Source organism: Mesocricetus auratus, unplaced genomic scaffold (genome assembly GCF_017639785.1).
Source record: "Mesocricetus auratus isolate SY011 unplaced genomic scaffold, BCM_Maur_2.0 Super-Scaffold_100007, whole genome shotgun sequence".
Classification (NCBI taxonomy): Eukaryota; Metazoa; Chordata; class Mammalia; order Rodentia; family Cricetidae; genus Mesocricetus; species Mesocricetus auratus.
In genome coordinates, this window is record NW_024429191.1 from 80,803,537 (window position 1) to 80,875,625 (window position 72,089).

A 72,089-nucleotide genomic window follows, 5' to 3' on the forward strand; every position below is an offset into this window, starting at 1 on the left:
CAAGGCAGTCCCAGGGTGGGAGGGACACAGTGGTCTGACTAAAGAGCTGTGACAGGCAGACCAGGTACAGGGAGGGACCGAATCTGTATCGAGAGCCAGCTTTCCAGAACTTGCTCGGTTAAAAACAAGCCCGTTCAGGGGAAGGCAAGTGCTACCCATAAGTACAGGGCACCGCTTTTTCCTAGAAACACCAAAAATCAAATGTACTGACAATTCAGAGAAAGAGACAGAAAAGCAGTTGTGGGTGGGGGGAGTTAGACCGAGCAGGATGACTCCTACCAAGCCTAACTATCTGATTTCGGTATCCAGCATCCACATGGTGGAGCAAGAGAACAAATTCCCTATGGGTTGTCCTCCAACCTCCACACATATGCACACAGTGGCCAAGATTCCAGTTCTGTGCATAAGACCCACATCATCTCTTGGGCTCTCAATCTTAGGAAATACTGGCTTGAGAATTGAATGAGACAAGAGCCAGGAGAGGTGGCTCAGCTGTTAAAAGCACTGGGGACTCTTCCAGAGGGTCTGGGTTTTATTCTCACGACAGCTCACAACCATTTGTAACTCCAATTCCAGGGGATCAATACCCTTTTCTGGCTTTGCAAGGACCAGGGATGACATACAAGTGGCACACAGACATTCCTGATGCAGGCAAAACACATATACACATAAAATAAAATAAGCAAATTTTTCTTAAAACTGGCCTGGTGATGTACATCTGTAAACCCACAACTTGGGAGGCTGAGGCAGGAGGATCATCATGAATCCAAAGGGATCTTGGACTATAAAGTGAGACCCAGTTTCAAACACACGGGAAAAGGAGGGTATGGAGAGAAATCAGGATCACTGTTAACAGGCCAGCTCAACCCCCCCAAATCTCAAGAGACTTCTTCCCCTCAAGGTAGTCTTGGCCTGTAGTTGAAGTAGCTACTCGGATGGGTGTTGTCACAGCAGAGAAGTGACCCCATCTCTCAAAAGACAAAGAAGGAATAATCAGAGATGCATCCATAATCAGCCCTATGGTCCTGACCTACCATTAGACACCCTTGCTGGGGCTTGGGCTGGGGCTGAGTACGGAGGACATACTTTCCTATCAAGAGGGGAGAAGGGAAAGCAGAGAGGGAAGAGAGCAAATATACTAAAAGGGCAACAATACGGATGTTAGCATGGCCCCATGCAAGGATGACGTGCACACTTGTCACCTGCCAAGTGTTCAAAAGACCAGGAACTGGATGCTGGGTTCCTATTTCTGTTTCATACAGGTCCTCACAGGGTGACATCTAAGGACACATACTCTGCCCCTCAATGCCTGGTCTATGTTCCTGTCCCTTGGATTTTCAGACTTGTCATCAGGGTGGCTTCTCTGCCACCAGTTACTACACACTGTCACATACCCAAGAGTGCTGTAGTCTCTTGACATCTGGCCTACCACTCAACAGTTAATTTACTCACGTCTAGAAGTTACTAACGTGGGAAGGGCTGCAGGAGGAATGCCATGGCCCAGGATGGGCCCAACATCCCCAGGGCTCCTCAGCAAGCTCGTCTAACTCAGCAGGACATGACGGTCTCCCTTCAGTACAGCGCCGCCTTAGTTACTCTGAGGGGGCACTAGGAAAAACCACTAACAGGAATGAAGCTATGGGTCACTACCCAGAGCACAGGTCTCATCAGCACACATCAGCTAAGAGGCATTATGCTTGCTTTCTGCTGGCAATGATGGAAAGGGAGGCTTTGCTCAGTCCATTGACGACTTCAGGAGGAAAAAAGCGGAAACAAACCACGTTGTCGTGGTGTTGTCATTTGCTATGTTTCAAAGGAAACAGAACACACTGCTCAATGAGAGTGTGACAGGAAGGGGACAGGATGGAGGAAATCTTTGTGGTGTTCAGATGTTGCATCCCTGACCACCAGGCACCAGATTGAAGCACTCTGGCACAGACTTGGTTATCTGGGGCCATGTGCTGCAAGGCTGAGCTAGCTCCATGGTGCTGAAAGAGACTGGAGGTCTGGCCCAGGGAGGCCTGGGCTCTGGTGTTAGGAGACTCTCCGTCATGTGTACCACACTGAACTCAGGCTGAGAGTCTGACATTCCAAATGCCCCTCCCACAAGAAAAAGTCACAATAAACCATTGTTTCCTTAAGAAAATAAATATTTCCAGTAGGTAAAAATCCAAGTACAGAGACTGGGGAGGGAGTAGGGAACGGGCCAACATGGCACATGAGTGTCATAGTTCATTCCTTCAGCAAGCACGAGCTGGGGTATCAGGTCCCTTGCCGTGTGTCATGCACCACAGACACTTGCCCACTCCCCGTCCATCCCAGGATGCAGAACTTGTCCGATCTGTGTATGTGACTTTTCAAGACAAGGTTTCTCTAATGTGTAGTCCTGGCTGTCCTGGAACTCACTCTGTAGACCAGGCTGGCCTCTAACTCAGAGATCCGTCTGCCTCCGCCTCTCCAGTGCCGGGCTTAAAGGCTCTGGCCAAAGCCCTGCTTAAATCTGTTTCTATCGTATCCTATGAAGACAGTTAGGTTTGGAAAATGTCAGTATGAGATAGGCCATCAAAGGACCAGCTTGTCATCAGCCAGAGGAAGCCACATGCTGCAGGAGAGGAGAGTGAGTGGTCCTGTCTTTCAGCGCCGCCGGAAGGCTCGGGAGATTCTCCAGGCATTCGGCTCCTCATAGCGATTATACAGTGGCTCCAGGCGCTGCTGCTTCTTCTGCTTGCTTAGCTTGGTTGGGTCGGAGACCTTGAAGAAAGCCGGAGCGAACTCCACAAGCCACCGGGGGTCAATGGTGGTGACCTCGCGCATGTATTCCTTGGTGGTCAGCACCAGTTCATGGTATACCACCCTGTGGGGAAAGACAAGACTCCAGTCTTGAATTACTCCACTCCACACTACTCTGGACCCTGGGGAACACAGCTGAGCTGACATTTTGTTCTTATCATTTCTCCTACCTAACCCTTCAGGAGACTGGTCTGTTTATGAAAGCCACACCCCATAACTGCGAGCCTACACCCAACAAAAGGCTGTTCACAGGGAACAGCTCTAGTCTGGTTTCAGACATGAACTAATCAAGTGGCAAAGAAACAGCTGTCCCTTCTCGAGGTTTCAGTTTCTTGATTTATAAAACTGGTTTCTCTCTCCTTTTTTTGTTTTTTCAAGACAGGGTTTCTCTGTATTGTTTTGGAGGCTGTCCTGGAACTCACTCTATAGACCAGCCTGGCCTCGAACTCACAGTGATCCGCCTGCCTCTGCATCCCAAGTGCTGGGATTAAAGGTGTGCGCCACCAACACCCGGCTTATAAAACTGGTTTCTCAGTTTCCATAGAATTCTAAGGTTCTGGAGGGGGCTACACAGATTACCACCACGGGATGGGGAGGGCTACTGGACAAGGCATGGTGTGTTGCACCAGGTGTGGTGGCACACACCTTTAAGTATGTGTATATTTGTGTGAGTGTGAGTTTGCATGTGGACATTAGAGAACTACTCTGTGGAATCAGTTTTTTCCTTCACCTAAGTTTATGTTGCTTCTGAGGATCAAACTCAGGCCACCTGGCTTGCACAGCAAACATTCATACCTACTGAGCCATCTCATCTGCCCTGGTTTTGTTTGTTTGAGACTGGGCTACCATGTGTAGCCCAGACTGGTCTCAAACTCAAGGCAATCCTCCTGCTTCAGCCTCCTGAGAGCTGAGATTACAAGCATGAGCCACCATGCCTTGTTTTAAGATTTTTTGAAGGACCATGCTGGGTGTACTGGCACATGCGCTTTTAACCCCAAAACTTGAGAGGCAGAGGCAGGCAGATCTCTGGGAGTCCTAGGCCAGCCTGGTCTACAGAGTGAGTTCTAGACCAACCAGAGGTACATAATGAGACCCTGTCTCGAAAAAGAAAAAACCCAAAAACTTTTAAAGACCATCTCATCACTAGATTATTGATGAGGGAGGTCCTTCTGTATATATGTTTCTCTTATTGGCTGATGAATAAAACACTATTTGGCCAATAGAGGCAGGAAGATAGGCAGGACTAGGAGATGAGAAGAATTCTAGGAAAGGTAGGCAGAGAGGGCCTCAAGGAGACACCACCATGTAGAGACTGGAAAGATAGGACGCCAGGCATTCTCTGGCAAGATAAGGCCATGTAGAAATACGTAGATTATTAGGGGGTTGAAGAGATGGCTCAGAGGTTAAGAGCACTGGCTGCTCTTCCAGAGGTCCTGAGTTCAATTCCCAGCCACCACATGGTGGCTCACAACCATCTATAACGAGATCTGGTGCCCTCTTCTGGCATGCAGGCATACATGCAGACAGGACACTATACATAATAAATAAATTAAAAAAAAAAGAAATGTGTAGATTAGTAGTTATGGGTTAATAATTAAGCCAGTAAGAAGCCCTAGCCATCAGCCAATAGTTTTATAATTAATATAGCATCCATGTGTTTATTGGGGCTAAAGTGGCTGTGGGACCTGGTGGGGCGAGAGAAACTCCAGCAACAGATGATTTCTAAGATCCTTCCCTGCTTTCACGCCTATTAATTTTACTTCTCTTAAAAAGGATGTTTATGGGCCAGAAAGACAACTCAGTAGGTAAAACGCTTGCCTTGCAAGGCTGAGGACCTAAATTCAATCTCCAGCACCTAAGTAATGCTGGTCACGGTAACACATACTTGTAATCTCAGTGCTGAGGAGGCGGAGACAGAAGGATCCCTAGGGCTCACCAGCCAATCTAGTCTCATTGGTGTGCTCTGGGCAACAAGATTATCTTAAAAGAAGGAAGACTGTTTCCAAGGATGACTCCTGAGGCTGTGGAACAATCCTGTTGTTCACTGTAAATATGTATTACTCTTATTGGTTAATAAAGAACTGACTGGCCTATAGCTGGGCAGAAAGAGACTGGGTGGGAGAACAAGACTAGAAGATCATTGGGAGGAAGGAAGATGGATTCTTGGGAGTTGCCAGGAGATGAACTGGGAATAAGACATGCTGGAGGACAGGTAAAGCAATAAGCCATATGGCAATATGTAGATTAATGGAAATGGGTTAATTTAAGTGGTAAGAGTTAGTAACAAGCCTAAGCTCTGACAGTGCATTTATAATTAAGGACCCGGGTTGGTTATTTGAGAACTTCTGGGTGGGAAAGAAGAGTGCATCTACATCCTGAGGCTGTCCTCTGAACTCCACACGTGCACAAAGGTGCACCTGCACACATAAACTCACACGTCAATGAAAAAATGGGGAGCTTGGTAGTGTCCCTACTTTGGGCTTCTGCTACTCTAGAAATTCTAGAATGAGAAGTGAGGGTGTAGAGACTTAGGGGTCCTCTCTGCTTAGGACATACCACCTACCATTCTGGCTGTCTGTTGAAGAGAGCACTGGAAGGATGGATGTAGACCACCTGCTGGTCAATCAGTGTCCGGTAACCCTCCTGCGGGTCCTTCTTGGCAGCATTCCGGAAGAACCCACTGCAGATGGCCTTCTGCACTCGGACTGTGGATTTACCGCAGGAGACCACATCCAGCTTGTGCCTATCAGGACAGCAAGAGCACAGAAGACATGAGCCTGCTCCGTGAGCAGTGCGCTATAGAAGTAGCACTGGACATAGTGGGCAATATGAAGGGAATAAAAGCCAGACGCTTGACTCAGGCAAGAGTTCAAGCCCAGACTAATGATCCAGAGGCTTGTAAACAAAGCATTTTCCCCCCGTCCTTTCAAGACAGGGTTGTTTCTCTGTGTAGCCATGCCTGTCCTGGATCTCATTTTGAAGACCAGGCTGGCCTTGAACTCAGAGATCCATCTGCCTCTGTCTCCCAAGTGCTGGGATTAAAGGCATGTGCCATTACCACCAGGCTAGCAAAGCATTCTTAACTAATTAAATTATCTTCCTCTTAGGAAGTTTCTGAAGCTATCCTCAGCCACGTGCCTGCCTACAAGGAGACAGCCTACAAGTAAGATGACCACTGGAGGAAAACCTTCTATAAAAAACAAGCACACAGATACCTGCAACTATGCAAACACAATTGGAGATGAGCAGTCATATGACCCAGGGAGACACGACAACTGAAACACTAATGACACCCATTCCACCCATTCCTGGCTGACCTGTCCATTATGCCTAACATCTGCTTGCGAATGTCCTGGGCCCGGCGTAGGGAACGAGCCTGGATAAAATTCTCATAGCACCAAGGGTTGGAGAATTTGTTGTTCTTCCAGGAGTTGTACACAGCCAGCAAGGTAAGATGGTCCCCTTCTGTCTGGTGGAATTTGGCCTTCTTCTGATCTGCAAGGGCCTGTTTATCCTGCCAAGCAGTGGGACAGAAAGTCATTCCTTACCCAACAACTACTAAGTGAACGGTTAGCACAGGAACATATGAGCACCCTTATCACAGCATCTCCAACAAACAACACAACACAGGCTGATGTCACTACATCCATTCGGACAAGGGGTTGAGTACCTTGGGTCGGTAGAAGACATTCTGCACAGACAACATGGACACGATAGTCAGCATCTCTTCACTGCAGCCCAGATGCACAGACATGATGAGCATTTTGCAGAGCATTGGCTCCAGGGGAAACTCCGCCATCTACAGGAAGAAGAAGAAACTACAACTGCTTCCCTGTGCACAATGCACATGGTCTGAACTAGCCATGGAAGGCACATGGAAGGAGAGATTACAGATGTCCCCATGATGATGTGGGGTGCCTGTCTCCACCACAAACTTACTTTGCTAATAAGCACTCAGAGCCTGAGAATACACTACTGTTGATGTAAATGGGAATGTTGCAGGTACCCTTTATTTGTTCTTGAGATTATAGGGAGCTACTTCCAGGCTAGCCAGGGCTATACACAGAACAATCTATTTTAAAATAACAATAAAAACAGTAATCATAAAAATAACCAAGATTAGATTTAATAATATATCCTGAGTAAAACAAACTGCAGTCTTTTCTAATAAGAAATATTTTAAAGTGATAACATAAAATTAAAGTTAAAAAGCAAAACTTGGGCCGGGTGTTGGTGGCGCACGCCTTCAATCCCAGCACTCGGGAGGCAGAGGCAGGCGGATCTCTGTGAGTTCGAGGCCAGCCTGGTCTACAAAGTGAGTTCCAGGACAGCCTCCAAAGCCACAGAGAAACCCTGTCTCGAAAAACCCAAAAAAAAAAAAAAAAAAAAAAAAGAGCAAAACTTGCCAGGCAGTGGTGGCACACGCCTTTAATCCCAGCACTTGGGAGGCAGAGGCATATAGATCTGTGAGTTTGAGGCCAGTCTGGTCTTAAGAATGAGTTCTAGGATGGCCAGGGATACACGGTGATAGCCTGTCACCCCCCTCCCCACCAAAAAACTAAAATGTTGTGGGATAATCTTTTTGTACACTGTGAAGACATGTTATTCTAATTGTTTTTTTGTTGCTGTTGTTTTGTTTTGGTTTGGTTTTGGTTTTTCAAGACAGGGTTACTCAGGAGCTATGGAGCCAGTCCTGGAAATCACTCTGTAGACCAGGTCTATAGACCAGGCTGGCCTTGAACTCACAGAGATTTGCCTGCCTCTGCCTCCCAAGTGCTGGGATTATAGATGTGTGCCACCACCTGGCTTTATTTTTTTCCCTTTGGATTGGTTTATAAAAAAAGGCCAAGCTTTTATAATTAATAATAAGTCTCCAAGTCATTTTTTTGTGAGTTGTTGGCCCAAAATAAAAGTCCATCTACATTAAAATAAAATAGCAAAACCTCAACTGGTAAGATGGCTTAGTAGGAAAAGGTAGTTAGGGCAACAGCCTGTGACCTGAATTCAATCCTTAGAACCCGTGCAAAGGTGGAAACACAGAAGCAACTCCACAAAGTTGGCAGCCATGACCACCTCCAGCACCCACACACAATAATAACAATAAACCTGGAGTAGAAATAAACTCCACTCATTTTTTGAAAGAAAATAAAAGGCATTTAAGACTAGCTGTGGTGATGTCTGCCTAAAATCCCAGCACTTGGGAGGAAGTGTTGGGAAGATCAGAGTTCAAGGTCAGCCTGGGCTCCCAGTACCATCTCCCCTCCACTACCTTCGAAAGAGCATTCAATCCTACTCAAAGCTTCTCCAAGGCCTTAACACTTGTTTTTGCAAAACCAAAGGTGGAAGACTGGTCAGGGCGTCCTCCCCAAAGCACGAGTTCTTCCTGCCCCTTACCCTGCGGCCCAAGCGAGTGAGCAGGCCTTCATCATCCAGGGCCCCCAATGTATACAGCTGCTCCATGGCTGTGATCAGAGTTTCCATCGGTGGGGCATCCATGAAGTCAAAGGAGAGCAGGTCATTAATGCCCATGGCCTAGAAAATAAAGCAATAGGAAAATGAGCCTCACCGGTTGGGAGGTGCTCCCCTGTTATATGCTCTGCTCTTTCTTCAATTAGGAAGTCCAGGCAGAGTAGCAGTAACCTCCAGACTCTTACCACACAAAGCTCAGACTATTAACAATCATGTACTTTCTCAGAAACTTCCTTCCTGCTGCCATTTCCCAAGTGCTGGAATTACAGATGTACACAACTATGCCTGACTTATGCAGTGCTGGGGAGGGAACGAAAGGCTTCATGAATGGTACACAAACACTCTAGCAACTGAACTAAATCCCTAGCTCCCTAAAGAAACTTTTAAAAACAGTTCCTTCTATACTGGAGAGATGGCTCAGAGGTAAGGGCACTTTGCTGTTCTTCTGGACTTCAATTCTCAAGAGTCAACATCAGGCAGCTCACAACCATCTGTAACTCTAACTCCAGGCAATCCACTGACCTGACCTTCCAAAGCACCTGCACTCATGTGCAAACACCCACATGCAAATAATACACACGCTATACATAATTATAAATCTTTAAACAAAACAAAAACATTCACTGCGCATCAAGTTCTAGGTCAACCTGGAATACATGTCTCAAAACACACACAAATACACACACACACACACACACACACACACACACACACACACACACACACACACACAGGTCCAGTTTCCTGTGCAAACCTGACAATCTGAGTTGATCTCTAGACACCCTCCTGATGTTAGGAGAGAATCTACTCCCATACGTCCTTTGACGTCCATATGCATTCAACACACACTCATCTCCACTCACAGTCACTGAAAAAAGGAAAAAGTACACAGGAGATATAGGGTGATAAGCAAAGTTAAAGGTTTAAATAGATGTTTCACTAAAGAAGACACACAAGCTCTAGCAGGGCAATGCAGTAAAAACTACAGTAAGACACTGGGGGTGTGTACAGCAGGACAGGAAAAAAATAGGACATCTTATATATTTCTTACAGGAATGTGAAAATCCACTATGGAAAACAGTTTGGTGATGGTTTAAAAAGTAAAACACAGCCTGGCATGGTGCTTTTTTGTTTTGTTTTTAACTACAGTCCTCAGGAGGCAGAGGAAGGCTACTCTAAGTTTCAGGCCAACCAAGGCTAACAAGTTATCAAAAATAAAAAGTTTAAAAAGTTAAACATAGAGTCACCATATAACCCAACCTGTATATCCCTAGGTTCATAAATATCAAGAGGAGGCTGGTAAGATGGTCAAGTGGTTGAGAGCACGCATTACTCTTCACAGAAGCTGAGTTCAGTTCTCAGCATCCATGTCAGGATGTAACTCTAGCTTCAGGGAATCCACCAGTCTGGCCTCTGTGAACACCAGAACCTATGTGTACATACCCACACACACATAGACACATAATAAAAAATAAATCTTAAAATACACATTGAGGAGCTGGAGAGATAGCTCAGAGGTTAAGAGCACTGGCTGTTCTTCCAGAGGACCTGAGTTCAATTCCCAGCACCCATATGGTGGTTCACAACCATTCATAATGAGATCTGGTTCCCTTTTCTGGCATGCAGGCACACACATGGGCACTATATACATAACAGATAAATCTTTTAAAAAAACACACATATTGAGGGGTCAGAGAGATGATAACAGTTAACAGCAATGGCTTCTTCCAGAGGACCTATGTTCAATTCCCAACACTTACGGGGCAGCTTAAAATTCTACAACTTTAATCTCAGGGAATTCAGTGTCCCCTTCCGGCTTCCTCGGGCATAGCATACACATGGTAGACAGATACAGATACATGCAAACAAAGCACTCCTACACATGTAAATAATCGAAAGCAGGAACTCAGATATTTGTGGAGTGCTTCACACCACAGTAGGTGTGGGACATATAGACAGTGCCAACATGGCTCCCACTCAAGAGTTCCATGTACGGGAACTCTGTTCACAAACACAGTATGACACATGTGCATGGCACAAAACAGGAGCTAACACACTCGTCAGCTAACTTGGTAAAGGTGACTGAATGATGCTCTATTCAAGACTGTATGAAGGGCGATCTGCCTTCTACGTCTTCTCATAAAGTGTCTAATCATAAGCACAGCAGGTACCCAATAACTGCTTATTGTGTGAATAATAACTATGAAGAGTTATGTCAGTAATCACTGTGCCACGTGCCTTCGCCCCATCATTGCACCTATCTCTCCAATAAACGCCATTAACCGTTCCTCCTTTAGGACAAAATCACAGAACAGAGGGCTGAGCAGATCAACTTGCCCAAAGTCACATGGCCAAAGCAGAGGTCTGGGCCACAGAGGCCTCCCTGCTGGCCCTCTGGGGACCACGGCAGGCTTTTTTTCTCTGAAGCTCTGCTTTAGCCTCTCTTACAAGAAATGAATAATAAATGACAAGAGAGCACTGCACTGGTGAAGTGCCAGGGCCCCAGGGCAGCACTGGCGTCAGGGGACAGACCATGAGCTGAGAAGTGACTCATGTGGCTTCTCCTGCCAAGAGACTGACATCCTCACTGTGGACCGCGAGAGGAAGAGCAGAGTTCTGACTAAAAAGCAAGCCCTGCAGGACAGCTGGGACCTGGACAGCCTCCCCTTGCAAAGTTTCAGAAACCAGTACGTCTTTTCCCCTTTTATACACCAGAACTCAAGGCTGGAGAGATGGCTCAGCAGCTCTGCTGTTCTTCCAGAGGACCCAAGTTCGATTCTCTACACCCAAGTTAGGTTCACAGTCATCAGTAATTCCCCTCCAGAGGGGTTCTGATGCCTCTGAGCTCCCTTCTGAGAGCATCTGCACTCACATTCACATATCCGCATGCACACACGTGCACATGCATGCACAGAGTTAAAAATAATGAAAATAAACATTAAAAAACAAAGATTTAAAAACCAGAATTCATCCAAGTAGTGGAACATGCCTTTAATCCCAGCACTTGGGGGTACTGGTAAGTGGATCTCTTTGAGTTCAAGGCCAAACCTAGTTTATATAGCAAGTTCCAGGCCAATATATAGTAAGACCTTGTCTCAAAGACACACAGACACAGACACAGACACACACACACACATACACACACAATGCAAAAAATATATTTGGATCTGAAAGCTAAAGTGGTTGGGGTTAAATATGTCTGTAGTTTGTAGTTTGGCACTGATTATATTGCTTAATTTCTTTTTAGAAAATGTCTCATAACTAAAACCCAGTACAACCAAATATCCTGCTGGTTATTACAGTAAGAAACAAACTGTGCACTCACAGGGGACTGCAATTTCAGTTCAGACCTGCACAGGGAGCTGTTATCACAGACACTGCAAATAACTGCACCTCATTCAAAGGGATCATTCCGTGAGGTGACCTAAGGAAGAGGGCTGTGGGGTAGATGGTTCTTACCTTGAGGGACAGCACTGTGCTGGCCAGGTTGGTTCTTTGGATTTCCGGCACATTGGTGGTCAGCATTTCATCTCGGTAGGCACGTTCAGTGTATAGCCTGTAACACTTTCCTGGGCCGGTTCGCCCAGCTCTGCCAGCTCTCTGCTTTGCCTGAGCCTAGAGGGTGAGCATACAGAGTACCAGCTGTAAAACATGGCTCAGCAGCTCTATCCAGGAAATCTGCTGGGGAGGGGACTGGAAAATGTTTTGTTTCCCTTTTATGAAAGAGGGTTTCACAAAGATATTTTCATCTATACTGTAAGCATGAAGGCTAGGGAAAAGAGAGAGGCTTCAGAAAGATAGACCCACCACAGCACTGGGGCAGGCTTCTCAGAGTCAGCAGTTTAGGACCATTTCCAACACTACGGATGGTCTTACCAATTCTCAGTATTTCTAGAAGTTTGTTCCAGGGAAGCACATACAAGGCAGGTGAACAGAAGAAATATAGAGAACAGAACAGACAATAAAACACCGGCCCCACAGTTATGAACAAAACTGGAAGCAAACTAAATGAATTACAAAGACAACACCAATGACTTTTTAGTCATTTCAAAATTGGCTTTGCAGTATTTAATGACAAAACAGTTACAACTTGTCAGATGAAAAGTGCAAGTTACAACTAATATGACACTAATTTTACCAATTGTTGGCTTTTTGTTCTGTTTTGTTTTGTTTTTTTCAGACAGGGTCTCATTATGAAGAGTGCTGGGATTAACAGTGTTAAAGGTATATGCCATTGGCCGGGCGGTGGTGGCGAACGCCTTTAATCCCAGCACTCGGGAGGCAGAGGCAGGCGGATCTTTGTGCGTTCGAGGCCAGGCTGGACCGATAGCCTCCGAAACAATACAGAGAAACCCTGTCTCGTTAAAAAAAAAAAAAAAAAAAAAAAGGTATATGCCATCATGCCAGGGGGTCTATGTAGCCCTGGCTATCCTACAACTTGATATGCAGGCTAGGCTGGCCTGGAACTCACAGAGATCCTCCTGCCTTGGCCTTCCAAGTGTTGGGATTATAGGCATGAACTACCTTTCCAGCCTATGAAGTGTTTGATGAGTGTGTATAAATTATTAGGATGAAATGGCTGGAGAAGAACACCTTAACAACATGTCAGTGGCTTAGTCTATGCATGGTTTCTATTTCTTTCTTTTTGCTTTTTGTTTGTTTGAGACAGTGTTTTTCTGTGAGTATCCCTGGCTGTCTTGGAACTTTCTATAGGCTGGGCTGGCCTCGACTCACAGAGATCCACCTACCTCTGACTCCTGAGTGTTGTCACCACCTCCTGGCATATTTCTTTAGATTTATTACTTTTATGTGGTGTGGAGGTACATGATGAGCTTATGTGTACTACATGCATGCAGGAGTCCCCAAAGGCTACAAGAAGGCATTGTATCTCCTAGAACTGGAGTTATAGGAGATCATAAACCACCTCACAGGTGCTGAGAATAGAACCCAGGTCCTCAACAAGAAGAGTAAAGAGTAAACACTCTTAACTGCTGAGCCATCTCTCCAGCACTATATGACTTTTATTTTAAGACTTTAATAAATATCCAATGAAGAATGTCCAATAGTTAATAGTGAACAAAATCAAGCCCTGGCTGGCCGGGGTGGCACATACCTTTAATCCCAGCACTCTAGAGACAGAGGTAGGCGGATCTCTGAGTTCAAGGCCAGTCTATTTGACAGAGCAAGTTCCAGGACAGCCAGGGCTACACAGAAACCCTATAACGAGAGGGGGGGGCATGAAAGGACAAGGAGTCATACCAATCCATGCAGCACTGAAGCACTCACATTGTCAAGGCTGCATAGCATCCCATGATGCCTCTCCAAATCAGGAAAGGCACATGTAGCCAATTATTTGGTCATCAGGAGAGACATATATTGTCCTAAGAAGCTATACAGAGCACATGTCTTGTACCCAGGCTTTCTAGAGCCAAATCCTACTTCTACCAACTATGTGATAACAGGCAAGTCCTTTACTCCCTCTGTGCCCTAACCTCCTGGCTGTGAAATGACAATACCATCTACTACTCAGGACTGGTGGGAGAATGTCTTGAGTCAGTGTAGGTAAAACACTTAGGACAGTGCCTGGTACTTGATAAGCACCCTGTGAGTGCTAGTCATTATTATTACTGAACTATCAGAATGAAAATAGCTTTGTGGTTTTTACAAACTATAAAAGTTAATGCATGGCTGCTATAAAAGACGAACACAATATTTTAAAATGTCTAAAGCAAAAAAGTTTCCATCATCCACCAAACCGAGCAATCAGTTGCACAGCAGCACCCACCAAAAAGCCCTAGCTAACACTCTGCCTCCAGGCTTCCAGTGTGGGGCACAGCCATATGCTCAGCTCAGAAATGCACAACATGTACTTTTTAAACAAAAATCAGATTGCTGCATTCATATTTTGTAGCTCGCTTCCTTAAATATGCCACAGTTACAGGTTTACAACATTAAATATAAATACACACCAGCAGTTAATTCCACATAATACTCTATGGCTGGTTATACTATATTTGATTAAACTGCTTCCCCTTCTGGCTGATCTAGGAGCTATCCTTCCACGAGCAGCCATTTTTGTTTTTTGAATATGTACTCAATCATGTCTAACTCTCCAACATGTTCCTAAAAACAGAACAGTTAAAGAGATGAACTTTAAAATTTTACATAAGCTGTCACCAAACTTCCCTCAAAAAAAGGTGACCAGGTGAGAGATTATTTCATAATTATCAGAGAAATAGATAATTATCTCATGAATTACCACTAACTCAGCTATCTGCTACTAAATATTTTTAAAATATCCACTTGCTGGTTGTGGTGACACATGCCTTTAATCTCAGCACTGGGGTGAGGGTGGGAGGGCAGAGGCAGACAGATCTGTCTGAGTTCAAGGCCAGCATGATCTACACAGCAAGTTCCAGGCCAGCCAAGGAACAAAACAAAACAAAACAAAACAAAACAGACCAAATGAATTGTGTGTGTGTCTGCTCTCGGGGGCTGGAGAAATAGCTTAGTGGTTAAGAGCACATACTGCTTTTGCAGGGGAGCAGTGTTCCCACATTAGCAGCTCATGAACTCCAGGGATCTGAAGCATTCTTCTGGCCTCCATAGTGCATGCACACATACAAATAATAAAAATACCTAACACAAGTAAGACAATCTTTAAAAAACAAAACAAAAATTTGGAGTTTGTGGGTTACTTTAATTTTGAAATCTTACTCTAGAATTATAAATACAGAGTCAGGGATATAGTTCAGTAGTAGAGTGCTTGCCTAATATACATAGGACCTAAATTTAATCCTATAAAACACACATACAGTGGCTAGCAGACATCATATGAAGCCTCCCTTTATACCACGCTAAGTTAACCTTTGAAAACAGTAAGGTTCAAAATACAGAATCAAGCTAAGTGTGGCGCCATATGCCTATAATCCCATAATGAGACAGAAGCAAGAGGATCCCACATCTAAGGCCAGCTTAAGCTATACAGCAAGACCCTGTCTTTTTTATTTTATTGATTTTCAAAACAAGGTCTCTCTTAAAATTCACTATGTAGACCAGGCTAGTCTAGAATACAAGGCCCTGTCTTGAAACAAACAGCAAAGAAAAGATAGGAGGGAGGGAGGAACCCACCCCCATCCAGAACCAGAACCAATCCCAGAAAGACCCTCATCAGGATTTTGAAAAAAGCTTATGATAGATGCAGCCAACCTGAGAGATAGGTGTCACCACAAGCTGGTCGATCCCTGTTTTAGAATTGTAAACTTTCTGTTTCACAAATCCAGGGTCAACTACATAGTAGATGCCGTCGATGGTCAGCGATGTCTCTGCAATGTTGGTGGCAATCACGACCTACAGATGAGACAGAGTCAGAGTGAGATGAGGCTGAAACAGGTCTCTCATGTTCCCGGCCAGGATCTGCTGCTACGTCCCTCTAGACACTTGACATTTAACCCAGGCTCAGGTCTCCAGTGAGCCTTCATCTGAAGGCTCCTTTGGAAGTGGGTGGTGCCTCAGAGGTGTAAAGCAGGAAAGAGCTGAGGCTGCTCAGACTCAACCTCATTTGGTATAAATAGCTGTGTATCTCATTGTCTAGAGCGGATGATTACTATAATTTTAATTCTCTGGCTCCCTAGGAAAGCACAGATTTCCTGGCATCACATGTGCCACTGGAAAATGAGATTTTTCTTTCTCTCACAGGGACTACGAATGGGCTGTTCACATATGTGGAACAAGAGGAGAACTGTATCTTCTCTCCTCATCATAAAATGAACCACGAGGCGACAGAGGAATTTCAGTGTGTGTGTGCAGCAGTGTCTGATCTAGAAGATTATGACTCCCAGCCTGGCTTCCCACCCAGAGGTTCAGCTCATAAAACACAATTGCTTAGAAAAATCATTGCTAAGAGGCGCCAAAATGTCTCACATCATACCATTATCTTACTGGCCCTGGAAGGCATTGACCTGCCACACAGCCAAAGGCCCTGCTTAGAAACAATGCAACCTTGGAGGCTGCAAAGATAGCTCAGCAGTTAAGAGCATTGGTCGCTCTTCCAGAGGACCTGAGTTCAATTCCCAGCACCCACATGGTGACTCACACCTGTCTGTAACACCAATTCCAGGGCTTCTGATACCCTTACACAAACATACATGCAGGCAAAACACCAATGAACATAAAAAAGTAGTAGTTGAAAAAAAAAACAAAAAGAAAAAAAAAACAATCCAATCAACAGAAACAGGACAGAGGAAGAACTCAACATCTGCCTGTCCCAAACCTGCTCCCATGTTAGAACCGTGTTCCCCAGTTATACAAGTTAAAGCATGGAAGTTCTTCCCTCGCCCCTCACCCCCCTACCTCTTGACACCATCATGTGCCCTCCTATCTACCTCCACTGCTAGAACCACACTCAGAGGAACACACATCCCAGTAAACTGGTAAACAAATGTTCACAGCAGAAGTACTCATGGTATATCCCAAAGTAGAACTAACCTAATGTCTATCATGAGCAATATACAAAATATAATTTATACAAGGTCTAGCAGGATGGCTAAGTGGGTAGACATTTGTCACCAAGGCTGATGACCTGAATGATGGTGGAAGGATAGAACTGAATCCTAAAAATTGTCCTCTGACCTGAACACGTGTCATGATGTGCACATGCCATTATGTCCAGCTGTAAAAATCAATTATTTTAACTTAAAAATGATGAATTAAGTCAGGAGGATAGCTCAGCTAGTAAAATACTTGTCTCACAAGTCTGAAGACCTGAGTTCAATACCCACAACCCATATAAAAATGCTAGGCATGGTGGCATGTGCTTGTAATTCTATCACTGGGGAGGCTAGACGCCCCACATGACTTCAGGGTATGTGGAACAGCCTCATTTTAGTCCCATGTTACCTTTCTGCTGCCAGGAGGAGCTGGGTCAAAGATTCGGGTCTGCATCTCGCTGGGCAGGGCAGAGTACACTGGGAGGATGATTAACTCTGGGACATCAGGGCCCAGGGATTTCATTCTTTCATACAGGATCTCACAAGCAGTATCGATTTCTTCCTGACCAGTCAAGAAAACCAAGATATCACCTATGAAGAGAATGAGGCATTATACTTACTCTGTCTCTGGGGGAGTCGGGGCTGTTTTGTTGCTTCTTTTGTGGTATGGGAGGTAGAATTTAGTCTTGTGCATGTCCACACCGAGCCACATCCCCAGATCTCTTCACTTTTGAAAAGTTTTGAGACAAGGTCTCACTCAGTTGTCCAGGCATGCCTTGAACTTGAGATCTATCTGCCTAGCTAACTAGCTGGGATTACGAGCCTGCAAGCCAGGGTTGGATCTGTTTTATTCTGAAATAGAGTTGAATCATGTTCTAGGCTGGTCCTAAACCTCTAGCTCAAGCAATCCTGCTTTAGTCTCTTGGTAGCTGGAACCACAGGTACAAACCACCAGACTTATGTGTAAAAGGCTACAGCAACACTAACAATATTACTACACACAAAACACACACACACACACACAAATGGCAAATAAACATTCATACTATGAACTAAAAAAAACTAAGGACTATAAAAAGAAACCATGTCTTTAAAAAATAGAAAAACAAATTACAAAAATAAACCAAGAGGTTATCATCCATCTACATTTAATTAAGCGCATCTAAACCTTATATCACTTTTTTAACATTTACACCACATTCCAAATATGCATGCCTGAGACTTACAAAGAGAACAATATTTAAAATTGTTTTTCACAAGACTAGCCAAAAATATATCCAGCAGGATTTTTGGTCTAAGACAAAAACCTTCCACTCCCCTCACCTGGTGGCTCTGTTAAATGGATCTGCATGACAGTGATCAGGCTAGCATCCAAATAGTCTGTCTCGGGCTCTTTTGTGTACAGTATTTCCACTGGATAGGTTCGACCAGGGATGGTGAAGATGGGCGCTTCATAGAAGTACTGAGAAAACTTCACCGCATCCAAGGTAGCTGAGGTGACAATCAGCTTCATGTCTTGACGTTTTTGAACTGTCTAAAGGGAAGAGTAAGATGGCTTACTAAAAGACTATGCAAAGCATCACAGAGCAGTCAAATTCTATTCCCAGAAACCAATGTTTACCTACTTACCTTTTTTAACAATCCGAAGAGTACGTCTGTGTGAATGGTCCTCTCATGGGCCTCGTCCAACATGATGATGGCATACTGAGTGAGGTCAGGGTCAATCAGGCACTCTCTCAGCAGCATACCGTCTGTCATATACTTGATGACTGTTTCTGGGCTGGTGCAATCCTCAAATCTAATGGTGTAGCCCACCTACGGCAGGACAGAAGAAAACCTAAGACATGGGTCCCTTTATGAAATCATCAGACTGATCCTCATAATCCTAATAGAGCTAAAATTAACCAAGATCACAGTGGTTTCCTCTAGTAAAGTCTGCCCTGCCCTGGACTTGACCCTGAATAACTTGATAACAATGAAAACCTCTCTCGGGGGCTGGAAAGGTGGCTCAGGAATTAAAAACACTGACTGCTCTTCCACAGGTCCTGAGTTCAATTCTCAGCAATCACATGGTGGCTCACAACCATCTGCAGTGGGATCTGATGCTCACTCCTGGCAAAAAGGGGTACATGCAGATAGAGCGTTCATATACAGAAAATAAATCTTAGAAAGAAAGAAAGAAAAAAGGAGTACATGCAGATAGAGCATTCATATACAGAAAATAAATAAATCTTAGAAAGAAAGAAAGAAAGAAAGAAAGAAAGAAAGAAAGAAAGAAAGAAAGAAAGAAAGAAAGGACTACCTTAAAAAAAAGAAAACCTCTCTCCTTTGGGAGAAATCTAAAAAGGCAGTAATATTCTCATTTTAAAGATAAAGTATCTGGGCCTTTCTATTTTTCTTCTGGAATTCAGCAGCTTCTCCAACCACTTACCTCTTGACCAAGACAACAACCAAACTCCTCTGATACTCTTTTGGCCACTGACATGGCTGCCACTCTTCTGGGCTGGGTACACCCAATCTTGCCCCTCGAAGTGTAGCCTGCCTCTGCCAGGTACTGGGTGATCTGTGTTGTCTTCCCAGATCCTGTCTCTCCAATTACAATTAGGATCTGATTGTCATGCACAGCCTGAAAGGAACACAATATAAACAGTAATTAAAAGTTGTCATAGGGGATGGAGAGATGGCTCAGCCATTGAGAGTATTGGCTGCTCTTGTAAAGGATCTGAGTTTGATTCCCAGCAGCCACATGGCACCTCAGTAGTTCCAGTGTTCTCTTCTGATTTCTACAGGCAACAGACATGCACATGGTGTACAGACATACAGGCAGGCAAAACACTAAGCAGGAAGGAGGAATTTTATTGAGTTTGAGGCCAAACTAGGCTACACAGTAGGTTTGAGATCAGCCTGGGATATGGTATGAGATGATGTCTCAAACAACCAAAAGGAAGGGCTGGGGAGGGGTGGTGGATGTAGCTCAGTTAGTAGACTGTTCACCAGCTTGATCCCTAGTACTATGTGGTGGTGCATACCCATAGTTTCAGAACTAAGGCAGGAATATCAATAGTTTAAGGTCATCCTCAGAAAGCTTGAGGCCAGATGGAGAATACATGAGACCCTACCTTTAAAAAAATTTTTAAAGGCAGGTGTGGTGGTTCACATCTGACATCACAACATTGGGAAGGCTGAGGTAAGAGGATGGATTGTCATTAGTTCAAGGCTAGCCTGAGACACAGAGTGGGTTTCTGGTCAGCCTGTGCTAGCTAGAATGAAGCCACACCTAAAAAAATAAAATAAGGATCCTGTGATATGGCTTGGTGGCTTAAGGTTCTTTGACACAAGCTTGAGTTTGAACCCAAGTAAAGGTAAGAGAAATCCAACCCACAAAATGTCCTCTAGCCCCCACGCATGCCTTGAGGAATGTGCCTGGCTCCTACATCATACATACACACTCATAAGAGCACACACACAGAGGGAGGAGTGATGAGCAAAGGGGCAAGACCAAGCTGGAGAAACCCACAGAAACAGCTGACCTGAACAAGGTATTGCTCATGGACCCCAGACTGATGGCTAGGAAACCAGCATAGGACTGTTCCAGACCCCCTGAACAAGGATGTCAGTCTGGAGTTCTGGTTAATGTATGAGGTCTCTGATAGTGGATCAGTATGCATCCCTAGTACGCGAATGGACTTAGAGAGATATTCTCTCAGCCTAGACACACGGAGGGTCTAGGCCTTGCTCTAAATGATATGACAGACTTTCTTTTTCTTTTTCATTCTTTTTTTTTTTTTTTTTTTTTTTTGCTTTTTTCAAGACAGGGTTTCTGTGTTGCTTTGGAGGCTGTCCTGGAATTCACTCTGTAGACCAGGCTGGCCTCAAACTCACAGAGATCCGCCTGCCTCTGCCTCCCGAGTGTGGGGATTAAAGGCATGTGCCACCAACGCCTGGCGTATGACAGACTTTTAAGATTCCCCATGGAAGGCCTCACCCTCCCTAGGGAGCAGAAAGGGGATGGGATGGGGGAGTCAGTGGGGGTCAGGGGAGGAGAGGAGGCAGAGGGAACTGGAATTGACATGTAAAACAAACTTGTTTCTAATTTAAATTTTAAAAAGGGGGAAAAAGAGCACACACACATAGATAGTCGAGGAGCCTGGGGGTGTAGCTAACCAGAACCGTGCTTGTTTGGCGTCGAGCTCTAGCATCCCGACACACAGCCCTTAGGAAACACTACACCCATCCTACCTGCACCAGCTGTTCCTTCAGTTTGTAGATAGGCAGGCTCTCCCTCTGCTCAAGGATTGACATCTGGGTCTTCTTCCCGTAAGAAGCTTTGTTGCCCCCGAAAGCATGCTTCTTCCACTCTGGAATGTCGTTGGGCATCATTCCAATCCCCCTCATGTTGGCAGCGATCTGCCTGCCCTCCGCTGGAAAGGAAAAGAGACTGAGTGCTGGCCTCAAGCTACTGTTACATGCCATTCTTCCCAAGAGTTAGCTCAGGCCTTCTAATGTACCCCAAAGCTGTGCAGCCATCACCACCTAACTTTACAACACTCCCAAAGAATCCCCTTTCCCCTTCCCTTGACACCACTAGTCTTGCTCTGTCAGGCTGGCAGTCATAAAGTGTGTGGTGTCTTGGGGGCTTTCACCAGATTTAACGCTTTCAAGGTTAACCCCAAAGTTGTAACTTGAACTGGGAGCAAAATAATGAGCAAGATAAAGAGAATTTTAGGTACTCTCTGAAAACTGCAAAAATGTTACAAATTTGATTGTAAAAACATCCATAAAAATATACTTCTGTCTCAGATGCAGGAGAGACTGATCAGTGTGCTCTCCAGAGGACTGCAGCACCCACGTTGAGTGGCTCACAGCCACCTATAACCAGCACCAGGCGGTCCAGCATCTCTAGCTCTGTAGGTACAGACCCACACACAGACACATAGCTTAATAAATCTTTAAATACATATATGTGTAAGTTTGAGATAGGGTCACATAGTAAGACCCCCCCAAACACACACATACACACACACACACACAGCAGACACCAAAACCATCTACAAAGTCCTGGTCTACCACTCTTGCCTCATCCCTTGCCACCCAGAACAACACAATATTCCATCCACACAGACTTCCTAAAGTCTTGTCTAATACAAAGCTGTTAACACAGGCTACTACTCCCTTGCCTCCACATACTCTATAAAACCCTATAAAAGATTAGGATCTAGCCAGTCATGGCAGCTCAAACCTGCAATCCCAGTACAAAGGAGGCTAACGCAGGAGGATTGTTGCAAATTTTAGGGCTAGCCTGAGCTACACAGTAAGTCTAAAGCCAGTCGGAACTACATAATGAAACTCCATCTTTAAAAAAAAAGCCCGAGGCCAGGCTGGACCGATAGCCTCCAAAACAATACAGAGAAACCCTGTCTCCTAAACCCCCCCCCAAAAAAAGAAGCCAGGCAGTGGTGGTACATGCATTTGATCCCAGCACTCAGAAGGCAGAGGCAGGCGGATCTCTGTGAGTTTGAGGCCAGCCTGACCTACAGAGCGAGTTCCAGTTCATGTTCCAAAGCTACAGAGAGAAACCCTGTCTCAAAAAACAAAACAAACAAACAATCAGGGCTGGAGAGATAGTCCTGATTAAGGGCACTGACTGCTATTACAGAAGACCCAAGTTGGATTCCTAGCGCCCATATGGTGGTTCACAGTCATTTGTAACTCTCATCTCAGGGGATCCAAAGTCCTCTTCTGACCTCCATGGGCCCAGGCACACACAAGGTGCAGAGAGATAACACTCAGGTACAATACCCCTACACAGTTAAAAAACAAAAATAAAACAGGGGTTGGAAAGATGGAACTCAACCCAAGTTCATATTGGGTGGCTTACAACTGCATGTAAGGAGATCTGTTGGCCCCTCCTGGCCTCCAAGGGCACCTGTAATCATGTGGCATTTATTCATACATCCAAATACACACATATACACAAAAGACTGTATCTTTTTGTTCTTTGCTGTTGTTTTTGAGATTGGATCTAATACAGCTCATACTGTCCCAATATAGCTGAAGTTGGCCTTGAACTCTCCCCCTCACCCCTAATACAGGGCTTCTCTGTGTAACAGTCCTGGCTGTCCTGGAACTTGCTCTGTAGACCAGGCTGACCTCAAACTCAGAGATCAGCCTGCCTCTGCCTCCCAAGTACTAGGATTAAAGGTGTGTGCCACCACCACTGGCTAAAAATAATTTTTTAAAAAATCTATGAGGGCTGGAGAGATGGCTCAGTGGTTAAGAGCACTGACTGTTCTTCCAGACGTCCTGAGTTCAATTCCCGGCAACCACATGGTGGCTCATGACCACCTTGAATGAGATCTGGTGCCCTCTGCTGGCATGCAGGCAGAAGGCTGTATACACAATAAATAAATAAAATATTAAAAAAAAATCTATGAATAGGCTCTAATGTAAAAAGGAAACTGAGTCTAAATTTTCACTTTGTATATGTATCAACACTGTTTTATATATACACAAAGCCTTAAATTTATTTTTTAAAAAAGGTCCACACACCAGAGCCTTACCATCAGGCAGGGGATCAACCCAGTGTTTGTTGAGTCCCATGGGTATAGAATCCATCTCGGCTTCCCTCTGGGCCTGCTTCAGTTCCCGCCTTTCCTTGGCCAGGGCACTCTGCATCATGGCTGCTTGGGAAAGTGAGCCATCTGGGTTCTAAAACAACAGAGGAAAAAGCAGCATGCACTGAGTATCTAGGAAAAAATGGATGGTTAGCTCGATGTAGTGCTGTTCACCTTTAATCCCAGCACTTGGGAGACAGAGAGATCTCTGAGTTTGAGACCACCTTGGTTTACATAGTGAGTTTCCGACCAGCCAAGGCAACAAGACTGAGACTATCTAAAAATAAAGAAAAGGGCAGATGGCTGAACTACTGTCATTTAAAATGTGAGAAGGAATAAAGTTCACATCAATGTCTCAGGCTACATGAAAGAAACAGGCCATCAGTGAAAGAAGTTTTAGCTTGAAAATTAGAATCCTTAGAGAGTGAGGGACAATGCTACTTTTAAATGCATAAAGGACAGAGGAAATGGCGGGAGCAAGGTGTTGTTTAGACTGCTGTGATCCTAGAACTCCAGAGGCTGACAAGGAGAAGTCCTGAGAGTTTGAGGACATCCTTGGCTACATAACCAGTACCAAGCTAGCCAGGGTTATGCAGTGAGACCTTGACACAAAAAAGCAAAAGAAAATTAAAACAATAAAAAAAAAAAAAAAAAGAAACACCGGGGAGATGTCCCAGTGAGTAAAGTGCATGCCCCACAAGTATGAGGGTCTGAGTTCAGACGCCCAGAGCCCACACAAAGCCAGGACTAGCAGTGTACATCTTTGCAATCCCAGCATTTCTACAATGAAATGGGAAGCTCAGGACCAGCCGGCCTGGTGTACTCAATGGTGAAAGAGACCCCATCTCAAACAAGGTGGAAGGTGAGGACTGTCGCTTCAAGTTGTCATCTAACTTCCATACGTGAACTGTGATACAGTCACATGCCTGTACCATACACATCAGTGTACATACATGTAAACATAGACTGGTGGGTGGAGGAAAAGGAATGGAAAGAAATTCTGTATATCCATAAGAACTAAATTCAGACCAGTACGAGTGCTTTAGACAGAATTAATGATCAGATTCATCATATGCTTCCTTAAGTGTTAGTGAATTCCCCATCACTAACAATGCAAACAGTTTTAAGACCACGTGAGAAGAACACTGAAAGACTGTAACAGTGGATTATAGCTGGATGTCATGGCTCACACCTGCACTCTGGAGGCAGAGGCAGGTAGAGATCTGAGAGTTCCGGGCCAACCAGGGTTAGATGGTAAAACCTTTTCTCAAAGAACAAACAAATAAACCATTATGAACATTATATGGGCTTGTTGAGGTGGCAGACCTTCAAAATAATCTTTCCACACCAAAATTTTTGAGAATTCTGGTTTGCATTCCTGCAGTTCAGCCCTCCAGGGCCCTGAAGATGCAAACCCTACATCCTCAACAAAGCAATAATGGCAGAGCAAGCACATCTATTTATCTCTGCTTTCTCTCAAAACACAGTAATGTAGCCAGGCGTTGGTGGCGCACGCCTTTAATCCCAGCACTTGGGGGGCAGAGGCAGGCGGATCTCTGTGAGTTAGAGGCCAGCCTGGACTACCAAGTGAGTTCCAGGACAGCCTCCAAAGCCACAGAGAAACCCTGTCTCGAAAAAACAAAAAAAAAAAAACAAAAAAAACAAAAACACAGTAATATATGCAGACAAAGGCTAACCATGCAAGGCAACAGAGATGAGCCCCTCTCCATTTACAAGACCCTGGTTACCAGTTGGACATCTGAGCCCTGCTGACATGGCTGATGCTATCACTCCAAAAGAACAAGCTAGTGGAGATTCTTCCCACCTTAACAATCTTGATGGGGCTCATGTCCATGCTCTGCTTCGTGTGCCCTCTCAGGAATGGAGGCTCCTCCTCAACCAGCTCAATTTCCAGATCTTCATCTAAAAGCACACCAAAAAGAATTATCCATTAGCAAGACAGAAATGACCAATTATTTTCATTAAAACAATTCAGGGAGATGGCTCAGTGGTTAAGAACACTGGCTGCTCTTCCAGAGGACCCAGGTTCAATTCTCAGCAACCACGTGGCAGCTCACAACTGTCTGTAGCTCCAAGATCTGACACCCTCACACAGACATACATGCAGGCAAAACACCGGTGCACATAAAAAACAAAACAAACAACAAAAAAACAATTTCAAGCTGACAAGATGGCTTTGCAGGTACCTGAGTTCAATCCCTGGAACCCACATAGTGGAAGGAGAGAACCAAATACTGCAAGCTATGCTCTGAAAGCTGTGGGCTTGTGCACACACAGATACACACACACACACACACACACACACAGAGTCCAGTCTCGTCTAGACTACATAATGAGATCCCACAAAAAAATTAAGATGAATAACAAATTTATATGCAAATTACTGCAAGGCAATAAACCAAATAAAATGTAACTCAAGTGTCAACCTAGACAAACACTAAGGAGCTCAGCAGTTAAGAACACTTGTTTCTCTTGTAGAGAAACACATATGCAGGTTTGAGTACAACACCCACGTGGCAGCTCACACTAATTCAGTTCCAGGGAATCTCATTTCTGGCCCTCTGCTGGCCTCCTCAAGCACCGCAGCTTTAATTTCAGCAGGTGGCAGGTGGATCTTTGTGATGAGTTCAAGGCCACCTGGTCTACCTATCAAGTCCTAGGACAGCCAGAGCTCCATAATAGAGACCCTACCTCAAAAACAAACAAACCACACAGACATACATATAATAATTTTTTAATCTCTTAAAAATATTTTTTTAAAAATGGTACTGAGCCCCAAGAAAAGTAAATGAATTTAATAAGTACACTGACTATTTAAACTATCCAGAGGTGAGTGGTGACCCCAGGGAACAAATGATGGATACCCAGTCAGTTAAACCATAAACAGCCCACTCTAATGACACAATTTGTCAATCACTCTCCCAACCCCTCATCCAGCTAATTCAAGTGGAAGACTACCTTCTTCATCATCCACCTTAGGGAGAATGCCAGTCTCCTCATCGAAGTCTGGAAACTCTTCTTTGGAAAGCACATTGGCAGCAATCATCTAGCGAAGGACAGAAGGCAGCACTTGTAACTAAGATCTGGGGCTAGGAACAAGACTCTTTCTCAGTGTTAACTCCAGAGATTTCACACAAGGAAATCAAACTGTCCTCTCCTGGAACCCAGCATATCAGAGTCAGGAATGAGGCACACATCCATCCTCAGGGAACAGAATGACATGGTGCTGAAGGCATGGGCTTAGGGGGGGTACTGTCCCCAAGAAGGGTTACCAGGCCTTCCCTTATCACCACAGCCGCCAGCCCACATTGATCATGTGGCACATAGCCCTGCAGTTACTTATTTAATACTGTCTCTGCCGCACTGGACACTGGGTTCCCTAAGGGCAGGATCTATGAAATATTGTCATTGTAGCCCTAATGCTACACAGGACTTGACACACCATCATTCTAATGCTCACTGAAGAATGAAGAAAATAACAATGAAGTCAAAATTACAATTACCACAGTCTAGGTACTAAGTTCCAACTCTGTTCACTCTGCTAATCCTATCCTGCCCTGATGGACAGGTTAAGGGCGCTGAGCCACACTAGGTGCAGTAACATGGCTCACACAACTAGTCTGTGGACAGAAGCCACCACGGGCTGCCGTGTCTAAGCCCACACCCCTAACCACCATGCTACATGCTGAATGACTCTGAGAGCCCAACCTGTTTGATTTCCCACTTCTCTGGGTCAGAGATACGTGTGAGCCGCTTGCGCTCCAGTGAGTCATCTTCGACTTCAGGCGCACTGACGAGGGAGAGGTGAGTGGGTCTGTCAGGGTTCCGCATTGATGTCTCTTCGTTGGTCTCCCCGACAAGATTTCGACGTCGATTTGGGTTTAGATCCTCTCCCGTTTCTTGATCCACATCCTAGAGCACAATAACAAGGGTGCTGTCCGTGTGCTGTCTTCCGACACCCAGCCATCAGCTATGGAAGCGGACTGGACACATCACCTACCTTCATGCTCAGGCTGGTCTTGGTCCCAGTGAAGGACAGGACCTTGACCTTCACCCTCTGGCCTTTGCTCACAACGTCAGCCACATTGGCCACTCGACCTTCCCGTCGAAGCTCAGAGATGTGCACTAGGCCTTCCCACCGCTTCCTGAGAGAAAGTCAGACACTTCTGGAATATGCCTAAACATACCTTTCCCTAACTACTTCTACTCCTACTGGAACTGAACAAGTCTTCACAGGCCTGAAACCTTTGCCCTAGGAGGCAAGGCAGCCTGGGATACATAATAAGTCTGAGGCTACATATACTGTCTATCATGGTGAGACTTTGCCTCAAAAAGACAAGGAAGATGGCCCAGTTGGTAAAGTACATATTACACAAGCAAGAGGATCTGAGTCTGGATCCCCAGCATCCACATTAAAAAGCCATTGGGCCATGCAGGCATACTCATACACATAAAATAAAACAAATATATCTTTTAAAAAAAAGCCAGGCCAGTATAAGCCAGACCGGTACTGTAGCACATGCCTTTAAATCCAGCAGAAGCAAGCAAATCATGAGTTCCAGGGTAGCCAGGACTATGTGACATTGTCTCAAAAAACAAAACAAAACAAAAAAGAGATGCAACAGTGTATGCATGTAATCCTAGCGCTGAGAGGCAGTGCCAAGAGGATCCCAAGTGTTGCTGGTCAGCCAGTCTAGCCTAATCGGCAACCTTAGGGTCAGTGAGAAACCCTGTATCAAAAGCTAAGGTAGAAGCTGGGTGTGGTGGTACATGCCTTTAATTCCAGATCTCAGGAGGCAGAGGCAGGCAGATCTGAGTTCCAGGACAGCCTGGTCTACAGAGTTAGTTTCAGGACAGCCAGAGCTACACAGAGAAAGCCTATCTCAAAAAACCAAAACAACAACAAAAAACCAAACTAAGGCAGAGCGCAGTTAGGGAAGACATCCAACACCAACATCTGGCTTCCATGTTCACCCTCAGAGACAAGCACACACATTCACACATGAACATGGACACATGCATATAACACACGGAAGGAAGGAAGGAGGGAAGGAAGGAAGGAAGGAAGGAAGGAAGGAAGGAAGGAAGGAAGGAAGGAAGGAAGAAGAGGAAGGGGCTTAAGCCCACAAAACAGCACCAAGAAGTTGGTCAAACAGTGAGATAGTGCTAGCACTGCAACCCTTCCAAAGAAAAGATACTGACTGAGGGGGAAGGGAGGGGTCAATCCCAACTGTCACAACCAGCAAGGGAAGATCTCCTGATAGCAGAGGAAGTAATAAATGGATCTGGGACATTTCAAAATCAAAAAAGAATCTAAGGCTAAGAATATGGCAGGGAACTTGCCTACTATACTCAAGGACCTAAATTCTAAATTCGAAGCACAGCACCACAAAAAAAACAAAACCCCAGCATCAACAAAAAGGCTGGACATTGTGGCACATACCTTTAATCCCAGCAATTGGGAAGCAGAGACCGATGGATCCCTGTGAGTTTGAGGCCAGCCTGGTCTACATAGAGAATTCTAGGACAGCCAGGGCAGACAGACTCCATCTCAAAAATAAAATATAATTTTAAAAAATAACAAAAAGTAAAACTTTCTAAGAACCCTGGTATACCTGAATGACTAAAGTATAACTGTTCACAGCTTCTGAGACTATGAACACACACTCCTACCTCAGCAGTAGAAGACGTTTTGCCATACTGATGAGAAAGAGTAACAACTATACCTTAGGCCCTCCAGCTGCACAAAGCAACCAAACTGCATGATGCTGGTCACTTTGCCATTGTAAATGTCCCCAATGGCAGGCTCTTCAGGGGGAGGGCGGTCCACATGCTTATCCCGCCACCTGTCCAGATTCCTCTCCCCATACTTTTCCCGGTCTTTCCGATCTTTGAAGGGACTCTGACTTCTGCTCCTGGACCGATATCTAGACTTTCCCTTAGTCCTCTCCCGGGTCCTGGAATGTGACCGAGAGCGGGATCGGTGCCTCCGTTTATGGTCTCTATCTCTATCTCTGTCTCGTTCTCTATCTCGTTCTCGATCCCGGTCTCTGTCTCGGTCTCGGTCTCTGTCACGGTCTCGGCTCCGACTCCTCCGCTTCTTCTTTGTCCTGTCCCTAATAAATCAATAAGTACCTGTTTGAAAAATAAATCAACCCAATTTCACCTCTGCATCTCCAAGTACCCAGCACAGTGCCACTATGTGTAAGCTCAGCACCCTCTAACTGCTGAACTAGAAAGGAGTTTCAATGACCACCACATCCCCACAGGTCAGTAAAGATCAGGCCACAGACAGAGTTGGCCTCCTTAGCCCTAGTTTCTAACTTCTGAACACCTTTTTGACACGGAGCAATGGAAACCCAATCTAGTACATAGCCAGTTAATCTACACACTTGTCCCAGGGTTTGCTTAACAAGTCCTGGAATTCAACTGTCACAGTATACTAAATATGCAAATGAGAAGGACAAGGACATGAGGGACAAACCTGTGCTCGGTGTCTCTCTGCTTCTCTTGGCCTGCTGCACTGGGCATTAAAGCTTCCAGCTCTTTCAAGACATCCACGGCGACTTTCACATCTTCCTCATCCAACATGGTCTGCAAGGTCAGAGGTCAGCAAAGTGATGAGAAGAGGAAAAAGAAATCTGCCCACTGTCACGTCACTAGCCTGAAGAAGTCAGTTCTCCCTTTCCAACATGATGTGGTCCCTGGGATCAAGCTCAGGTTGTCAGGCGTATTGACAACATCCTGGACTCAGCCAATTGCATATTTACAGGTTTCCTTGACTCCCTAAACAATATGGCCTAGCAGCTACTTACATGTATTTACATTGTATCGGGCAATCTAGAAATGATGTAAATCGTGTGAGAGGATGCAGGTATGCGATATGCAAATACTATACCCATTTTGCCTGAGGAACTTGAGCACCAGATCTTAGTACCTGGGGGTTCTGCAACCAACCCCCTGTAGATATCAGGGTACACTAACATCCATTTGTTTACTGTCTATCTCTGTTTCCCACTAGATAGGCAACTTACATGCTAATTTCCTAATCTCCTTCCCAAAATAGCATATACTCTGAAAAAGGCATAAAATCTTATTTGTTCTCTTTACTGTTACCTACCCAGTACTTAAGAGTAGTGCTTGGTACACAACAGGTCTGAAGAACCAGCTTGCCTCCATCTTACGCTTGAAAGCCACCTTACAATAAAGACACACTAGGTTCACTCCTGTTTATGATTAAGCCTGTTTCTCAAGGGCTGGGCTATGCTCCTCCTGTAACCTTAACTACAAACGGTCCTGTACTGCCTATTCCCGGAATGGCAATCATGTTTTTGTTTCAAAAAGTTGTTATGATCACCTTGCAACTGTGCCTTCGTTTCAGAAGGTTCTTATGACCATTTGCACCCCTATCTATGTTTCAAAAGGTTCCGACTATCTTGTCATGTTCTGCTTCTATAGCCCCACCCATTTGCCTGCCAAATCCCCCATTTGGAAGCCCCCTATACCTGAGCTATAAAACTCTATCTTCTCCATGTCCAGGGCTGACCTCTTGAATCTCACCTTAGGGAGAGGCAGCTCGTGTACACCAATAAAAAAGCTTGCTTTAATTAATTGCTTGCTTTGATTAATTTGGCCATGATTTGGGTCAGTGTTATTTCTCCTGGGACTAACAGGTACTCAGTAAATTCTTTCTAAAATGGATTTTTCTTTTAAAAACAGTCTCTCTATTTGGCCCTGGCTGTCCTGGAACTTGATATGTAGACCAGGATGGCCTTGGACTCAGAGATCCTCCTGCCTCTGCTTTGCAAATGCTAGAATGAAAGGGATTCACCAGCATACCTAGCCTAAAATGAAAATTTTATAAATAAAACATTTCAAAAATTACATCCTTTAACATTTTTTTTGTTTGTTTTTTACGAGACAGGGTTTCTCTGTATCGTTTTGGAGACTATCGGTCCAGCCCGGCCTCGAACTCACAGAGATCCGCCTGCCTCTGCCTCCCGAGTGCTGGGATTAAAGGCGTGCGCCACCACCGCCTGGCCATCCTTTAACATTTAATACAGAAAAAAATTCTACTTTTGTACCCTAAAAATCTTTGTCAGAATCTAAAGTCATTTCATATCCCTCACTACTGTTTCCCCAAGTCCCTAAGCTCATGGTCCTTTACTATCACTCTCTGGACCTTTTATTTATAGTCTTACTCGTGAAAACGTCATACCACAGACAAGGTTAAAATCCACACTGTTGCTAAGGAGATGCAAAGGGGCAGAGCACACACCAGGGAAGACATTCCCCATCCGTACCCGCACTGAAGGGTTGTCTGGTTGGCAAAGGACAGGGAAGAGTTCCTTCAGCTTTTCTTTTTCAGTTTTGGGTTTAACAACTGGATCTGAGTTCATTGAGGAGCATGAAAGGGTTAAAAAAGAGAGAAATATAGTTAATATTATTACTGGTTAATAAAAGAACTTCAACCTTAGTGTATCCAATGAGACATATTCATAACATAATTACTAGAAACAATTTAATTGTCTGAATCCAATGACTGAAAACCTCAACAAGCTTTGTGCCCATGAGGGAGGAGAGGAACATGTTAGTACTCATTTGAATGTCTCAGAATCTGACCAGAGTATTCCCTTGCTTAGCAATAGCTAAGAGCAAAGTGCATTTATGGGGTGGTGAGCATCCAGACCCTTCTGGAGGCTCAGCTCGGCTATGAGGCCCAGCTTACCTTTGCTAGTAGAAGGCTTTGCTGGAGGCCGCATGGTCTGTATGAGACGCAACAGGTTGCTAATAAGAGAATCCTTTGAAATAAAGAAGCATGAGACAGAAGACGTCAGCCTCTGAATCCGTGACTAAATGTTCAGGGGAAGGTAAAGGATGTGCTGCAGGGAGGCGCAGGTGTGCACTTGAACAGAGCTGACTAGAGCAAGAAGGCACAGGTCACCCTGGGAGAGCCATGAGGCTAGAGCAGCTTAGACCAGTGGCTCCCAACCTGGGGGTCAAGACCCCTTTTGGGATCAAATGTCCTTTCACAAGGGTCACCTAAGATCATCAGAAAACACAGATATTTAAAAATAATCCATAACAGCAGCAAAATAACAGTTATGAAGTAGCAATAAAATAATTTTAGGGCTGGGGGTCACCACAACATGAGGAGCTATATTAACGGGTTGAAGTGTTAGGAAGAGCCATTGGCTTAGACCATGCCCAGAGACCATTATATTTCCCATCTTTTAAAACCACCTCCAAAGCCAGGCGTTGGTGGCGCACGCCTTTAATCCCAGCACTTGGGAGGCAGAGGCAGGCGGATCTCTGTGAGTTCGAGGCCAGCCTGGTCTACAAAGTGAGTTCTAGGACAGCCTCCAAAACAATGCAGAGAAACCCTGTCTCGAAATAAATAAATAAATAAATAAATAAATAAATAAATAATAAATAAATAAATAAATAAAACCACCTCCAAAACCTAGACTCTTGGTCCTAACTTCCTGAGCACAAAACAAGACTTAATGATGGAAATCCTCTTGCCTCCTCCTGGGAAAGCATCCCGGAAATACAGCTCCCTCACCACTATGGCACATTATACATCTGACGGCTTATTAACTGTATGTACAAACTGTCTCCTTCCTACTTGAAAATCCTTTAGTTCTATCAAAATCTAAATTCAGCAGCAACAACAAAATAAAGAGGGGAAAAAAAAACAGAATCTTCAGGTATACATACTGTGAATTCTGCACCATTTTTGACCAGAGAAGCCTTGAAAGTATCAAATGTGGTATTTTTCTCAGCAAGACTGATCACAAATTCAGCTGCAAATGAAAAAAAAATTTTAAAGGAATTAAAAATGGGGACTCCATCCAGAAATTGTTTTAAGTATGCTAAAAACTGATCAGATTACCCAATTATCTTAAAAACTACAATCTACTTAGAACAAAGGAAAAAATCTGTTTTTTTAATTTTTTTTTGTTTTTAAAGATTTATTTATTTATTATGTACACAGTGTTCTGTCTGCATGTATGCCTCTAGGCCAAAAGAGGGCACCAGATCTCATTATAGATGGCTGTGAGCCACCATGTGGTTGCTGGGAATTGAACTCAGAACCTCTGGAAGAACAGTCAGTGCTCTTAACCTCTGAGCCATCTCTCCAGGCCCAATAATTAATTTTTTAAAATAATTTATTTTATGGGTGTTGTGGTTTGAAAGAAAATGGCCTCCCAAGAAAGTAGCACTATTAAGAAGCGTGGCCTTAGCCAGGCATTGGTGGCGCACGCCTTTAATCCCAGCACTCAGGAGGCAGAGGCAGGCGGATCTCTGTGAGTTCAAGACCAGCCTGGTCTACAGAGCGAGTTCCAGGACAGCCTCCAAAGCCACGGAGAAACCCTGTCTCGAAAAACAAAAAAAAAAAAAAAAAAAAAAAAAAGAAGTGTGGCCTTGTTGGAGTAGGTGTGGTCTTGTTGAAGGAAGTTTGTCACTGTGGAGGCAGGCTTTGAAGCCTCATATATGCTTGTGCCTCAATTCACTTCGGTTACCTGTGCAAGACATAGAACTCTCAGCTATCTGATAATGGACTGAACCTCTGAATTCTCTCTTTACCTGTGGATCAGGATGTGAGCTCTCAGCTACTTCTCCAGCATCATGCCTGAACTACACTCCCTGCCATGATGGTAATGGACTAATCCTTTGAAACTATAAGCAAGCCTCCAATCAAACACTTTCTTTTACAAGAGTTGGTTATGGTGCCTCTTCACAGCAATAAAAAGGCACCTAAGACAGTAAGCATGCATTCATGCATGCAAATACGCTTGGAGGCAAGAAGGCATCAGATTCCCTAGAGCTGCAGCTACAGATGGTTATGAGCCATCTGATGTGAGTGCTGGGACCTGAAATCAGGTCCCCTGCCAAAGCAGTGAGTGCTCTTAACCAATGTGCCATATCTACAGACAGTAAAAGTTTTTAATTAAAGAAAAATACCAGCATAGGGACGGGAGAGACAGCTCAACAATTAAAGAGCACATCCTCTGCTTGCAGAAGACCTTATTTCAGTTCCCAGTGCCCACATCAGTAGGCTCACAACTGCTTGTCACTCCAGTTCCAGGGGATCCAACACACATGTGCACACACCCACACAAACACACATATGCATAGTTAAAAGCAAATCTTCAAAAAATGTACTGGCATATATCTGTTGTACATATTAAAGGAATGCCTTTTTTGTTTTGTTTTGTTTTTTTGAGACAGGGTTTCTCTGTATTGTTTTGGAGGCTGTCCTGGAACTCGCTTTGTAGACCAGGATGGCCTCACTCACAGAGATCCGCCTGCCTCTGCCTCCCAAGTGCTGGGATTAAAGGCGTGTGCCACCAACGCCCAGCGGAATGCCTTTATTGTACTTGGTTTTGTTGTTTTGAGAGTCATACCCCTGATTCACATACACACCCAAGCTACACTCAGATTCTCTACGTCTGACTTTGGAATTACTAATCATCCAGCCTCCACATCCTAAGTCCTGAGATTGCAGGTGCTTTCCTGGCTGCAGTTAACTTTTGATGACATTCAGAAAAAGCCAAATACCACCCAGCCACATGAACATAGCTTACAAATAATTACATGAATGCCTATAGTTGCTGGACAGTGGTGGTAAACGCCTTTAATCCCAGCATTCAGGAGGCAGAGACAGGCGGTTCTCTGTGAGACCTCTTACACAGAGAAACTCTGTCTTGGGAAAAAAAAGATGCCTATAGTTAATACATTTTAAACCTTACCTGTCTGTCAAACACTGTTATTTACAATATTTTTACAACATTCTAAGTAGGCTGTCACTATTATCCTAATGTTTGAAATAGCATCCTACACAGTAATTGATGAAGCCAAGGTTGGAACTCAGGCAATGTTGACTTCAACCAAATTCTTTAGAGAAAAGTAGAGAGAAAAATACTTAGGGTACTATACTCAAAGAGCTTATCTTAAAGCTGGCAACAGAACATTCACACTGACAGATTCATGTTGGAGCTCAAAGTGGTGATTTTGAATTTCCAGATTAGGGATGCTAAATTTCTACCTTGGGAGAAATTTCTACGGGAGAAAACATGACCTGAAATATGCTGGCTGTGGGACATTGTGAGCACCATCTGCTAACCTAGGAAAAGAGGTAACATTCAATTTCACAGGTAAGAATACAGTTCACTTGAAGTCCCAAATCTGACTTCTGTGGCCCCTCTGGGTTTGTTTAGTCAGGGTTTTGTTGTGGTTTGTTTATTATTTATTTTGGTAGTACTGGAGATGAACCCCATAACCCATGCATGGACTCTACCAATTCCCAGCTCTCCCTGACCTCTCGTATAACATTTCCCTTCCCTGGAGTCCTCCACTTGATGACTTCACATGTTCACTTAAAAAGCTGTCTTGACAGGCAGTGTTGGTGCATGTCTTTAATCCCAGCAGTGAGGCAGAGACAGGCAGATTCCTCTGTGAGTTCAAGGCCAGCCTGGTCTACAGAGCAAGTTTCAGTACACAGAGAAACTTTGTCTCAAAAACAAAACAATCAAAGAATCATATTCATGGTTTACTGGCCAACACCTTTAATTCTAGCACTATGAGAAGACAGCAGATGACTGTAAGTTCAAAGCCAGTTTGGTCTACATTGTGAGTTCTACATCTGAAAAGGATATACAGTAAAACACGGTGACGCACGCCTTTAATCCCAGCTCTCAAGAGGCAGAGGCAGGCAGATCTCTGTGAGTTCAAGGCCAGCCTGGTCTACAGAGTGAGTTTCAGGACAGCCAAGGCTGCTACACACACACACACACACACACACACACACACACACACACACAATGGGAGTGGGGGGAATGTTGGGGAAGGGAAAGTAGTGGCTGCTCTTCCAAAGGACCTTGGTTTGATTTCCAGAACCCACATGGCAGCTCACAACAATTTATAAATCCAGTTTCAAAGCATCCAAAGCCTTCTGAGGTCACCATGCATGCAGATGATACACAAACATACAGACAGACAAAACACTCATACACATAAAATAAAATACTTGGGGCTGGAGAGCTGGCTCACAGGTTAAGAGCACAGAGGACTCAGGTTCTATTCCCAGTACCCACAAGTTGGCCCACAGCTGTCTGTAATTCCAGTCCCAGGGGATCTGAAACCCTCTTCTGGCCTCTGCAGGCCCCAGGCACCCATGTGATGCAGAGACACACATGCAGACAAAACACTCATGCACATAAAGGGGAAAGAAAATACTTATTTAAAAGTAAAAAACAGGTAACACTCTTTCACTGATATTTCTAACACCAATCTCTAAATCTTACTCCGTCTACAACCATTTTCTCCTGTGGCAACAAATGCGGCAACCCCGTACCCATCAAATGGAATTGCTCCCCATACACCCCTGACTCACAAACAAATTCGCCCTCTCGTTTTCATAAGGACTCCATCTATGTATATGTGATCTGGGTCCCTAGCCTTTCTTAATTTCTGTTTGGGTCCTCTGGTCATAGTTCGCCCCTAAACATCTAGTGACTGGTGTTTGATAGATGAGAGTATGTAAACAGTCAAAACCACGGTTCAAAGTGTAGATGCTGACTGCTGCCTCTGGGTAGCGAAGACCAAACAAGATAACGCCGATGAAGAGTTAACCCAAAATAATAGCTCGTGAGCTTCTAGAAAATATTGGTCATAACCACCATCACCATCTTTGCGGGGGCTGCTGCTATTGCTAACGCTGTATAACCAACCCAGAATGGAAAAACACCCACCAAGCAGAGATGGTAGCCCTAGCCTCCACTGGCAGCTCTGGGACATGGTTTCTAACAGCTCGGTCCAGAAGGCTCTCAAGCAGAGGCCACTGTCGCAGGTTCCCGGAGCCCAAGTCGCGATGATAAACGCACACTAGGCCCGTCAACTACTTTTCTCCTGCCTCCCCCGACCCCAAACTCAAAGGCCATGGGGACCTCCTCCAGCTCACCCAGATCCTTGTCGTTGATGCCCAAGTGATTGTCCAGCTCCGTGCAAACTTTCGACACCAAAGACAGGTACTCGAGTTTAGCGAGCTCTTCCGCGGGGCCGGGCTCCGAGCCCATCAGGACCCCGGCAGCAGCCACGGCCACAGCCATGGCTACAACTTCCCTTCAGTCTCCTTCCGGTCGGCCAGAACGCGAAGCTACCGTTTCCACTTCCGGGTCGGTGCACGTCTCTTTTGTTTACTGTCCTTGAGCGCCACAGCGTGAATCAGAGAGACCGGACAGGAAGTCCTCGCAGAAGGGCCACACACACTGAGCGACGTTGTACGCCGCATGGCGCCCTCTATCGGGCGAGAGGACTCTCCCCGCTCTTAGGTTCCTAAACGTTCACGGTCCGCGCGCTTCCGCACTACGTCAGCAGAGGGCGACCGTGACCTGTGCAAGGGGCCCTTCAAGGACGCATGCCGGAACCGTCTGAGCCTGCGCTTTAGAATCTTTGGGTGGTGAGGGCCGGGAGCAGGGGGGGCCGGGGGGGGCGACTACAGACCGAAACGTTTTGGGGGAAGAGCAAAATTGACGTGTATAGTCTCTCATCGTTCCAGTTTGTGACCTCTTGTGAAGCCATCTCAAATGACTCTTCCACCAGCAGACGATGAGTTCTGGCTTCTCTTCTGTAAACTGGGATAATACGGTCTATATGGCTTAGGTAAGGACTAAATGAAATAGATATGCAAAAAGGCATACTGCAAATGGTCGTTGCTATTATACCCCAAAGCTGAGACAGTGTCCCGGTAAGGCTGGTCTCGGCACTCCTGTTGCCATTACCTTCAGTCCTCTCAGAACCTGTTCCCCTATATGTCAGCTATGCTGTGAACCTGGGGTCATAAATTTAGGTGTCCCAACACCTTTCTCTTTGGCAGAGCCTTATAGTGCGAGTGAAGGGTTTCACGTATCACAACATTCTGTGTGAGAAATAAGGAAACTCCCCTCCCCCAAGTGAACAGCCCTTCCATCAGTCAAAAGAAAGAAAACGAGTCCCCTCTGCTACTTTTTGCTGTACCTCCGCAAACGAGTCCCCTCTGCAATGTTGTGTCTTTGATCACTCTCCAGCACCTTGGTGATAGAGTAAAGAATCGCAGGCAAGCTGGGCATGGTGGCGCTCTCCTTTAATCCCAGCTCTTGGGAAGCAGAAGCAGTCCCCAGTCAGAGCTACATAGACAGGCAGGGCAATACCACAACAGTGGTTCTTACTGCTGCCAACAGCTCCGCGAGTCCAGGTTCTCGAGGACTTAGTATTATGCCAGCCATCTGAGTTCCTAATGCCTTCCCTTTTCTTCCTCCTTTCTTCTAGATAGAATATGGGAAAGCCTGCCCTTGATGGCATGCTCACCTGCCAGCACGGAGCTGGGAGTTTTCTAGTGCTTATTCCACTTGACCCTCCTATCTCTGCACCTATTTGCTACTAAAAATTCATATTTCTATCTAGCTGCACGTTTAACATGTAACAGGATGAGTGGGGGATGGGGGGCTGGTGATTGTTGAGTTGGTTGGTTTGGAAGGTCTTTTGAGACAGAGCTGCACTGTGTAACCTTGACTGTCCTGGAACTCGCTCTGTAAACCAGGGTAGCCTCTGCCTCCCAAGTACTAGGATTGAAGGCGTGTGCCACCACAGCCAGGCAGGAAACTTTTAAAAGCTCTGTGATTTGACGAAGGGGGGTGGGGGTGAACACAACTTTAATCCCAGCAGAGGCAGGTGGATCTCTGTGAGTTCAAGGCCAGCCTGGTCTATGTAGTGAGTTCCAAGACAGCCAGAGCTAAGACAAAAGACTCCATATGGCAGGTGTGTGGTACATGGCTGACAAATGCCAGCACTTTGCTGGAAACAGAGGCAGCATGAGTTGAAGGGCAGCCTTGGCTATATGGTGAGTTCAAAGCCAGCCTGTGCTGCACAGCAAGAAAGACCCTGTCAACAAACAAAAGGGCTATGGAATCATAACATGTAGTCACAGTAAATACTGTATGAGCTTTTAGACTTGTTTGGGAATTGTTGTGTGCATATCTCAATAGCAAATATAAACAGAAAGCTGCACTTCATTCTATTTTGAGTACTGGGAGGTAGCTGGGTGGGTAGAGCGCTTGTTTAGCATGCAGGAAGCCCTGGGTTAAATCCCCAGCACTATATAAAAGCAGGTAAGGTGGAGCTGGACAGATGGCTCAGTGGTTGGAAGTGCTGACTATTCTTCCAGAGGACCTGGATTCAGTTCCCAGCACCTACCTACATGGCAGCTCACAAATGTAAAAGTAAGACCCTTGAGGCACAATCGGCCAGGCCTCACCCGCAGACTATTCTAATTTCCATTTCTAGCTCCTAGAGATCCAAGAGGCCAAGCTCCACCATACATGGGGGGAAAAGCCCCAGATCAGGCCACGAGAGCCCACCAATCCTTGAGCTTGCCCCCAAATCAGGGCATAAAATTCCACCAATCCCAGGCCACCTCCCGGTCCCCTAGAAACACAATGTAAAGCCTGCCTCCAGCTCAGCTCTTTGCTGCTTTTCTCCCAAGCAGAGGCAGCCACCCTCCTGTTTCCCCCAACAAATCTCTTGTGTGAGGTTTGTTGTGTGGTGCGACGTTGTGGTAGTCCTTGGCTCCCAACTACCGGGATACCTTTCCCCTCAGAGCTGTAAGCCCGACAGTGTACGGAACGGGGCTCCAGCCCCCAGCTCCCTCTAAGACACACGGAACCAAATGAGTTCAAGAGTGAGCCAAGGCCTGATAAAGGTGGCTCACCCGGCAAAGGAGGAAGGAGAGAACCGACGACAAAGTTGTGTCCTCTGGCCTTCGCTCACCCACACTAATAAGTTAGTAAGTTTCCTTAGCAAGTGAATGCAGGGCTGGCAAGACCATTCTGCCGGCAACTGTGTTGGCAGTACAAGCCTGAGCAACTGAGTCCCATTCTCCTAGAATCCATGATTGAAGAAGGCAGCAACCCTTGAATCCATCTGTGCTCTCTGGCACACGTGCACCTGTACCCACACACAATGTCATCATCGTTATCAACAGATATTTACTGATTATGTATACAGTGTTCTGCCTGCATGCATTCCTGTACACCAGAAGAGGGCACCAGACCTCATTATAGCCCTTTGTGGTTGCTGGGAATTGAACCCAGGACCTCTGGAAGAGCAGCCGGCGCCTCTGAGCCATCTCTCCAGCCCCTGTCGACATTTTCTAGGTGAATACAGCCGGACACAGTGGCACACAGCTGCAGTCCTAGCATGCGGAAGGCATTACTTTGCCTTCCTTTCTCTTTCTCCTTTCCTCCCTCTCTCCCTCCCTTGATAAAATGTAGCAAGTTCTAGGCCCTGAATTTGAGATCCCTAGAACTACCAAAAAAAAAAAAAAAAACCAAAACCAAAAACCCTAAAGCAAATGGCCTATATGTAGTCCTTACTTATTCACCACCTGAGTTAAATAAAAATTTTTAGCAGGCTGGTGAGACAGATACGTGGGTATAAGCACTTGTGGCCAAGCCCGGCACCCTGAGTTTGATCCCTGAAACCCATGTGATGGTAAAAGAGAAGTGACTCCTGCAAGCTGTTCCTCTGACCTTCACACACCACGGCATTTGCACACCCACACCCGTACACACACAGTAAGAAATACAGGAAACAATTATTCCTGGGGCGGGAGAGACGGCTCGGTGGTTAAGAGCACTTACTGCTCTTGTAGGGGATGGGTTCATTCCCAGCACCTGCATCAGGTGGCTCACAAATGCCTGTAACCCCAGTTTCAGGAGATCTGTGTTGCAGAATGTTAATTATGCAAAGATGTGTTGCATTTGTTTACTTATGTAAAAATGTGCTGCATTTGTTTCATCTGGCCTGCCTAAGGCACCTAGTAAAGAGCTGGACAGCCAATAGCTAGGCAGAAGAAGGATAGGAGGGGCTGCCAGGCAGAAAGAATAAGTAGGAGAAGAAATCTAGACTCCAGAGAAGGAGGACCCAGAGACGAAGGAGGAGAGAAAGAGACCTGCCCAGGACAAGAAGGCAGGGAAACACCAAGCCAGTGAAAGTAAGACATACAGAAGGAAGAAAGGTAGAAAGCCCCGAGGCAAAAGGTAGATAAAGAGAAACAGGTTAATTTAAATTAAAAGAGCTAGCCAGAAACGGGCCTAAACTAGGTTGGGCATTCTAAACTAATAATAAATCTCCATGTCATGATTTGAAAGCTGGATGGTGTCCCTAAAAGAAAAAGCCTGGTACATATCTGAAGCCCTTTTCTGGTCTCCATGGATGTCTGCATGAATATGGTGGAGACAAACTCATGAAGGCCTATATGCATACACACAGACTAAAAATGAAGTTAAAACATGACTTCCTAGCATTCTCCTCAAAGTGAGAGCGGTATTGCTTCATTCACTTTTCCATCCTCCCTCCCTCCCTGAAACTGAACCCAGAGCCCTGAGCTTATTAACTGTACCCAAACTGCACCCCCAGCCTCAGCTTTTGTTCCTAGACTGATATACATGTTCAGCCCTAACCCCAATTCTCATTATTGCTGCTTTGTCCCAGATGCTGACATCTGGCTAAGAATTTGGGGTTTGGGAGGAGATGAGAGGCAGACAAAAAAGTACTGAACCTCAAAGTGGCCCCCATGGTCCTGAGAGTGAGGAGATAGAGCCTAACCAAGTATGTGTAGCTGGGAAATGACATCTTTGGGGAAACTGGTGAGGAAAAACTCAGGCTTTTGTGACACTAAAACAAATAGTATTGCTGTGGTCAAGACAGCCTTGGCTTTTGGCCTTTTCTGCAGGTGTAAAACTGAGCTGCTGGGGAAAACGCCCATGTGTTAGAAGGCAAAATCAAAATCATTTGCCTCCAAGTGTGTGACTACCACCCAACAGTCATTGTCTTTAAGGAAGGGCTGCTTCATAAAGCATGGCCTGGCCCCTCTGGAGAGCCTTTGAACTGTTCTGAGAACAAGAATGACCTCAGCCCTTTCTTTCATCTAGGTACTCATGGGGAGAGACAGACTCCAAAGAAGTGAGCCATTTGTCACTCTACAATGGTCCCCCTCAAATTCTTCTCCAAATGGGAACCTATTTATCAAATTTATGTTGAACATCTACTTTGTATCTAGGCACTGTGGTATGTTCCCGATAGAACCCTGAGGGACCTAAATGATGGTGGAAAACATCAAAAGAGAATTAGAATACTAGAAATGCCATACTTGGCCAAGGGAGCTTTCTGCAGAGCTGTGTTTATAACACAAGTCTGTCTGCTGCCTAAACACGCAGGCAGGTGATTGGAAGTCAGAAAAACACAAGCAGGTCTGTTCCCTGTCATCCGAGGGCAGCTGGGGCAAGAGAGGGAGGAGCAGACCCTAGCCAGAACCATTTACCCCCTTGCAATCCATTATTTGTCTGTCTTATCTTCCAATGGCCAGGAGCAGCCTCAACTTTTCACAAAACATTCCTGGCCTAAAATTCTCTCTGTTCTTAGGCCATCAATAATAACAGATGCTCTGGACTCTAAATCCATCCAGCTTTAGAGTGTTAGGCAAAAAATCATTCCTCCTCAGCAGGCCTTTTCTTTTGTTAAGCAGCCCCCACCCAATCCCCTGGTGTGTTTAAAACTCCAGCCCCTCCCCCAAAAGAAAGCAAAAATAAAAGTGAAAAACCAGACACTATGATATGGACTAGTTAAGAAACTGTGTGACTTTGTGTGTTTTCTCTCATATGTGCACACCTTTAATCCCAACATTCAGGAGGCTAAGGCATGTGGGTCTTTGTGAGTTTTGCAAGTTCGAAGCCAGCCTGGTCTACAAAGTGAGCTCTCAACCAGTCAGAGTTACATAGTGAGACCTTGACTTCCTGCTTGTTTGTGTTTGTTTTTCACAAGAGGCTTTCTCTGTGGCCCTGACCACCCATCTAGGCCTCCTAAGTGCTGGGACTGAAGACATGAGCCACCACACCCAGATGAGACCCAGTTTTAAAAATAAAAAGAAAGTATATGTTTCATATGTGTCTGTAGGACATTAAAGTAAAAAGAGGAACCTGAAAAGGAAAAAAGAGATTTGAAGGAGAGGGACAAGATGGGGTAATGGAGTACATCTGTCATTAAAGCAGGGAGGAGTGAGTAAGACCAAAGTATAATGAAAGATTCATATGCAGATCCATATATGAAAATGTCACAGTGAAAACCTTTTCTTCACATGCTAACCAAAAATCTGAGAGAGGGCTGGTGAGGCGGCTCAGCACACACACACACACACACACACTACACGCACGCACGCAGGCACACACAAAATAAAAGGGAGAGTATGAGGGAAAATAGAGGCAGAGAGAAATTGTATTTAGCTGGCATTGTGTCAAATGCCTGGAAGTCCAGCACTTGAGAGATGAAGTCAAAAGGATCAGGAGTTCAAGGTCATCCTCAGCCACAGAGCAAGGTTCTCATTTGCCTTTGTCTCTGATATTTTGTTTTTAAGACAGGTCTCATGTAACCCAGGGTGGCCTCTGACTTTCTATGTAATTGAGACTGATCTTAAATTTCTGATCCTCCTGCCTCTACTTCCAGAGTGCTGGGATCACAACTGGGAGCCAGCCATCAGCTGGGTAATTTATGCTGTGCTGGGGATTTAACCCCTGGCTTCCTACAAGCTAGGCCAGCAGGCTACCGGCTGAGTTACAGTTCCAGATCAACACAAGGGTGTTTCTTGTACTGTCTACCTCTTCACTTTCTGTAGGAATCCTAAATCATTGTTGCATATTTGTTTATGAAATTTTATATTTTGATCTCATTATAGGTTTGTTTGTTTATTTATATATTGTAGTGTTAAGATTGATTGATCACAGGGCTTCTAGTAGGCAAACATTATAACATTGAACTTTATTCTCAATCCCAGGTTTTCATCTTTTTCTTTTCTTTTTTTTTTTCAAAAAGTGTATAGCACATTAGTGCGTGCGTGCGTGCGTGTGCGTGTGCGTGTGCGTGTGCGTGTGCGTGTGCGTGTGTGTGTGTGTGTGTGTGTGTGTGTGTGTGTGTGTGTGTGTGTGTGTGTGTGGACGGGGTGTTTAAATCAACATTACAGGTAGAAGACTAAGTAACTGCTTACATCTGGCTTTTTGCTCCGGTCCCTAATGACATTTAGCCTCCCCATCTAGAGACTATTTTTGTAGCCTCTGGTTTTTGCTGGCGGTCATTTTCCCCAAGAGAGGGACACAACCCAAGCCACACCAACAAGTGAGTTCATGGAAAGAGGGAGAAAAGGCTGGAGTTGTGCTGACCTTCTGCTTGTGAGCCAAGCATATATAAGCAGCTTCCGGAGGCCTGGAGCCACGGGTCATTTGCTTATTTATTTAGGTGGTGTGGACTGAGCTCAGAACCTTGGACTTTCTAAATATGACATCTGCTGCTGAGCTCCAAGGCTCTCTGATAAGCTGCAGTCTCCTGCCATTAACCCAGAAGAGGCTTTTCCTTTGTTGTGCCTTCCCTGGTGGTAGAAAGTAACTGCCCTGCATGCACTCCATCCCACGTCCCAGAGCATGTCCACAAAGCTAGCCATGTGCTCCACGGACCCCAGGTAGGACGGCTTTAGTAGTAGTAATAGCTGCTGCCCTTGTGCCAGGATAGCTGTCTCTCCATTTGGGGACTGCAGTAATTATGGTGATTTATGCTACCACAGTGAAAATTAGCAATCTGGTGAGGTAACTAAGAATGAATTCATCTCTTCCCAGAGTCCCTTCCACCCAGATGAGCCACCAAATAAAACCAGCATATGGGGCAATTAGGAGGGAGCCCTAACTGAGTCCCCCCCAGGCCAATAGTGATCCTAGGTCCCTAACAAGCATCCAATTGCCACACAATTGTTAGTGTGAGACTGAACTAGTCATAAACACCAACTTGTGGTTTAGCCTTTCAAAGTCATTTGATCCAGGATACGACCATCTTGGCCCATTTTGTTTAATTTTTTCCATTGCAAATTGACTGAAGGAGGAAAGGGAGGAAGAAGGGGAGGTAACCCTCTATTATGTGGGTTATTTTCACCACGTATTGGCTTTTTTAGCGTCAGCTGAATTTATATGAGGAGGAGAAGGAGGCAATGGCTCCGCTGATAAAGCCACATCGAGCAAGAAGACCTGAATTCAATCCCCAGCACTCACTTTAAAAATTAAGAAATACAATTCAAAAGCCAGGCAGGAGTAAATTGGGGGGATTGGAGGGTTTGTAGCTGGGATCTCAGTCCTGAGGAAGCAGAGACAAGAGGACCCTGAAGTTCAATGGCCAGCCAGTGGAAAACAGACACTGACCTCTGGCCTCTGTACGTGTGTGCACACATGCATACATACATATATACAGCACACTTTTTTATTCCAGCTGCAGATGGCTGGGAAACACTCTACCTACTTTAACACCTTCTTCAATGATGAAGGAGCTGTGGTTGTTCTGGCTAGATTCCAGCTAGGATTTACCTATGTATTTACATATTTATGTGTTTATTTCCTTTGCGGTTCTGGGAATCAGACACAGAACCTCACATATTGCTCCACTGAGCTGCGCTCCCTTGTGACTCCTTTAGTTAGCAGTTTCTGGTCTCCTTAGCCTTCTGCACTCTCCATAGCCACACCTCTTTCTAGTCCCATTCCTGAATACGGCCTACGAGTCTAAAGCAACTGCAGGCTCTGGACTGTTGAAAGTCCCTACCCATCATGCCCTTCTCTTTAAAAGCATGATGCAGTCATCTCCCAGAAGTCCATCCCAAAGCCTCGAATGCCATAAATATACAAATGTTTTCCAAACTGAAAAATACCTTGGCTTGCCCACAGCCACGTGGCTCGTCACAAATATTCTGTCACATGGTAGGAGACAGATATTCTGAGGCTAGACTGTTAGGAAAACTATAGTTCCTCCTTTTTTATTGTGCTGACAGTGTCATAAGGACACAGGCTTGTTAGGAAAAAGCAGTGATTTGGGAACACTTAAACTGCAATTTAGAAAGCCATTCCGCTATTTTGAGTCGTTGGCATGTCATACGCTATAATTACATCTGTGTGCCTGTATCGTGCCATGTAAATAATACAAGCATCTTTTTTATATTGACATGGACTAGATGCCTTCCTGATTCTTCACAGGCCAGGAAAACATTTAAAAGATCAAGATAGACCTCAAACTGAGCTTGCTCAGGCCCAGTTGAGAACACTGTGAGATCCTGAGTATCCAGCACATATACTAAAACTGGAATGAAACAGAGAAGATTAGCATAGCCCCTGCACAAGGTGACACACACAGAAAAAAGAAATTAGAGGGCACCACAGTCAATATCTGAGTTACATGAATGGCGTTTATAGTAGAAGGAATGCAATCAGCCTTGTTTGTGTGCTCATGATAATTTTAATATTAGCTCTGTAGGGCCTTTGTTGTCCAAGCTGGCCTAGAACTCATTTGAGCCTGGGTTCCAGTAGTTGTCCTGCCTCAGTGCCCCCAAGAAGCTATGGCTATACACACATAGCACTGTGCCTCTTTGTTTATGACCCCACCCCATACAGGGAGTTTTAAGCATTGGAAAAAGAAAGGGCATTGCTATTTATCAAGCACCTGTTTGAGCATATGTCTGAATACTTTAGGTATTGTTACCTTAACCCTGGGTCTGCAAGAAGATACAGGGCAGTGGGAAGATGACTAACAGGGACATCCAGCCAGACCACAAATGATGGAGTCTGTATTTTGGCTGCTTTTCAGAAGTAAATTTATGCAGAGTTGCCTTAAATCTTAACTGTATCTGCCAACTCCTAACAGCCATCTTGTCCCAGTTGAGAGGGCCATGGTTAGTCATCCACAGCTACCTGGAAAAAGGCCATCTGGGTGTGTCCCCTTGGGCTAGTAAGATGTCTTAGTGGGTAAGCGCATCTTCCTCAAGCCTGAGGACCTGAATGAGAGAGTTGACCTCAGACTTTTGTATTCCTCCACCATCTGGAGTGTTCACACACACACACACACACACACACACACACACACACACTCTCTCTCTCTCTCTCTCTCTCTCTCTCACACACACACACACACACACACACACAAAATAAATAAATGTGACCAAAATTTAAAACAAAACAACAAAGGAATTATCCCCTTGATCACTTGAATTTATTAGCACTCTTGTTCACAGGGAGATCTCTTTTTTCCCCTTTAGAACACAGGGAAAGCTTGCTCTTTGGGCAATGTCCGACTATTTCTGTTAACATAAAATAAAGCCCACCTGGAGCCAGGGAGATGGCTCAGCAGGTAAAGTTCTTGCTGCCAAACCAGCCACCTGAGTTTGCTCCCCAAGGCCCACTTGGTAGAACTGACTCCCAAAAGTTGTCCTCTGACTTCTACATGGCCACTGTGGCCAGAAGAAGGTGGCAGATCCCCTGGAATTCAAGTTACAGATGGTTAAGAGCTTTTATGTGGGTGCTGGGAATTGAACCCGGGTCCTTGAGAAGAGCAGTCGGTACTCTAAACTGCTGAGCCAGCTCTCCAGACCCCCAAATACTATTTTTTTTGTTTTGTTTTTTGGTTTTTATGAGACAGGGTTTCTCTGTATTGTTTTGGAGGCTATCGTTCCAGCCCAGCCTCGAACTCACAGAGATCCGCCTGCCTCTGCCTCCCGAGTGCTGGGATTAAAGGCGTGCGCCACCACCGCCCGGCTCCAAATACTATTTTTAATGTATTGGTTTACTATAGCTTTAAGGTTTTTTTTTCATGTATCTTATGTGTGTATGTGGTGTGTATGATGTGTGTGCATGCATGTGTCTGTGCTCATATGTGTGAGTGGAGGTGTGCATATGTGTGAATGAAGGATAACCTGAAGCATTGGTCCTCACTGTTCTCTCTGAGACAGCACTTGTTTGCTGCTGTGTGCACCAGACTCCATGACCTCTCAGCCTCCCATCTCATTGTAGGAGTACTGTGATTACAGGCAACACTACCTCATCTGACTTTATGCAGGTTCTGGGGATTAAACTGAGGTCCTTACCCTGGTGAAGCAAGTAACTTACCCATTGAGCAGTCTCCCTTGCCCTTTATTTGTTTTTGTTGTTGTTGCTGTTGTTTTGTTTGTTTGTTTTTTAAGACAGGATCTCACTATGGAGCTCCTTCTGACTTAGAACTTGCTATGAAAACCATGGTAGCCCTGAACTTGAAGATGATCCCCCTGCCTCTGCCTCCCAAGAACTGGGATTATAGGCAAGCACCACTAGACCTGGATTAAATTTGTTTTGTTTTGTTTGGGACAGGGTTTCTCTGTGTAGCCCTGGCTATCCTGGAACTTGCTCTGTAGACCAGGCTAGCCTCACACTCAAAAATCCTCCTGCCTCTGCCTCGAGAGTGCTGGGATTAAAGGAGCATACTACCATTGCACAGCCTAAATTTCTTAATATAGAAAAAAAATCTCTTAACCAGTCATGGTGGTGCGCAGCTTTAATCCCATCATTCTGGAGGCAAAGGTAGGAGGATCTCTGTGAGTTCAAGGCCAGCCTGGTCTACATACTGAGCACCAGAAGAGAAATATATATAAAGCTCCTATCTCAAAACAACAGAAGAAAGAAGAGGAGAAGAAGAAGGAGAAGAAGGAAAAGGAGAAAGAGAAGGAGGAGGAAAGAAATGAAATGAAATGAAAAAAGAAAAAGATTTTTCATAATTTTCTGCACTTTCCCTTCTCCCTTATGAGTTTGAAGCCTATGTTATGGAACACAGAAGAATTTCATGTTCACTGAGGTTCTAGTATGCCTCCACTAGTGTCTTTTGTCAGTTCTGTTAGTAACTCATGGGTAAGCTTGCATCTTTTTTTGTTTTTAATAAAGTTTTAACTCATGTGTAGGAGTGTTTTGCCTGCATGTACATCTATGCACCATGTTCATGCCTGGTGCCCATGGACTGCATGGATCCCTGGAACAGGAGTTACAAATGGTTGTGAGCCACCACCATATGGGTGCTGGGAATCGAACCCGAGTCCTTTGGGAAAGCAGCCAGTGCTCTTAACCTCTGAGCCAGCTCTCCAGCCCAGCTTGCATCTTTTATACATGGTGTGTGTGTGTTCGTTTGTACACACATGTGAGTACAGACATCTATAGAGCACAGAAGAGGTAGCTGGAGTTACCAGCAGTTGTGAGCCACCCATTGTGAGTGCTCGTAACTGAACTCAGATCCCTCGCAAGAGCAGGCAGTGCTCTTAATCACTGAGTCATCTCTCCAGCCTCCGCACTAATTTTTTAGTTTGTTTTCAAAGCTAGGGATTAGACCCAGAACCGTGTATTCTAGGCAAGCTCTCTCTACCACTTAGCTGTATCTGCAACTACAACTAGTTCCTGTTTTCACCAGAGAGAACAGGTGTAGAGAGGTAATGCGACTCCTAGTAGGGCTGCAAGCTCAAGGGGACCTCCCAGCCCCTGGGACTGCTACCAAGGTCTTACCTCTGAGTTTACCTAGGTGTGTCTTCCTGAGTCTGATTAACCTAAGAACCATTCCCTCTACCTTCTTACCCCTCCCATCCCCCACTCCCCTATCCCCTATCTCTGTCATAGTTGATTGGTTGGAAAAGGCAGCAGATCCACATTAGGCCAACCAGACTTCTACTCCATGATTATTTTTTTAAACTGGAATTGTTTCTTGGTTTTCGATTTTTTGAGGCAAGGTTTCTCTGTGGCTTTGGAGCCTGTCCTGGAACTAGCTCTTATAGACCAGGCTGGTCTTGAACTCACAGAAATCTGCCTGCCCCTGCCTCTGCCTCCTGAGTGCTGGGATTAAAGGCATGAGCCATCGTCTCCAGGCCAGACAAGGTCACATCTGATACGGCTGTGAACCATGAGATACCAGAACTACTATTTTCTACTGCTTACTGGATAAAACCATCTTTATACAACTAGGGAATGGCAGGAGAAGGAGGCTTGGCTGGGAGGGTGGGACTTCTGAGTCCCTGCTCTATTTCCTTCAGGAAACCAAGATCACAGGTACAGATCTTCCCCTGACAACATGGAAATGAGCAGGGCAAACCACCAAACCCAGCCCCTTTGACTTCATGTGAGTCACACACAGATCAGCCTTAATTTGTTGCTGTCCTACAGATGTAGAACATTTCAAGATGACTTGTGTCCCCCAGGGCATGAGTTCAGAAGGAAGTACTACATTCCCAGAGTGGGACCGTCAGCACTGGACTCAAATCAGTCTCATGTAGACACACCCAGGATCTCCTGCAAACTCAGAGGGATGAGAGGGCAAAATAGGACAAAGGAAAGGTAATAGGCCTCCACAGGATTGCATTCTTTGCTGTTACAAAGCACTTTCCCACCTGTGGTCTTGTCTTGACTCTGTAGCAAGCCTGGAGGGACAGAAAGCAGGTACAGTCTTGACTACAGATACAGAAGAGCTAAAAGACACTTAGCACAGCGCCAGAGGCATGGCAGTTGCTCAATTTGTTCATTCATTCCATGGGCTCCCAAAATTCAAGGACCACTTGATGAAATGAGAAAATATGGCTTCATGCCATGAAGTGACTCATCTACTATAACAGATAAGCTGAAGAGAGTGTACTTGCTCAGCATGTCCAGGACTGGGTTCAAGCCCCAGCACAAACAACAAACAAACAACAAAAAAACAAGCAAATAAATCACATTTTTAAAAAGTCAAGTGTGGTATTATGCTCCTATAATCCTAGATCTTGGGAGATAGGAGGATCAGAAGTTCAAGGACTGCATGGAGAGTTCAATGCCAGCCCACTAGTCTAGTCTACATGAGATTCTGTTTAAAAAAAAATAGCAGCTAGGAAGAGGGCACTGAGACTGAGTCCCAAACCGTGAATACTGTGTGTGTGTGTGTGTGTGTGTGTGTCTGTGTGTGTGTGTGTGTGTGTGTCTGTGTGTGTGTGTGTGTATCTGTGTCTCTATGTATGTGTGTTTGTATAGGGGACACAGGCTTAGATTTTAGTCCCCAAAACCTTACTGTTTTGTTTTGATTTTTTTTTTGAGGTAGGGTCTTTCACTGACCTGGAACTTGCCAAGTGAGGTCTGGCTGCCCAGTGTGCCCAGAGTTTTGTTTTGTTTTGTTTGTTTGCAGTATTAGGGAAAGTAGATCTAACATCACAAGGTCTCACTTCTCAAGCAAATTCTATCAGGACCCTGTGACTCAAGCACAAAAAACATTCAAGGGGCAAAAGGGAATTATAGCAGAAGCTGGCAAGTGACTGGGCACAGAGCCCAGATCACTGTTTGCTGCTCTACGGTACATGACATTAATCGAAGGAGACGGCAGGGGCATTCCATCTCCTAAAGCCCACAGAGGCAAAAACCTCTGCCCTTTCATTAGCAGGCAGCCCCAGGAATAGATTACGTGAAGCCCCTGTTCTGTGCACGAACATGATTCAGACCTGTCAATCCTCAAGTCCCTTGCCACCAGAAGAATATCGGCTCTGAAATCATAGGCAGAAATTAGATCAAGATGTAAATTCGGGCAGAGGCGTAACTGTCACTTGGGGAATTCCCACCCCAGCTGAAGCTGCCTTCTTGCATCCCCTAAGAGGCATCTGTCACTCACTCTCCTGGCACCTGACAGATGCTTCTGTTCTCTGGTGTTTAGAGAACCCCAGTTAAATTGGGGTTCCAAAGGCAACCACCATGTCATAGCAGGGAAGAAAAAGGAGCTGGGCTTGGGTATTTGCAATGTGTCTTTTACAGGCTCCGTTGACTGGGAGGGTGGTTTAATGCCCAGTTATCGGACCCACAACCAGGGGGCCCTTACACAGGAAACTGGTTTCACCTGGCATACTCTTCTGTGCCTCTTAGTTGACCTACATCACACTTATGCCTATGTGGCCCTTACTGTAGTGGCCTCTGCCCCTGGCATCCCTGGGGAATATCCAATGTGGGTTTCTGCTAGCTCTTCAGATGGAAGGCACACATCCAACCACAAAAGGCAAAAGATGCAAAGATACTGACTTACAAATCCCAGGCAAGGAAGGACAGAGTTAAGGGCATATTTCCATCCCAAGTCTTGAAAGTGAATGGAGAGCCAGGCAGAGGAGAGACAGTAGATACGGAATAGGATTTGGGTTACTAAGCACCAGGGCAATTGCCTATGGTCTATTTAAACTTTACATCTTTTTTGTTTGTTTGTTTGTTTGTTTTTCCAAGACAGGGTTTCTCTGTGGTTTTGGAGGCTGTCCTGGAACTAGTTCTTGTAGACCAGGCTGGTCTCGAACTCACAGAGATCCGCCTGCCTTTGCCTCCCGAGTGCTGGGATTAAAGGTGTGCGCCACCAAAGCCGGGTTTAAACTTTAAATCTTGAAGTGATGGGAGAAGAAAGAAAACCAGTTAGTTATTCAGGAGAAATTGTGTCTAAGTTCTCTCTGTCCACAACTTTGGCCATTTGAGCCCATTATTCTTTTTTTTTTTTTTAAAGATCTATTTATTTATTTGTTATGTATACAGTGTTCTGTCTGCATGTAACCCTGCAGGCCAGAAGAGGGCATCATTACAGATGGTTGTGAGCCACCATGTGGTTGCTGGGAATTGAACTCAGGACCTCTGGAAGAGCAGTCATCGCTCTTAATCTCTGAGCCATCTCTCCAGCCCGAGCCCATTATTCTATTTTGAAGCAATTTTGATTGCATTTTATTTCTTTCTTAGGAGACACACACACACACACACACAAGTGGATGTCAGAAGACAACCCAAAAGAAGTCAGTTTCCTCCTTCTACCTTCTGAGTCCTGGGGATTGAACTCAGGCTGGCAGGTTTGGCAGCAAGCACCATTACCTGCTGAGTGACCTCACCAGCTCTATTCTACTTTGTTTTTATTTTTGAGGAGGTGGTCTCACGCAGCCAAGGTTGTCCTAGAACTCCTGATCCTCCTCCCTTCAATTCCAGAGTAGTGGGATTACAGTGTATGCAGTGCTGGGGAGGCAATCTGGGTCCCTGTGCATACTAGTCAAGTGCTCTACCAATTAAGCTGCAGCCCAATCCCTAGTATTCTGCTTTCTTTTTTTCTTTTTGTAAAGTATTTACCCTATTTTAGGTGTGGGAGTATCTTGCCTGCATGTAGTAGGTGCACTGTGTGCACATCTGGTGCCCTCAGAGGCACGAAGAGGGCCTCAGATCTCCTGGAAGTGGAGTCATTAACAGTTGTGAGCTAGCATATGGGTGCTGGGTACCAAACCCCAGTCCTTTGCAAGAGCAATATGTGGTCCTAACCACTGAGCCGTTTCTCCAGCCCCATCAGTGTTCTGCTTAAGATGCCTAGGCAGCAGCCTATAACACATCTTGCTATAGCAACAGATAAATGAAGTGGGTGCGAATCTCTAACTCAAACCCTTTCTAACTACTGAGCCATTTCTATAGCCCTTTGGCTACATAATGGATTCAAGACTATCCTAGGCTACACAAGACCCTGCCTCAAAGAGAGAGAGACAGACAGACACACAGACAGACAGACAGACAGAAAATTGAGAACTAAGTATAGACTAACTACTGTAGGCCATTTAAGAGCAATTTAAAAGCTCTTTGTGCAAGGGTCAGCCTTGACTCTGCTCACACGTAACCCTAACCCTAACAAGGCGAGGGTTGCAAGAATGGAGCAGAAGGATCCCAGATTTGAGACCAGCTTGGGCTGCATAGCAAGAGGCCATTTCAAGAAGAGGAGGGAGAGAGAGAGGAGGAGGAAGCCCATCCTCCAGACTGGTGCTTATATGTCATGCGAATGTCATAGATTCCATCTCAGCACTGAACTCCCTCTCTGACTGCCCCTCCCCCCAAAACCCAACTCTATCTTACTTCAGAATGGTGTCAGTCCAGCATCTATGTATCCCACCTATTGTCTGGACCATTGATGATTACTCAGTAACTTTGCTGTAAAACTTAATGAGCCTCTGCCAGGCAGTGTTGGCCCACACCTTTAATCCCAGCACTTGGGAGGCAGAGGCAGGCAGAAATCTGTGAGTTTGAGGTCAGACTGGTCTGCAGAGTGAGTTCCAGGACAGCCAGGACTGATTCAGAGAAACCCTGCCTCTAAAAACAAAACAAGCAAAAGCCTTGATTAAGTCTCAGAGAATTATGACTTTGAGGTCCCTTTCCTGAACACATTTTTTCAGGGGAAACTTTTGAACATTTAACTTCCATATAGGTAGAGGCTGTGTAATAAGTATGCAGCTCTATAATTTGTTCCCCAAAACAGTGATGAACAGAGACCCGAGCCAGTTGAGAGACAACTGCATATTTTTAATGCTCTTTAGGGACATCCTAAAATAAACTTTTTTGTTTTCTTTTTTTTTTTTTTTTTTTTTTTTTTGGTTTTTCGAGACAGGGTTTCTCTGTAGCTTTGGAGGCTGTCCTGGAACTCACTTTGTAGACCAGGCTGGCCTGGAACTCACAGAGATCCGCCTGCTTCTGCCTCCTGAGTGCTGGGATTAAAGGCGTGCGCCACCAACGCCCGGCTTGTTTTCTTTTTCTTAAGTTGGAGGAGAAGAATGAGGGGTTATGGTTTGATGATTTCAGAGTTTCGGTTCTGTAGGAGAAGAGCTCCGTGGATGGCAGGTGGCAGTGGTTACACAATGACATGAATGAACCCAGTGTCATTAAACTTTATTCCGGGAAGCTGCTAAGAGGTAAATTTCATGTAAACATGCACTTTGTCACAAAATTTTGGAGACATGAAGATAGTTACTCTTCCACTCAAAACTACTAAATCATATCCCACACATCCATTATGTTCAAAAAGAGGGTCTAGGGTACAGCTCAGGGATAGAGCATATACCCATCAGGCCCTTAGCATAATCCTTACAGGAACTAACAAATGGGGCAAAACTTTTAATAATAAAGCAAAAACCCTCCAATAGCAACAGTGGCTCCTATCTTAATGTTGTGTGTGTGTGTGTGTGTGTGTGTGTGTGTGTGTGTGTGTGTGTATCATGGCACGTGTGTGGCAGTCAAGAGACCAACTTTATGGAACTGGTTCTCTCCCTCTACCCTTATGTTGATTTTAGGGATTGAACTCATGTCAGATTTTTTGAAGCAAGTGCTTTTGCCCACTTGATTTATCTTGCCAGTCCTTTCATTCTTAGATATTTACTATTTTTTAATCACTTATTTATTAAAAGGGTGTCTCACTGGCCTGGAAGTCATCAATCAAGCTAAGCTGGCTGGCAAGCCCCAAGAATCCATCTGTCTCTGCTTCCCAAGTGCTGGAATTACAAGTATTCTCCATCAAACCCATTTCATCCCTTTCTTCCTTACTTCCCCCTCTTCTCATTTTTCTTCTTGTTTTTGAGACAGGTTTTCGTTCTATATGCCTGGGTGGCTGTCTTAGTTAGGCTTTTATTTAATTGGAGTGGCTTACAGATTCAGAGGTTTGGTCCATTACTCTCATGGTGGGAAGCACGGCAGCATGCAGGCAGACATGGTGCTGGAGAAGTAACTGAGAGTTCTACACCTGAATTAGGAGGCAGCAGGAAGACAGAGTGACACTGGGCCTGGCTTGAGCTTTTGAAACCTCAAAGCCTGCCCCCTGTTACACACTTCCTCCAATAAGGGGACACCTACTCAAACAAAACCACACCTCCAATAATGACACTCCCATTGAGTCTACGGGGGGGGGGGGCATTTTTAATCAAACCTCCACAATGGCCTATAACTCACTGTATAGACCAGGCTAGCCTTGAACTCAGAGATCCTACTGCTCCTGCCTCTCAAATGCTGGGATTAAAACAGTGCACCACCAAACCCCACTAAGCCCAGCTTGCTTGCTTGTTTTCTTTCTTCTTTCTTCTTTTCTTTCTTTCTTTGGTTTTTTGCTACAAAGTTTCTCTGGCTGTCCTGAAACTCACTCTGTAGACCAAACTGGCCTCAAACTCACAGAGATCCACCTGCCTCTGCCTCCGAAGTGATGGGATTAAAGACGTGTGCTAACATACCCAATCCACAAAGGAAACTTTAAAGGACTAAACTATCCTCCTATATCTCCTTCCCCACTAATTTTTTCTAAGATTTATTTTATTTATTATGTATATAGTGTTTGTCTGTATGTTTTGCCTGTATGCTAGAAGAAGGCATCAGATCTCATTTGAGATGGTTGTGAGTCACCATGCAGTTGCTGGGAACTAAACTCAGACCTCTGGAAAATCAGTCAGTGCTCTTAACCTCTGAGCCATCTCTCCAACTCTTCCCCACTGTTTTTTGAGACAGTGTCTCCGTACATAGCCCTGGAATTCTCACTATGTAGACCAGGCTAACCTTGAATTTACGGAGATCTTCCTGTCTCTGCTGGGATTAAAGATGTGTGCCACCATGCCCAACCCAGTGTGTGTGTGTGTGTGTGTGTGTTGGTGTTTCTCTTTTTTTTAAGATTTATTTATTATGTATACAGTGTACTCTGAATGTATTTCTGCACACCAGAAGAGGGCACCAGATCTCATTATAGATGGTTGTGAGCCACTATGTGGTTGCTGGGAATTGAACTCAGGACCTCTGGAAGAGCAGTATGTGCTCTCAATCGTTGAGCCATCCCTCCAGTCCAGAAGGAAAGATTCTTATGAAACAGTAGGAAGGGAGCCATTTGTAACTCCTTGTAAAAAGAGATTGGGTCAAATGAAGATTAACTGTAAGTCATCCAGGTGATGGATGACTGACATACCAAGGTACATGAACTGAAACTAGCTGTTCCTGAGAGATGGAGCTCATCCTGAAGCAATGGGACAAATTGTGACACACTTGTTTCCATGTCTTCTCCTCGGTCACTCATTAACATCCAAGTATCCAGCCAAGTCAGTCACCCAGGAGATGGCTGGTTCTTGCCAAGTCACAAACCCTGGGCCATGCAGCAAGCTCTGCCTGAAAGTTTACTGAAGGCAGGAATGCAACGCCTTTGGCAAGCGAAAGGACTAGATTGGCTTCTTATCCTTGTCCTGATTTCCACTTCCAATGTGGGGAAGACCACAGGCTGGAAAAAAAAACCCTTCTGTCCTCAGGGATCTTGGAAAACTTCACCTAGGAAACATTTAGAAGCAACAATTTGAATCAAGACCAAGCCTAAGTCTATATCTTTCTTCACAGGCCTTCTCAAATAATCTCCTGGCAGGGCAGGCTGCTTCTACTGTTGCAAAAAGAATTCTTCCAACTTAACTTCTCTGAGCATTAATCTTGTCTCCGTATAGTGGGATCATGTCATCACACGGCTGCCTTAGGAAATTGAGAAGACTGAGCCTGGTATGATGCAAAGCTGTCGCCATCATCACCGTCATTATCCCAGGTTACTGCTAGTTGTCTTCATCTCAGCCAGCCCTTTGCCAAGCCCTTCCTCTCCCCATCATTATCATTTATTTCAAGTTGTTTTCCTTGGCTCCCATTTTTGTTCCATCCACAGATTTCTTCTACATACCATCTACTTTTAATAGCAAGAGCCTAACAAGGTCGTTTCCACAACCCTCTATCTTATTGGAGATCAGCAAACTGGATGCTGCTCTATCCAGAGATAATTATGGTCTTATTTACCAAAAAGCTGACCTTGAAAAGCTGCATTTGAGACACAAGGTGACCAACCTTCTTGGGTCGCCTGTTGCTGGTATTCTCAGGATGGGATTTTTTAGTGTTCCAAATTGCGGAAGTCTTGGGCAAGTTGGCCACCCAGATGTAGAAGAACAGAATTGAGGCTCTGGAACCTGGATTCAAAATCCAAATCTGCTATTTCCAAGCTATCTAATCTTAGAGAAGTCACTTAACCTCTCTGAGACTCTGCTTTCTCACTATTAAATGGAGACAGTGCTGGCAAGATGGCTCAGCGGGTAAAGGTGTTTGCCAATCAAACCTGACAACTGGTTTCATTCCCAGAACCCATATCAAGGTGAAAGATGAGAATGCTGTATAGTTGTCTTCAGACCTCCATGGGTGTGTCATGGCACTCTCTCTCTCTCTCTCTCTCTCTCTCTCTCTCTCTCTCTCTCTCTCTCTCTAATAATGAATACTTTTTTTAGTATTCGTTTTGCCAATAGTTCAAGGATAACCAGGACTGCATAGGGAAATTGGCACGAGCTTGGGTTACATGTATCAAAAAAAAAAAGAAAGAAAGAAAGAAAGAAAGAAAGAAAGAAAGAAAGAAAGAAAGAAAAAATGTGGACACGGTGGTATTTGGTTTCCTCTAACTACAAGGTTCAGGAGTAGTTGTGGATGTTGCTATAGTTTTTGTTTGTTTCTATTCTTTGCTATGGCACTGTGGTTTTAGTATACATTCCTTGCCCACTTTGTATGTGTCAGGCTTGTCAGTGTTGATGACTTTAAGTACTCCAGCAGGCATCTTAACCCTGAATCAAGAAACATTGAATCATAGCCAGATGTGGTGGAACAGGCCTGTAACATCAGCACTCTGGAAGGAGAGGCAGGAAGATCAGAAGTTCAGAATCACCCTTGGCCACATCCAGAGTTTGAGGCCAACCTGGGCTACATGAAATTCTGTCAGAAAGAAAGAGAGGCTGTGCTTCCTCTAATCATCTTTTACTATACTGTGCCTACATCATGGAGAGATGGCTCAGTGACTGACAGTACTGGCTGCTCTTGCAGAGGACACAGTTTCGGTACCCAGCTCAGCCATCTGCAACTCCAGCTTCGGGAGATCCAATGCCCTCTTCTGATCTCCATGAACTAAAAGCATGCACGCTTGTGAAGGCTTCCCTAGACCCAAGATAAATGATGAATGGATGTTTCATTGGGGATCAGCTTACGCAGATAATAAAGAATGGCTGTAGCTTTTCTGATCCAGAGGACGCGGTCTCTGCCCTCCAGTTCCTATCCGAAGCCGGGGTGGGGGGTGGGGAACATGAGCGGAAGAGACTGCCCCATGCTTCCCAGTCTTCTGCACAACTAAAGTCACGCCCAAAGGGGTGTGGCCTCTAACACAAATACACTAATACACTGGCAAGGCTAGATGCTGCTAAATGCTTGTTTACAGGTACACATGCTGGCAAAACACCCTTACACATAAAATAATAAAATAAATAAAAACAAACAAGCAAAAAATACAAACATATATTTATTTGTTTGTTTGTTTATTTCGTTGGTTGGTTTTTCCAAACAGGGTTTCTCTGTGGCTTTGGAGGCTGTCCTGGAACTCGCTCTTGTAGACCAGGCTGGTCTCAAACTCACAGGCATCCACCTGCCTCTGCCTCCCAAGTGCTGGGATTAAAGGGCCACGACCGCCCAGTCAAATATGCATTTATTAACATTATGTATTTATTGCTTTTCTCATCACTGTTAATCACCAAAGGAAGTCAGGACAGGAACTCAAGAGGGCAGGAACCTGGAGGCAGGAGCTGATGTGGAGGCAGGAGCCCCATGGAGGGGAGCTGCTTGCTAGCTTGCTTTTCATGCCTTGCTCAGCCTATTTTCTTTCTTTTTTTAAATAAATAAATAAATATATATGTATATATATATATGTATGTATATAGTGTTCTGCCTGCATGTATGGTTGGACACCATAAGAAGGCACCAGATCACATTATACATTATAGATGGTTGTGAGCCACCATGTGGTTGCTGGGAATTGAACTCAGATCCTCTGGAAGAACTGCCAGTGCTCTTAACCTCTGAGACATCTCTCCAGCCCCAGCCTGCTTTCTTATAGAACCCAGGACACCAGCCCAGGGATGGCACCACCCACCATGGGCTGGGCCCTCCCCCACTGATCACTGATTGAGAAAATTACTTACAGCTGGATCTCATGGAGGCATTTCCTCAACCGAGGCTCCTTACCCTCTGATGACTCTAGTTTGTGTCAAGTTGACACTCAAAACCAGCCAGTACAATCACCAAGACCAAAATATCCGTGACAGAATTGGAACCAGAAAAATCGTTATGTGCATATCCTCTTTCATAACTCATCCACTGCCTACATTTGATCCTTCTTTGTGCCCTTATATTTATCCTTCCTTTGTTCTCTTCATGTTGTACCATCCCCACATGCACCTGTTTACACACACACACACACACACACACATTCTCTCTCTCTCTCTCTCTCTCTCTCTCTCTCTCTCTCTCTCTCTCTCTCTCAAACAGCTGGGCCAGCTCTCCAGCCCCCAAACGCATGTTTAAATGCAAACTTCTCTCTGTGTAGCCCAGGCTGCCCTCAAACTCACTGCTCCTCCTACTTCAGTCTCCCAAGTGCAGGGGCTGCATGTCTGCACCATCACACCTAACTCACAGCCAGTTTCTAACCCCGAGATCCCAGAGAAAGGAGAGCACAGATGAGGGACCAGAGCCGGTCGCCAGTCTTCAGCCTCCCAAGCTTCCTCAGCCTGGGGAGTTACCTCTGCTTCTGGAGGGAGGAGGGAGCACGGATGGACGCTTGTGCTACGGAGGCTAGAGCATTACAGTCCTATTTATGGTTTCCTGCTATGCTGGGGGTGGGACCCAGGGTCTCATGAATGCTAGCCAAGTGCCCTGCCACCTCCCTCCCAGCCTGTAACACTTCATTTCCCATATCAAGCACCAGCCACTTCTCACCTCCAGGCTTTGCCAGAGCACGGAACTGATTTCTGTCCCCAGGTGTGGAACAATTTGAGCTCCACTGAGGCTTGCTCTGCCCTGGCTGGGTCTGTTTGTTTCCTCCTCCTTTGGACTTCCTCCTGGCCTACAACAAACCTACTTTCTTGCCTGCGTCTTCCCCTCCTGTGGGTGTGAAGGCGTTGGGTCTAACACTGGCAAAGACGGAGCAGCCGGCAGCCTCAGGTGCCGGAAAACACTACTGGCATATTTACTCTGGAAATGGAAGGTGTGGGAAGCTAACTCTTCTTTTTTTTCTGGGTTTTGTCTTCTGTTTGTTTGGTTTGAGGGTTGTTGAGACAAGGTCTTCCTAGCTAGGTCATTCAGACTGGCTTGGAACTTGAGATCCTTCTGCCTCCACTCCAAGTGCTGAGATCTGTAATGTGGCTACTACACCTGCCCTGCTGGACTGCTGAAATTGTATCCCCCCCCCACCTCCACTCAGTGTGTTACGTACATGTCTGTGTGTTTTTGTGTACACGTGTATGCTCAGAAGCCAGACGTGTCGTTGTCCAGGGTCCTCCTCCATAGCTCTCCACCTCATTTTATGAGGTATCGGTTCAGCCAGGCTAGCTGGCCAATGAGTTCCGAGGACCATGTCTGTGTCCCATTACATCTTTTGTGTGGTGTGCCCCCACACTGGGATTACAGACTCCTGCGTGCTGCGGTGTCCTGCTTTTCTGTGGGAGTTAGGGATCTGAACTCAGATTTCCTTGTCTGTGTGGCAAGCACTTTACCAGCTCAGCCCTCCCCAGCCCCTGGAGGTTTGGGGTTGGGTTGTTTGTTTGTTTGGTTTTAATGTATTTGTTGGGGGGAGGGCATAGGAGAATCATGTGTGTCTGTCAAAGGTCAACTTGCTGGAGCCTGCTCTCTCCCTCCACCGCATGGGTTCCTGGGATTGGGCTCTGGAGTGAACTCTGGTTATCAGGCTTGTGACAAGGACCTTTACCCACTGATGCTCTCACAGGCCCTTGGATTTAGTCTTAATTTGTAGCTCACTACAGGACAGAGCTAACAGGCTCTCATAGTAGTAAGGGCCATCTAGGTTAAATCATTCTCTCTCTCTCTCTCTCTCTCTCTCTCTCTCTCTCTCTCTCTCTCTCTCTCTCTCTCTCTCTCTCTCCCTATCCCCACTCCACCCCTACCAAATTGTTATTATCACCTCTCTGTTCCCTTTGCAGGATAAAAGGGTTCCATGTCAGACAGTCAGAAGCAGACAGGGTGGATCTCAGCCTTTACTGCAACACTCTCACTCGGTTTGTGGTGTGAGAAAAACTCCCTCCCTGGCCCCGGGGCCCAGCACTTCCTCCCTTCCCAGGCACTTTTGGGAAGATGGTCCCTCCCAGAAGTGATGAGAAAGTGGCCTGATTTTTTCAAATGTAAAACACCCCATTCTCCAGGGATTGCCAGGTGCCAAGGTGAAAGCTTGGGAGAAACTCTAGCTTTAATTAGGTTGTATGGCTGCCTTCATGGCAAGATTCTAGATGATAATGGGGTTGATGCTGTCTGGCCTCTGTGGACACTCATACATGCAATACATATACATACATGCATGCAGTCACATACATAGTAAGTAAATATTTAAAAAAAAGAAAGAAAGAAAGGGGCTGGAGAGATGGCTCAATGGTTAAGAGCCTTAGTTGCTCTTCCAGAGGTCCTGAGTTCAGTTCCCAGCAACCACATGGTGGCTCACAACCATCTGTAATGAGATCTGGTGCCTTCTTCTGGTGTGCAATCATACATTCAAGCAGAACACTGTATACATGATAAATAAATCAATTTTTAAAAAAAGAAAGAAAGAAATTACTTAAGACCTGCTCTCCACACCCCAGCTGCAAAATGCTTTACATTTATAGACCATTTCACAATCTATATGCTACACTGAGCATGGTGGCTCATGACTGGAATCCCAGCACTTTGAGGCTAATACAATGGGATTAATGTCAGTTCAGACTTAGCCTCTTTCACACAGTGAGTTTGAGGTCAGCATAGGCCACAAAAAGAAATCCTTTCAAAAACAAAACAAAAAGATAGGCCAGGGAGATGGCTAAATGCTTGTGACACAAGAATAAAGCTCTGAGTTCCATTCCCAGCACCCTTAGAAAAACCAAGCTCAGTGTCACACACCTATGATCCTAGGGGCTGTGAAACTAGAGGCAGGCGTCCCTGGAGCTCAGTGGCCAGCCAGTCTAGTCTATTGAGCTCCAGGTTTAGTGAAATAACCTGTCTCACAAAATAACAAGGAAGATACCCAATGTCACCGAGTGGTAGAGGTGTACACTTTTAATCCCAGCACTCGGGAGGCAGAGGAGAGTTCAAGGTCAGCCTAGTCTACAAATTGAGTTCCAGGACAGTCAGGGCTGTTACACAGAGAAACCTTGTCTCAAAAAACAAAGCAACGTAAAAAATTAAAAAACACTCAAATTCATATACTGTTTTCCCACTAAATTATTTGTCTGAGTTCTGTGACAAACTCACGATGTGACAATTGGGAGTTGTTAACTTCCTTTTGCTGCAGGGGAAACCAGTGATCAGAAAGGTTAAGTGACTTGTCTGAGGTCATCCTGCTGGAACAGAATTGATGAGATAAGACCAGGATCCAGGTGTTCTGACTGAGTTCAGGGTCCTTGGGTCTTTCTCTGCCCTGACCTGTGACTGTTGAATGGAAACCTCCTGTGCTTAGAGGTTAGCTGGGGTGAAAGGAGAAACCTGTTTTCTCACTGGAGTCATTGGACTACATGCCCAGGGACAGCTCTTTACAGTGATTAAATTGACCTGTGCTACTGACAGATTGGAAGTCTGGGAGGCAGGTGGATGGATGCACTGAAGAATGCCTCTGGGACAGCCCAGCTGATGTGTGCCATCCATCACCAGGAGCTGGAAGGACCCGCTGGACTCGTCCAGTGCCTCTGGAGACAGGGCATTTGGGAGCTGATGAGCCAGATGTGCTCTCCAGACACTTGCATCTGAAATTCCTCACTTCCTGGCATGGATTGATGGAAGAGGCTTGCAGGGCTGGCATAATGGGCTTAGCACTTTCATTTCCTTTGATCCTTACTTAAGGCAGCCTGGTCATGGTGGTGTTTCCCCAAAGGTTAAAGGACTTTAAGTGGCTGGAAGAATACAATACGACAACTGACCACATAGGCCTGTGGAAGGAGATTTCCCAGAATGCACTAGAATTTTTATAAGTGTTACTTTTCTTTCTTCTTAAGATTACACTTATTACTATTATTATTATTAATTATTATCATTATTATTTTGAGATAGGGTCTTCCTATGTAGCACTGGCTGTCCTGGGACGTTCTATGTACACCAGGCTGAATGACAGGAATTTCCCTGTCTCTGCCTCTGGAGTGCTGGGATCAAAGGACTGCACCAACATACCGGGCTTTTTCTTTAAAAAATATACTTTTAAAAAAACTTTTCAAAATACTATTTTGTTTTATATGTATATTGTGCCCACATATATGTGTTTGTACTGTGTACATGTCTTATTTATTATTTTTATGTGTATGCGTGTGTGCCTTTGTGTGTTTATGTGCATCTCATATATGCTGGAGTTACAGATACTTGTAAGCTGCTATGTGGATGCTGGGAACAGAACTTGGATCCTCTAAAAGAACACCCAATGCTCTTAACCTCTGAACCATGTCTTCAGCCCCCTACCTATTATATCTTTAAACAAGTAAATTTAACCTACAAATAATTCTTTCCTGGGCCAAATGGAACAGTCATGAAGGTATTCCCAACAGCTCTGTGTATGGAGTAAGGACTGTGCTGCAGTCACCACCCTCATGGGTTTTGATGCTATTCATTCGTTCAATAAGCCTTACTGAGCCTGTGTCCGGTGACACAAGTTTGTAATCTAAGTCCTTGGGAAGTAGAGGCAGGAGGATTAGAAGTTCAGGGTCATTTTCAGCTACATTGGGAGTTTCAGGCCAGCCGGGGATACATCCTTTCCCTTCCCAAAACACTTTAAAAAATAGTTTTGAAAAAAAATATTTTTGAAGAGCTGAGGAGTTAGATCAGTTGGTCACTGATCGTCTCATAAAGTGCTGACACCTAAGAATGAGGACCTGAGTTCAAATCCCCAACACATAACTAATAAACCAGGACTAAGGCAGTATCGACAGTCGCTGGCCGGCCAGCATGGCTGGACAGATGAACTTCAGCTTCAGTGAGAGACTGTGTCCCAACAAGTAAGAGGGGCTGGGTCAGGTATGGTGGCATGTGACTTTAATCCCAGCAGAGCAGGGGGATCTCTGTGGGTTTTAGGCCAGCTTGGTCTACATAGCGAAACAGGCCAGCCAGGATTGAATAGTGAGACCTACTATTAAAATAAGTAAATGAGTAAATAAATAAATAAATAAAGAGACAGGGATCAAGGAAGGCAGTCACTGTTGACTTCTGGCCTCTGCATACATGCATGCTCACACACATATACCACATACATGTTTAATGAATAATGTAAACAAATAAAATGCACCATGGACTCAGGGAAAGGTTCTGCTGTTGAGGCTGCAGAGATCTCCTGGTCCCTGCTTCTCAGAAGAGGACCTCCTCACCTTAACAGGGAAGAGAACAATGGAGGGCTGAGCACTGGGCACTGGCATGGTCACCTCAGCCACAGTGTCATGTCTGCTAACAGCCTGTGTGTGGGAATTAGTCACATGCTTCTGTCCAATTCCAGTGAATAGTTGTTTCAGTGTAACTATGTCCCAGATGACCGACTGTCTTGGATATAAGTATAGAATATTACTGCCCCGCCCCCCTCCCCAAGCCAGGGTTTCTCTGTGTAACAATCCTAGCTGTCCTGGAACTCACTTAGTAGACCAGGCTGTTCTTGAACTCAGAGATCTGCCTGCCTCTACCTCCCAAGTACTGGAATTACAGGAGTGCACCACCACCACCATCAGCTAGCTAGTATAGAATATTCTCTTTTTTTTAAAGATTTATATATATACATTGGTGGTTGATATATATACATATGTATATGTATGTATGTATATATATCGTGTGAGTGTGTTAGATGCCTTGGAACTGGAGTTATAGACAGCTGTGAGCTACCATGTGGATGCTGGGAATTGAACCCAGGTCCTCCAGAAGAGCAGCCAGTGCTCTTAACCACTGAGCCATCTCTTCAGCCCCTAGAATATTCCTTGTTTATCTGAAATTCATATTTAATTGGGCTGCCTGATCTGATTTGATTTTTTTTAAGTTTTTGATATTGGAGATTGAACCAAGGATCTCAAGCAAGGAATCTGTCACTGTCCCCAGATCTTTACATTTTGTTGTTGGAGGTGGTGTTTTTGTTTTTGTTTTTGTTTGTTTGTTTGTTTTGTTTTTGAGTCAGAGTCTTACTATGTAGCTCTGACTGTCCTGGAACTTACTATGTTGACCAAGCTGGCCTCGAACTCATAGAGGTCTGCCTGCCTCTGTCTCTCGAGTGCTGGAATTAAAAGTGTGCACCACCACAAGTAGCTAGCATTTTAGGTCAAGGCAAAGTCCCATTAAGTTGCCCAGGCTGGCCCAAATTTAGTCTATAACCCAGGCAGGCCTTAAGCTTACTCTCCTCCCGCCTCAGCCTCCTGAGCATCTGGAACTGTAGGCTCATAGTCTGTATTAATTCATTATACCTAGCCACCTCTTTCTTTCTTCCTCCCTTTCTCCCTTCTTTTGTTTCTTCTTGTTTTTATTTTGAGACAGGGTTTGACTCTGTAACCATCCTCCTGTCTCAGCTCCCCACATGCTGGAATTACAAGTATGTAATTCCATCACCAACTAAGCAAATCCTTTATTCCTTGTAAATTTTAAGATTTGACTGATGGGGCTGTAAAATTCTTGAACACTGTTACCAGGACCTTCTAGAAGGTCTTCAGCAATCAGGATTTTAGGATGGCCAGGGAACAGGAGTAAAGGACATAATGACCTTAGAGGTCCCTAAACTCTTCTTACAACCCTGGAGGAGGGGAGCATAGCAAACACTCCGTACAGAATTTTAAAGTCAGGCCTACACACAAGTTTGCTGGAAGATATCTCAGTGATGCAAAGTGGAACAGAGGCCTGCAGCTGCTGTTGGATCTCCTCGCACAAGGACACCTGGGATCCTAATTCCTCACAAAGTCATTTCCATACTCAGCACCACGCTGGTCATGAGTTGAACAGAGAAACCAGGGCAATAAAATAAACATAAATCAAAGCCGTCCATGTTAATAAAATGGACCCATGGGGTCAGAGTGGCAGGCAGAACATTAGAATTCAGACAGCTTTAGGATCTGTCTGGACAAATTACACAAATTGCTGTCAGAGGTACCCCAAAGTTCACGTTTGATATGCCTCTGGGCTCATTTGACTCCCATTTACCCCCCCCCCCCGCAGTAAATTATTAACTAAATAAGAACAGGCTGGTACAGCTGCAGTTCCAGCGAAGGCCTGATATCTACACAGAAACTCACTCAGTAATCTGGACAGGAAATGACCCCCCTCCATGCTCACCCTATCCCCACCCCTGTCCAAAGTCCCACTGAGTCCTGGCACCAGGCTGCAGAAGGAAAGCCCCAAAGCGGGTCCTGATAAGCAGACAGACAAAGGTGGCCCTGTGGCTTGGAATATCACTGATCCAGAACTCAGCGACTTTGTAAAAGCCATGGATGCCGGAGGCCACAGGAGATGAGACCAAAGAGGAGATAAGAGAAGGAGACTGCAGGAGAAGCCCGGGACGAAGAGGGAGGGGGTGGAGCAGGGACAGAGGAGAAACACTACCCACTTTGGGGCAGAATATAGGACCCGGTAACCACAGGTTTCTAAAGAGCAGCTGTTGCCTTTTCAATATGCTCATCTGGGTTCCTGGAGGTCCTTCCAGTCCTAGGGGCTCAGCTCAAATACCATCAGGAGCCAATGCCAGCACTCAGGAAGTAGAGGCAGGCAGATCACTGTGAGTTCCAGGAAGAGCCTGACCTGCATAGGGTCCAAGACTAGCCAGAGATACACAGAGAGGCTCTGTCTCAAAACACCAAAAAACTTAATAATAGTAATGTAATACCACATGGGGGTCTGGGGTGTAGCTCAGTGATGGAGTAATCATCTAGTATGTGAAAGACCATGGGTTTCCAGGACCATGTTTAAAAAACAGAACATACAAATATTGTCCATGGATCTCCTTAAGGGGGTGAAAGTACTTGCCACCAGGAGAGAGAGAGACTAGAGACCTGGAAACTCTAGGGCAGACTAGCTAAATTCGTGAGCAATGGATTCCCTGAGAGGCTTTGTTCCTCAAGCTTGAACGGCAAGTCCCTTACCCACTCTCTATGTCCCCAGCCCCATTCTTCTGTTGTGACTTTATTTAAAGATTGGTTTTGGCTTTTTCATTAAAAATATTTTCTGGAGTTATAGAGTTGTGAGTCTCCGTGTGGGTGCTGGGAACTCAACTCAGGTTCTCTGCAAGACCCTTATTTTTATTTTATTTATTTATTTACTTATTTATGTATGATTTACTTGTGTAGCCCTGGCTGGCCTGGAATTCAAAGTTCCACCTCTGCTCCCCAAGGGCTGGGATTAAGGATGTGCACACCAAGTCCAGCTTATTTTCTAATTTTTTTTTACATCTTCTGCCTCCCTCCTGATGGGATTACATCAGGACCGCAGATCACTGGACTTTCCGATGGGTTCTGAGGATCCCAAATCTGCTCTACCTGTTGAACGTCTCCCTAGCCCCAAGTCTTTTAATCAACGAATGTCTACACTTCTAAATATTCAGTAGAATAAAAATGTGTGCTGAAACAAAAGTGTGTACCCAAGAGTTTATAGCATTCATTATTAACAATAGTCAAAAGGTGGAAACAGGGGCTGGAGAGATGGCTCAGAGGTTAAGAGCACTGACTGCTCTTCCAGGGGTCCTGAGTTCAATTCCCAGCAACCACATGGTGGCTCACAACCATCTACAATTCAATCTGGTGTCCTCTTCTGGCATGTAGGCAGAACACTGTATATGTAATAAATAAATAAATCTTTTAAAAAAAAAAGGTGGAAACAACCCAAATGTTCATCAGCTGAGTGACTAAACAACATTGGCATACAATGCTGTTATTCAGCAATGAAAAAAAGAATGGAGAAGCCGGGCGTTGGTGGCGCACGCCTTTGATCCCAGCACTTGGGAGGCAGAGGCAGGTGGATCTCTGTGAGTTCGAGGCCAGCCTGGTCTACAAAGTGAGTTCCAGGACAGCCTCCAAAGCCACAGAGAAACCCTGTCTCGAAAAACCAAAAAAAAAAAAAAAAAAAAAAAAAAAAGAATGGAGAAATAATAATGCTGTAACACAATGCATTTGTTTTCGTTTTCTTTTGTTTTTTTGAGATAGGGTCTCTATTTTTGTTCTGGTTGTCCTGGATGTCCTGGAGTTTACTATGTAGACCAGGCTGGCCTGGAACTCACAGAGATCCTCCTGGCCTCTACTTCCTGAGTGCTGAAATTAAAGACATGAACAACCAGATCTGACTTATTATGCATCTTGAAAACATTATGCCAAGTGAAATAAGCCTGACACAAAGGGCTATACACTGTTGGATTCTATTGTTATGAAATGCCCCAAAACAAGCAAATATCACCATCATCCCAGCACTAGAGATGTAGAAGCAGGTAGATTTCTGTAAGCCCAAGATCAGCTATGGTTGTACAGAGGGATATCTGAGAGAGAGAGAGAGAGAGAGAGAGAGAGAGAGAGAGAGAGAGAGAGAGAGAGAGACCTCTATACACATGCCATGGCACGTATGACACATGCCCATGACTTTACACACACACACACACCACACACACACACACACACACACACACACACACACTAGTGTAATTTAAAAAAGAAAAGAGAGAGTGAGTTTTAGGACCTAAGAGTTATATACTCACAAAACAATTCACAAAACTATATAAACAGAAACTACTGTCTGATAATATACAAAATAAAACAATGAGAAGGAGATAGGAATGTAGCTCATCTGGTGGAGTGATTGCCTAGCATGCAATTTCCCAACACAATATATGGGTGACATGTGGCTGTAACCCCAGCAGCCAGGAGTCAAAAACAGCAGGATCAGGAATTGGAGGCCAGCCTGGACTACATAGAAACACTGAATCTCAGGAGCAAAGCAAAACAAAACTCAAATATTGTGTCTGGAGGGTGGGAACAAGTTCTCACCTGTCATGTGTCACTGAAGGTGGCTCAGACACCAAATGCTTAGTGGAACCCCTGGGGATCTTTAAAAGCCTTTGATGCCTGGCAACCATCCTCAGACACATTATTGTAGTTAGTCTGAGGTGCAGTGTGGGTACCGCACATGCCCTGGTCATTTCAATGTGCAGCAAAATTTGAGAGCCAGTGGGACTAAGCAAATGGTTGATAAACAACTGTTTCTGGAAGCCAAAAGCCAGACCCAGCCAGCTTTGCTCTGACCTCAGAGCAATCAGGCTGGATCAGTCCTTGGCAAAGTAAACAGCTACAGTCATTCCCACTGCTCACAGAGCCAGGCAAACAAATCAGAAGATTCTCTCCCATTCCTTAAGGGCCACCGCTCTCTCAGTAAACATGTGGTTGATGAGCCGTCAGCAGTTCTGATGGAGGATATTCTGCAATGTGTGACCTCCTCCCTTTGCCTCATACTCTCTTGCTGCCTCCATTTGTTGCTAGGGGACTAATGAGGAGGAAGGATGCCACTTAGTAACATATGCCTGTCAGTCAGGAGGTTGGAGGCCTCTGGGTCTTTCTTCCCAGACATTTGTGTTTTCAAAGACTATGCTGAGACATGGGTCACCAACTGTGGAATTTCAGGGACTAAAGCCCTGTGTGATGGCTCACTCCTGTAATCCCAGGATCCAGAAGGCTTAAGGAGAGGATTGCTTCAAATTGTAGACTAACCTTGGCTACACAGTGAGTTCTAGGCCAGCCAGGACTACATAGCATGACCTTATCTCAGAAAGCTGGGCCAGTAAGATGATCCAGTAGGCAATAGGCAAAGTCACTTGCTGCCAAGCCTGAGGACCTGAGTTCCAGCTTGAGGACCCACATGGTAGGAGAAAGTCAACTTTGCAAGCTGTCCTCAGACTCCATGTGCCAATACCTACCCACATAATTTTTTTTTTGAGACAGGGTCTAACTGTATAGGTCTAGCTGCCTTGGAACTCACTATGTAGATAGCACTGTCCTGAAACTCAGAAATCCACCTGCCTCTACCTCCCAAATGCTGGAGTTAAATGCATGAGCCACCATGTCTAATTAATGTATTTAATTAAAAAAAAACCAAGGGGCTGGAGAGATGATTCAGCAGTTAAAAGCACTGACTGCTCTTCCAGAGGACCCAGGTTCAATTCCCAGCACCCACATGGCAGCTCACAACTGTCTATAACTCCAGTTCCAGAGGATCTACACCTTCACACCAGTCCACATAAAATCAATTTAGATAGATAGATAGATAGATAGATAGATAGATAGATAGATAGATAGATAACCAAATAAAAGAGCCAGGTATAGTGTTCCACCACACCTGGCTGGAGGAAGACTTTTGTGTTGCTCTGGGTCTTCTCCCCCACCACCTCTCTCTCTCTCTCTCTCTCTCTCTCTCTCTCTCTCTCTCTCTCTCTCTCTCTCTCTCTCTCTCATACACACACACACACACACACACACACACACACACATACACACGTTTCTCTTCTTCATAGACAATCTCAGTGTTTTTTTCTTTCGTTTAAGATTTACTTATTGTTTTAATTTTGTGTGTGGGGGGGCATATGCACATAAAAGTGCAGATACCTTGCAGGATCCAGGAAAGGGAACCTAATGTCCTTGGAGCTAGAGTTACAGGAGGTTGTGAGCTGCCTGACACAGGTGCTGGGAGCCTAACTCGGGTCCTCTGCAAGAACAGCAAATATTGTTCAGAGAATAATCATCCTCTAAAATTAACTGAGCATTTATCATGTGCTAAGAACTGCTCTAAGCTCTGTCAGTATTAATCAATCTTCTATAATCCCATGATTTGGGAAGCTGAGGTGGGTGGGTTACAAGCTGGAACTATGTAGGGAGAACTTGTCTTATAAGGGGGAGCTCTTGAATCCCAGATGGATGGCTGAGAGGCCAACAGGGGACTGATCCAGACTCCATGAATGTAGTGCCAGTGAGGAGGCCACAGAAATCACTGGGGCCTTGAGTAGT

The 72,089-nt window shown here is 45.1% G+C and overlaps 1 protein-coding gene, 1 long non-coding RNA gene and 1 pseudogene across 2 annotated transcripts; 2 read left to right on the forward strand and 1 right to left on the reverse strand.

Moving 5' to 3' along the window:
- Nucleotides 1–2,132: 2,132 nt before the first annotated feature.
- Dhx8 (DEAH-box helicase 8) lies at nt 2,133–37,541 on the reverse strand. Its single transcript, XM_040749856.1, has 23 exons — nt 37,350–37,541; nt 33,104–33,189; nt 32,112–32,184; nt 31,687–31,772; nt 29,868–29,977; nt 29,110–29,499; nt 27,384–27,528; nt 27,092–27,295; nt 26,342–26,429; nt 25,188–25,285; nt 23,309–23,456; nt 20,988–21,169; nt 19,180–19,374; nt 18,378–18,563; nt 18,072–18,282; nt 17,158–17,339; nt 15,469–15,609; nt 11,719–11,874; nt 8,185–8,322; nt 6,461–6,589; nt 6,108–6,304; nt 5,354–5,533; nt 2,133–2,854 (listed from the first exon to the last, which is right to left on the reverse strand). Exons 1-23 carry the CDS (start codon nt 37,495–37,497, stop codon nt 2,635–2,637), a joined length of 3,693 nt encoding a protein of 1,230 aa, XP_040605790.1. The 5' UTR covers nt 37,498–37,541; the 3' UTR covers nt 2,133–2,634.
- Nucleotides 37,542–37,784: 243 nt separating this feature from the next.
- On the forward strand, nt 37,785–43,022 carry LOC121141192. Its single transcript, XR_005878079.1, has 3 exons — nt 37,785–37,847; nt 37,947–38,050; nt 42,358–43,022. It is a non-coding gene; the product is annotated as an uncharacterized LOC121141192 (long non-coding RNA).
- Nucleotides 43,023–46,560: 3,538 nt separating this feature from the next.
- Nucleotides 46,561–46,658, forward strand: LOC121141620 (annotated as a pseudogene).
- Nucleotides 46,659–72,089: the final 25,431 nt, after the last annotated feature.

Bases quoted from the DNA above. Each gene is read 5' to 3' on its own strand.
- Dhx8 (XM_040749856.1), bottom strand. From the start codon at position 37,497: ATGGCTGTGGCCGTGGCTGCTGCCGGGGTCCTGATGGGCTCGGAGCCC. The intron at 11,875-15,468 runs GTTGGCTGCATC...CTCACCCTCTAG, and splicing joins TGGTGACACCTATCTCTCAG to GCTCAGGCAAAGCAGAGAGC. The intron at 6,305-6,460 runs GTACTCAACCCC...ACTGCTTGGCAG, and splicing joins ATGTCTTCTACCGACCCAAG to GATAAACAGGCCCTTGCAGA.